This window comes from Panthera uncia (genome assembly GCF_023721935.1).
Source record: "Panthera uncia isolate 11264 chromosome A3 unlocalized genomic scaffold, Puncia_PCG_1.0 HiC_scaffold_11, whole genome shotgun sequence".
In the NCBI taxonomy this organism is placed as follows: Eukaryota; Metazoa; Chordata; class Mammalia; order Carnivora; family Felidae; genus Panthera; species Panthera uncia.
The window spans coordinates 30,410,991-30,481,560 of record NW_026057578.1 but is presented as its reverse complement, the minus strand read 5'-3'; the positions used below and the strand labels follow the sequence as shown (position 1 = coordinate 30,481,560).

General features: G+C 48.8%; 1 protein-coding gene across 8 annotated transcripts; it reads left to right on the top strand.

The window, feature by feature from the left end:
* The first annotated feature begins 16,983 nt into the window (after nt 1-16,983).
* RASSF2 (Ras association domain family member 2) lies at nt 16,984-59,255 on the top strand. 8 transcript variants are annotated; one of them, XM_049651085.1, is made up of 12 exons: nt 17,284-26,477; nt 27,527-27,674; nt 40,673-40,763; nt 43,145-43,220; nt 45,529-45,680; nt 47,929-48,017; nt 49,482-49,642; nt 50,462-50,563; nt 51,897-51,948; nt 52,410-52,531; nt 53,747-53,844; nt 55,317-59,255. In XM_049651085.1, exons 3-12 carry the CDS (start codon nt 40,705-40,707, stop codon nt 55,384-55,386), a joined length of 981 nt encoding a protein of 326 aa, XP_049507042.1. In that variant the 5' UTR covers nt 17,284-26,477; nt 27,527-27,674; nt 40,673-40,704; the 3' UTR covers nt 55,387-59,255. The 8 variants fall into 8 exon arrangements, with proteins under 8 accessions (XP_049507047.1, XP_049507044.1, XP_049507042.1 ...); XM_049651086.1 differs by lacking the exon at nt 17,284-26,477 and adding an exon at nt 27,053-27,239; XM_049651090.1 differs by lacking the exons at nt 17,284-26,477; nt 27,527-27,674 and adding an exon at nt 16,984-17,051.
* Nucleotides 59,256-70,570: the final 11,315 nt, after the last annotated feature.

Sequence of the window (70,570 nt, the reverse complement as noted above, 5' to 3'; positions counted from 1 at the left end):
GGGCCTGGAACCTGCTTTGGATTCTGTGTCTTCCTCTCTCTCTGCCCCTCCCCTGCTCTCTCTCTCTCTCTCTCTCTCTCTCTCTCAAAAATAAACATTAAAAACAATTTTTATGTGTATTTGTTTTGAGAGAGAATGTGCATACTTGCATGAGCTGGGGAGGGGGGAGGAGCAGAAAGAGAGGAAGAGAGAGAGAATCTCAAGCAGGCTCCAAGTTGTTAGCACAGAGCCCCATGCAGGGCTTGAGCCCACAAACCTGAGATCAGGACTGGGGTGAAATCAGGAGGCAGATGTTTAACCAACTGAACCAGTCAGGTGCTTTTTTTTTTTTTTTAAGTTTATTTACTTTGAGAGAGAGTAGGGGAGGGGCAGAGAGAGAGAGAGAGTAGGGGAGGGGCAGAAAGAGAGGGGGAGAATTCCAAGCAGCCTCCACATTGTCAGTGCAGAGCCTGATGTAGAGCTCAAACCCACAAACCACGAGATCATGACCTGAGCCGAAATCAAGAGTCAGATGCCTAACCAACTGAGCCCCCCAGGTGCCCCCATAACTTATTTCTGGAAGACACACATTGTAACTGCCACTGCATTGTATTCATAACTTATTTCTAATGAGTAGAATGCATAGCAATGACAATGTGTGTCTTCAAGTCTCGGTCGTACAAGACATGATGACTTCTCCTTTGTTCTCTTGGATCATTTGCTCTTGGGGAAGTCAATCACCGTGTTGTGAGGACACTTGAGCAGCCCTATTGAGATGTCCATGTTGTGGAGCAGAACTGAGGCCTCCTGTGTGCATGACCCTCCTTTTAGGTGGATTGTCCAGCCCCAGTCAAGCCTTCAGATGACTGCAGCCCCTGTGAGAGATTCTGAGGCAGAACCACTTAGCTAAGCCACTTCCAAATCCCCGATTGATAGTAAGTGTATGAAATAACCAGCATTTATTATTGTTTTAAGCTCACCTTTGTGCTAATTTATTACCTAGAAATAGTTAATTAATATACAGATTCTACTTTGGGGTAAAGCCAAACTAAGACATGGGAGGCTTCGGGACCTAATCCTATAGGCATAGGAAGTTGCAAAAGGAGTTTAAGGGAGAAGCTCCCACCTCTAACTAGCAGATTCCCACCTTGCGTCTTTTCTCTCCTCAGGATGCCTACTCCCACCCGTGGTCTTGGCCTGCGTTATCATCCAAGGTGGCACACACAAATTGGATATATGCAAAAATGAAACCTTTTGTTGATGAGTGACTGTTTTCTTGACCCTTGAGACCCGTTAACAGTTTTCTGTTGGTCCTCTCTGGCACAGGTAGTCCAGTAGGTGCCTTTTTATTCGTACCCAGGACCTGTTCAGCACAGCTCCTCTGCCCCAGGCTGCCACCCAGCCTCCTCCCCCTCACTCCAGGTTGCTCGCCAGCTCCATAGTGCAGGGCCACGTGTCCCTGTCTGACCGTGTTCCCAGACCCCTGGCTGCTCTTGCTTCTCAGCTGCTGATGCCCAGGTGCCCTTTTTTCTGCACATCAGAGCCTCTGAAACTCCCTCTCTCATATGAGACGTCTGAAGACTCTGCCTCCTTGAGTAAGGTGCTTGCCCCAGAACTGAAGCCACATTGGACACCCCCCACCCCCTTCCATTCTACGTGAACTGTGACACAAGTCCCTGAAATGGTCTCCCGAGGCGGCCACATTCACCTTGCTCTCTCCCATGTGGCATCCATGGCTCCCAGAAACCCTGGAAGTGGTCTATCCCTCCTACTGACACCTGTAGACATGTCACAGACAGGGAGACGGCCTTTCTGTGCACTCCATATGACGGACAGGATGACAGCCTTCCCTGGGGAGTTACTGTCACTGCCCACTCCAGTTCTCTAGGCACTTGGCACTCACTCGACTACTGCTGGTCTCTGGGAACGTTTCAGGCAAACAGGAAGTGCCAGGGGGATAACACGCAGGAGAAGCTCTCAGCCAGTGGTTGAAGGGCATCAGTAGCCAGCTCCCTCATCCCCTGGGTGGGCAGCTGAGGTGGGTTCTACACTTTCTCCCAGAATCCCCAGCAGGACTGAGCCCCGTCGCCCACAGTGGTGATGTGCACCACATGCCCCGTGTTGGTGTTCTTCACCTCCCCTCTTCCCCTCCCCACCTAAGCGACTTGCACTTGCATCTGCGTCTTGGGGTCTACATTTGAGGGCACCCGAATTCTGACACACTCACCCGCGGTTATCACTGAACTTCACAGGTGCCTCATCCTGGAAGTGGGGAAATGTGTGTGTGGGGGGGGTTGTATAGTACTCCAAAACTTCTTAATGTTCTCAAAATAAACAAACTAGAACAAAAATCCTCTTTCCAGCCCAATGCAGAGTCTTTTCAGCTTCTCTGAACCTGACAGAGAGTTGTCCTCTTGGGTGGCAGCATGGTGCCCCTGGAACTTAGTCACATGGGGTCTGATGTCTTCGGAGGTCTGTGTCAGGGTGTGGGATTGGGGAAAGGAGGACACATCTCCCATGGCATCACAGAGTACGGCCACAAGGGGCGCCTAGGTGGCTAAGTCGGCTGAGCCACCAACTTTGGCTCAGGTCATGATCTCACGGTTTGTGGGTTTGAGCCCCACGTTGGGCTCTGTGCTGACAGCTCAGAGCCTGGAACCTGCTTCGGATTCTGTGTCTCCCCCTCTCTCTACCCCTCCCCCACTCATGCTTTGTCTCTCTCTGTCTCAGAAATAAATAAAATATAAAAATAAATTTAAAAAATCATACCTCAGAGTACGGCCACGAGCAAATACTTCACCCCTCTGGTAGGCTTTGGTAAGCTGATGACTGGCCATTCTAAACCTTTACCCAGACCTTGTCTCCAACTTCCTGACTGGAGAGCTGACTGCTTATGTGGCATAACCACAGGCTGCATCTCAATCCGGAGGCAGCACCTTCCCTCTCCGCCAAATATACTTCTCTTCCAGCTTCATTGCACTCGCTCACGAGTCCTCTCCTCTTTCGTCTCCTGGGCCCAGTCTATCACCAAACCCTGTGGGTCCCACCTTGCAACCATCTCCTGAATCTGTCCTCTACTCTGCACACTCACTGTTACCTCTGTCACACTGATTAGCGTTTGGTGGTGTTACGACTGGTAACACTGAAAAGTGATTGTATCTGAGTCTGCCCAGAGTCCACATCCTCTGTCATATGACTGTAGTTCCTCTCAACCAGAGGCGGAGTGTTCTTCCCAAGCCTTAACTTTGGGCTTGGCCATGTGACTTACTTTGGCCAATGAGATGTTTTAAAGACTTGAAGTGTCCTTGTGGGGTGAGATGTGTTCTCTTGTGTCCCAGCCATCGTGATGAGGAGAACAGGCCCCTGGCTAGCCCACGGGTCTCTGGAAGAGCAGAGACCGTAGAGCAGAGCTTGAGGCCTACAGCATGAAGCAGAGCTGTCCCAATGGGCCCCTGCAAAGGATGAGTGTTCTCAGCCCTGAGTTTTTTAGGGATGTTTGTTACACAGCAGTATTGTGGCAATAGGTGACTGACACACCTCTGTAGTTTAAGTGATCACAATTTTGTTCTTTAACTTCAGTGGTGACCTTTTGACCAGTTTCCATGTTCTAATCTTTCCCCCTTGCTAATCCATCTTTAAACAGTAGCCTGAATACAGAGGTGGCAGCCTTTTGTGGATTTCTTCATCATTTTCCCCATTTGGTGGTTTTGCCTCGTGATATTTTCTGATCTCTCCACGACCTTCTTCCAGATGTCACCTCACTAACTTCTCCCACAAGGGAGGTGAGGCCCAATGGTTACATGAAGTCCATGGTTTAGGGTTCTCACTGCAGTATGGATGAAACCCAAGTCCTTCACTGGCCTGCGGCACGAGGCGTGACCTGGCCTCTGCCACCTTCTCTGTGCCCATCTCCCCGAGCCCTCCCCCTGCTCATCTGCACATGACTTTCACCATTGCCTCCCAACAAGAGCCAACTGGTGGGATGCTGGAAGTTACATTCTCTGTCTAGTCACTCAGCCGCTTCAAGGCACAACTCACCATCCCTTCCCTGTGGCCTGGGTCTGGGGAGGAAGAGGTTAAGGTTGTTGGAAGGCCTGGACAGCCCAGGCCTGTTCTCAATCAGGGCACAGCAGGAAGGCGTGGGGCTGCTTGCTGGGTCAGGGAAGTCTCCATAGCAGAGTGATTCGCTGGAGTGTGGGAGAACCCACTGAATGTTCTGAATATTCGTCTCTGTGCACAGCAGAGGGTGGGGTGAGCCAGGGCCAGGAATGAGGGGCGGTCAAGGCCTCAAAGTGGTAAAAGCCCTGAGAGTTGGCTTTGTGACTGCAGAGATTTGGCTGGCCCTGGGTGGAGGGTCAGCATCTCACACGGGGGCTGGGAGAGGCTGATGAACTGGTCCCACTGGCTGAGCCGTCCTGCCCTCGCCTCCTTGGCTCCTTCCGGAGGTTTCTTGGCCCAGGAAGTGTGTTTGTCCTCCAAGAAACTTCCCCCAGCTGGCTCCCCTCAGCCGGCCTGCATCTCCATGAGAGAGGTGGTTTTGGCTCCCAGTCTGGCCCTGCAGTTTGAACAATGTTCAAGCCTAGGGGCAGGGGAGCTGTGTTCCTGAAACACCGCAGGAGCCAGGGACCTCGACTCGTCTTGCACTTTGTGTCTTGGCTGCATAAGTGGAACAGAAAACACATCTCACCTCCCACCTTCTGCTCCAGCCACGCCGGACCACACACTGCTGTCTGAGGGGGTCAGGCTTTTCATTGCTTTGAACCTGCCGCAGCTCTGCCCGAATGCCCTTCACCTGAGGAACTCCTGATCACCCTTGAAGACTCAACCCAGAGGTTCCTCCTTCCTGAGGTCCCCCTCATATACCTAGTCCTGTCTTTCTAGGCGCTTCCAAGTAGTACCCGAAACTATCAAAGCAGGGGCCTCTACTGTTCGCATCCACCCAAAGCACCTGGCCGCCTCATTGAAACTGAACATGGCCTGAGGCCTGGCCCTGTGTTCATAGTCAACTGCTAGGTGAGGTCGGTGCCGTTTGGTCCCTGGACCACACTCTGAGAAGCAAAGATTTAAAGCATTGATGTTGTTCTCTCACTTGAATTTTTGGGCCAAGTGCTCTGACGTGCTACACGTGAAACTTTTTTAAAAATACAACTTAACCTCTACTTTGAACTCCCATTCAGCTAGTAGCAGAAAACATGCTGGTTAATTTCTGGTAAACTTGGGTCATTCCAGGTAAAATATTCCTTTCTGCCTGCCCCACCCCCACATTCTCTATAGGATCTTATCTCAGTTTTGCTGCTGCTGCTAACTGCTGGTGGTGGGCTTATGGAACATCTTGGCAGTTGGGGGCGGGGGTTGCGTGGGAGGAAGCATCTGACCACGGGTGGATGTCATGTTGGTTGTGGGTACAGAATTCCTTCCACCGGCTCCCCCAAGATGTCTGAGTTCCCATGTGGTCCCTGGCATGGCCCAGACCGCTGCCTTTTTGTGGGTCCCCTTGTCCCAACTGTGAGATACCCTCAGGTCCCTCCGCTTTCTCCCATCTGGCTTCCATGCCCTTCTCTGGGGTCTGGGGAATGTAAGCTGCCTCCCACATACCCTGTGGCCCCCAGAAGCTCTTTCTGGATCTGTCTAGGTCCCTCCCCTCCTGAAGATGCCCTAGGCAGTCCCCATGCCATGGCCACCAGCTTACTCCAGGTGCCTGGTGGGAAGTTGTACAGTTCCTCCCCACTCGCAGGTCCCAAACTGATCTGAAATCTGAGGGTCTCCTTGTCCATTCTCCCATCCTTCTGGATGTAACCCTAGAGAGGAGGCAGCTTGTGGACACCCCAGAAATCCCCACCAGCACGTAACTGACTTCCTTCACTGCCAGCTCACTCTCCCTGCCCCCTCCCTGCATCCCATAGGGCTATGTTTACTTTTTACTTTTTTTTTTGACTAGTTAACATATGTATATTGAACAAGTAATTCACATAATACAAAAGAGCACTCACACTTATTACACAATTAATCTCCTCATCTAAGACAATATCCTTTGAATCTCCACCACAGCGATGACAAAATCCACGTGCATCCAGTCGGTCCTGCCCCTTCTCTCTCTTCTCTTCGCCCCTCATTTCCGGTTGGTTGTTACCACTGGCTGGAGTGCTTTATTTCTCCGTGGGGATGAATTAATGTGTTTCCATGAGACACCTCTTCTTTGTGCAAGGCAGTCGAGCAGTCTGCAGTTTGCTCATAAGCTTTGATCCCATCACACTGAATGGCATGTGTGCTGCTCAATTCCAGGACGACCAAAGATGCAGACATGGCCCCTGGCTGGAAACCTCTACCTGATGGATGCTTGTACACCTTGATCTGTATCTCTGTTCTCTGGGCTACCTACTCGCAACCTAGCTTTTCGGTCCCTTGGCCATTAAAAAAGGAAGAAATCAGGATACTTAGCAAACGTCTACTTCCATTGGTTTTACAGTTTCTATCTCATAATGGTGTTATATGTTACGTTTTGTAATATGTCATGTTTTGTAACCAGAATTCCAAGAGCTGTTTTAACTTTAATCCCAAACATCCACATATCCAGTGTCCCCTTGGTGTTTTTGCTTCTGTTTCTCTATCCATTTGCTCACCAGAGTTAGTCTTTTATGGTATTTTCTTCAAGATGGCTGAAGTTTTGTAGTTTTGAAATATTTGCATGTTTTATGTTTGGACTACAGTTTGGGCGATACAAAGTTCCTGGGCCATGTTTTCTTTCTCTGCGGACACCGTGGTGTTCTATGAGGTACACGATTGGTCCATGGTTTTCTAGCTTCAAATGTCACCATGCTACAGTTTGTAGCTGGTCTGATCTTTGTGGTTTTGTTTTTCTTCAAATGGGTGATTTGACCTTTCTGCTGGGTAACTAAAGGAACCTTTATCTTCGAAGTACGGTAACATTAATAGGGTATGTCAGTGTTAGTTAGTCTATTCCCTTAGGAGTTCATTCAGTCAATGTTTATTGGGGGTTCTTAGGTGCCAGGAATGATTTTGAACACTGGGGATACAACAGTGAACAAAAAGGACGAGAAAAATCCCTGTCCCTACACTTCATGGAACTTACATTTTGACAAAAATTTAGGAAAGAAAACTATGTCCGTTTCTCAAAACATAGTAGGCCCTTTAAATCTATAAATTTAAGGTTTTTGTTTAGGCAAGTTTTCTGATGCGGGGCTCCAACCACGGACCAGGAGATTGTGACCTGAGCCGAAGTCAGACACTCAATTGATGGAGCCACCCAGGCACCCCTATTCTCTTCCTTTTAAAATTTATTGTGGGGACACCTGGGTGGCTCCATGAGACAAGTGTCCGACTCTTGATCTCAACTCAGGTCTTGAACTCAACGTTGTGAGCTCAAGCCTGGCGTTGGGCCCCACATTGGGCTTGAAGTCTACTTAAAATAAACAAACAAACAAACAAATAAAATTCATTGTTATTCTCCATGTTACGGTGTTCATTTTTCTGGAATTTATTTTTGATGTTCCAAGCTAAATGTTTCTATTGTTTTCCTGCTTCATTGGATCCTTCATTTCTGTGATGATTTTCTTTTTCTCTTTCACTTCTTTCCTGGCTCCTAGCAACTTAGATTTCTCCTCTTTCCTTTGTCTTTTTTTTTTTTTTCTTGTGTGCCTGTAACTTTTCTTTGAGTCATTGTTTCTAGGTGACTTTTTCCATTCAGTGATTGAATTTATGAGAAAATTGTCATCACAATCTTTGTCTCCAAGACAAATTCTTTCCCAAGGGGTAGCAAGAAGTCTCTCTGGCCCATTGGAAAGCTCTGAACAACACAGGGGTGTGTGTGTGTGTGTGTGTGTGTGTGTGTGTAATATATATATTATTATATATTATATTATATTATATTATATTATACATATTAATAGTAATATATATTTACAGTAGTATTAACAGTAATGTATATTTACTTCTTTCATTATACTACAGTAACTTGACAAGGCTTTGTCTCCTGAGTGCCAAGAACATTTCTGGCATTGTTCATATTGACTGAATGTTTGTTGAATGAATCAGTGACCAACAGAGCCTTCTGTATCATAATGGAAGAGAACATGGGGGTGTAGGGGTAGGAAGGGAAGACAGGGGAGTGAGGGCAGGGCACAAGGCCAACTTCTGCTGACTCCACAATTTTCCAAAGACTGGATGGGCATTGTGTTCCCACCCCAGGAATTCTAAGGTGATGCTACTGCTGCTTCCAATGCCTAGCCATTAGAGATTGCAAAGAAGCAATAATCTGACTTTCTCTACTCTCACCCCAGGACATATAGCAACCTTGTTTCTCCATTTGGCTACAGGTTTTAATTGAGGCTAGCAGGGTGAGGATCAGCAAGAATCATTCTCTACCTAGACTGGGCTGCTAGGAGGAGGCAGAAAGCACAGAGGCCGAGAGACCCTTCTGATAGACCGCCTCACCAAGTTCCCTCACCACCCCACAGCTCAGCTTCCTTTTCTGTGAAAATGAAGATAATAATAATACCACCTCCCAGGGGCCTATGAGGATTAAATGAGCTAAAGCTTGTGGCAAGTAATGTGGGAAATTATGGGACAGGATTCATTTTTTCATTTCCTTCACTGGTCAGGTATGTGTTGAGTACTCACAGTAAGGCAGACGGAGAACGAGATGAACTGACAAATAAGACGCCATCTTGGCCATTGGGCTGGTTGACCTGAGGAAGAGCTCACTGGCGATGCATTTTGAAACGTTGCTGTAAGAGCACTGAAGAAGTGATGGGGTGGGTGGGGAGAGAAGTGGCACTTGAGCCACGTTTCAGAGAATGAGCAGTTCCAGCATATGGGAAGGGATTTAGGCAACGTTCCAGTTGGACTGTGGAACTTAGGGGACTCACCAGAGGCTAAGATTGAACTGACCTTTTACTTAGTTTGCATGTTTAAGTTGGGAGGATGAAAGGTAGAGGGCACTGATGGAGGTTACATCAAGGGTATTGGGAGGGGCACCCGGGTGGCCCAGTCTGTTAAGTGTCTGACTTTGGCTCAGGTCGTGATCCTACGGTCCATGGGTTCAAGCCCCGCATCAGGCTCTGTGCTGACAGCTCAGAACCTGGAGCCTGCTTTGGATTCTTTGTCTCCCTCTTGCTCTGCTCTCCCCCATGTCTTTCTCTGTCTCTCTCTCAATTTTTTTTTTAAAGGGTAATGGGAGAAATAGTCCAGCAGAGAGGGGAGGTAAGGGCCTCCAGGAGAAGGGGAATGCTCGGGCCAATACATAGTGGTGTGAGAAGGCATGGCACATTCAAGGAACCTACCACCCAGGATCTCTCAAGAATGCCCAGAGGTCAGAATCCCATGGGCAGGGGCTATCTCGTCTGGCCACGGACCTGGGCTGTCAGAGATGAAAAGGCCAACAGCAGGGAGATGAACAGACGATGTGACCACTCAGAGACTCCAAGCATTTTCCCTTTCCACCCTCTGCCCACCCCTTCCCTTTCTGAGGTCACAGATCCATCTTACCTGCCCACCCGACCCTGCTGCCGGCCACAGCTGATGACACCCAGAGACTGCGTGACTTGATGGTGGGCACAGGATCTCTAAGTGCACATAGACTTTGGAATCAAGACTGCCATCTGGGCAGACTGAAGCAGATATGAAGAGAGAAGGCAATACAAAAAGCAGGCAGGAAGTGGGGTGCCTGGGTGGCTCAGTTGGTGAAGCATCTGACTTCGGCTCAGGTCATGATCTCACAGTTCATGAGTTCAAGCCCTGTATCAGGCTCTGCACTGACAGCTCAGAATCTGGGGACTGCTTTGGATTCTGTGTCTCCCTCTCTCTCTAACCCTCCCCTGCTTGTGCTCTGTCCGTCTCTCTCTCTCTCTCTCTCTCTCTAAAAAATAAATAAAAACATTTTTTAAAAAAGCAGGCAGGAAGAGAGGGAGGGAGAGAGGGAGACAGACAGGTGGGGAGCAAGAATGAGAGAAGACTGTAGGTCATATTCTAGCCCCACTTGGTGCTGGCTCACTTCCTTCCCATGAGTTCTGCAAGAAACTTTAGTTCTTTAAAATCGGTCTCTCTTTACTTGGTTAGGCTGGCTCAAATGGCTTCTGTTTCTTGCAACCAAAGGGTGTGGTGAGTTGATTTCTCTAAGTCTCGATTTCTGAGTCCACCAGATGTGTTGTTGGACTAGATATTGCTTGATGGTATTTTTGGCTCCATGATTCTTATATATTTTTTTATTTCGCCATGCCTAATGTGGCAACTTGCATACCATAGATGCCTAGCAAATATCTATCAACACAATTTGGAATGTGTATTCAATTTGTATTATGACAAGATAACATTTTATACCAAATAATTAGTATTTCAATACATCCAAAATTGGAAGGGGAGCTTTGGTGGAATGCAACCTTGGGGTTAAGGAAACTTGAATAGATTCCTAGAACAATTATATGAAATCTCCCATCTAATCCGAAACACAGTTCAGTTACCAAATTCTGTTTATAAGAACTTCGTTTAGAGGGATAGCTGCCCAGAGAATTTCACCTACGGCTCTCCACCAAATACTGGGGAAAAAAGCATATTTGCAAGAAATGAACCGAGTCTGAGTTATATACTCTGCTTTCCTATTTTCCGCTCACGGGTCCCTGTCTGCACTTTAAGTGGAAAAGGGAAAAATCTAGTAAGATCGGTCACCTGTGTGGGGCCTGAGACTCGCGCACCTGAGCCTACTTAGATGCCAATTGTGAGAGAGCTTTAATCCACTCTCCCCTCTCCAAGGATGAATCCAGACACTGTCCGGTATAAATATTTAAGGTGCTATGGAAATTTCTTGGCGGTGGATAAAGTGGACTCTTTTAATTAAGATAGCCCTTCTCCGTGAAAGATAAACCTGTGGGGTTCAGTGACAAAGTCTTTGTTACTCAAATGTCCAGGTCGCTCCCCTTGATGGGAACAAATGGTCACGTTAGCAGCTGTAAATAGAACTTTCACCAGCTCCCTGAGACTTCAGCCATCCGGACGTCCATACTGCTTTTGGAAGTGGTGTGTCTGTGGGGGAAGAACTCCCAGGGGCATCTCTCACAAGCTCATAAACAAATCCAGGAGGCTCCAGATTCACGTCCACCAATATCTTGGTCATGTCAGCCATGGCCACTTTATCCTATTATGTTCTTTTTTTCTTCCTTTGGATTAAAGGCTTTTTTTTTTTTTTTTTTTTTTTTTTTTTTTTTGTATTTCCCCCTCCGGCTTTATTGAGATATAACTGACGTATCACATTACGTGAGTTCAAGGTGTACAACGTGACACTTTGATATATGTACATATTGCAAAAAATTACTCCAATAAAGTTAGTGAACACATCCATCACCTCCCACAGTTACCTTTTTTTTTTTTTTTTTCCTTTATCCTCCTAAGTTCTTTAACAGTTAGCTGCTGTTGTATAACAAACAACTGGGACTTTAGTGGCTTAAGATGACAACAAACTGTTTAGCTCGTGCTTTTATGGGTTGGCTATTTGGGCTAGACTCAGCTGGGCTCCTTCCTGCATCAGCAGTCGGCTGTGGATGGGGTAGAGGGCTTTACTGATTTTGGTTGGGCCTCTCACACATCTAGGGCCTTGGCTGGGACAGCTGGGTTGCCCTGGCTCTGGATCATGAGATCTCTCACCCTCCAGCAGGCTAGCTCAGGCTTACTCACGTGGCAGAGTAATGTTCCAGTGAAGAGAGTAGAAGGATGTAAGGCTTCTCGAGGCCAGGCTCTGAGAAGGTACAATATAACATCTGCCACATTCTCTTGGCCAAAGCAACTCATGGTGTCAGCCCAGATTCAAGATGGGAAGGTAGGCCCCCCCTCTTTGTGGGAGGAAGTGCAAAGCATTTGCAGGAGGGGGGAAATTGTGACCATTTTTAAAATGTTTATCTCTTTGTTTTGAAAGAGAGAGGGGAGTAGGGGCAGAGAGAGAAGGAGAGAGAGAATCCAAGCAGGCTCTATGCTGTCGGCACAGAGCCTGACGTGAGGCCTGATCTCACAAACAGTGAGATCATGACCTGAGCCGAAATCAACAGTCGGATGCTTAACCGACTGAGCCGCCCAGGTGCCCCATAACTGTGACCATTTTGGCAATCCATCTACTCCTTTCTCAGTAATGTCACCATACCAAGCCCTTGAAATAGAGAAGCTGAGTGTTGGAGTGTATGTCCCTGAATTGTTACTTAGCAGGAGGGTCCCCAAAGCATAGCTGCTTGGGCCCCAGAGTCTTCCTGTGTCCTATGAAACAGTCCTTTGAGTTGTAACATCTAGAAGCTTCTTCTATCTTCCTAGGATCCCACATGTCCAAAGGGCCAAGTTGGGGGCAGAGTTGAGTGACAATTTCATCTCCCTTCCGTCAACTAAAACTTTGTCACTGGACCAAACCAAACTTGGTTTCTTCTTTCCTTAGAATAAAAATTATTTTCCAGGAGTTCTTTTTACACCTCTCAAGCAAATAGATATCCAGTCAGCCCACCATGCTTGTGTGCCAGACATGTCCAGATATATTCAAGTCCCAGTGGCAGGTCTCACTTAGTCTTCTTTATTTCTCTATAACTCATTAGGTATTCTTTTGTAGGGTGTCATCTCCTGGATAGCAGAGGGGAAAAAAATGGAGTCTGAGGCAATAATTCAGTCTCTCTGGTTTCCTCAGACTCTCCAAGTTCTTCCTGTGGTGGCATGTGAGGTGATGCCTCTGGGTCTCGAGGGCCTGCTGCAGATCATCCCTTAAAAGCAGAATGCTGAGGGGTGATGGCCCCATTCCTGAGTGTTTGCATGTCTGTGGCTTGTGTACCTCATGGTCTGGGTGCTTCACGCTCATTCAGAGCTCTGCGGTGCTCCCCAACCTCCCCAACGACGTTAACTCAGGCCTCACCAATGTTTCCTCTGAGTGCCCATCATGCCCTCCCGCCAGCTCCGGGGTCAAGTCTCCCCTCTCCATGCTGGGTCTTAGAACAGATGATTTGTGTATTCTGTGTTACATCCCTCAGCCCACCTCTCACCCCAGCATAGCAGAGGTGGATGGCTTCAGGCACAATGACTCATCGCACCTCAAGGCAGTGGCTCCTGCTTTTCTGCCTCAGATGTTTCCTTGAGGCCAAAGGCGTCCACACAACCAGGAAGTAAGAAGTAAGCTTTCCTGGGAGTAATCCTCAACTGGTGGGAGATGAGATAAATGCCCCAGACCCCTGACCTTCAGAGAGGACAGTTCTGAGGCACATTCTACACAGCTCCTCAGAGGATCCCCAGAGGAATGGAGCCCCAGCTGTACACCCTTTATGAGCTTTTCCTCCCTTCCTGTCTCGTTTTCCTGCTTTCTGGGATCAACTCCAAGCAAGTGACCTGCACCCAAGTCCTGATCTCAGGTTGTGTTTTTGAGAGAACTCAAACTAAGACGTCCCTATGGGAAGCTTGTGTCGCACAAGTTAGTCTCCTTCGGAGGCCCCTGGTGCTGGAGAGTAGGTGGGAATTTCTGCATCATGTGGGTGCCACAAAGGAATGTGGGGGGGGGGGTGACTCCAGGAAGCTAAACCCAGGCCCTATCTCTGTGTAACCATGGTGATCCACTAAGTTGACTTTAATGAGGCAGCCCCCTCTCTTAGGTCAGTGCCTGAGAACAGGGGAGAAGGAGGTGGGCAGCCCATGGTGCCAACCCCTCTATTCAATCCCGGAACTTCCCTTAACCCAGGGACATACCTCCTCACTCTGGTCAAAGGTCACATTCAGGGAAGATGTAACCTTTCCTTCCAGCTGTCTGTCCTATTTCTTTCTCTCTTCTCCTAGAATCCACTGGGAACACAAGAGTGGGCCTTGGGACTTCTTTTCTTCTCTGCATAACTTCCTTCTCCCCAGGCATTTGGTAGACCTCTCATCTAGCGGCAAAGCCTGCCTCTTGAGATATTCAACGGGGACATAAGGAATTTGGAAAATTATTTTCTCTCTGGCCATGCTTGACATTCCTGCCACTGGTTTGCTAAAGAGAAGAGGGAAGTCACCTTTGAGACTATGACTTCATCAGTGGCTTCCTTGCTCTCTAAACTTGCACTGTGCCTATATGGTAGCCACAAGCTACATGTGGCCATTGAGCACTTGAAACATATCTAGTGCCCCTGAAGAGCTAACTTTTAAGTTCATTTAATCTTCATTAATGAAAATTAAAATTGAAAAACTGATACTACTCGGGGCGCCTGGGTGGCCCGGTCAGTTGAGCATCTGACTTCAGCTCAGGTCATGATCTCACAATTTGTGGGTTCGAGCCCCATGTTGGGCTCTGTGCTGACGGCTCAGAGCCTGGAGCCTGCTTTGGATTCTGTTTCTTACTGTCTCTCTGCCCCTTCCCTGCTCATGCTCTGCCTCTCTCTGTCTCAAAAATAAATATAAACATTAAAAAAAAAATTTAAAACTGATACTACTAAATTCAGTGATTGGGTAACTTTATTTATTTAAACACTTTTTTTTAAGAGAGAGAGAGAGAAAGAGAGAGAGAGAGAGAAGGCATGCACACAGTAGGGGCAGAGGGAGAGAGAGAGAATCTTAAGCAGGCTCTGTGCCTGGAGCGGGGCTCCTTCCCACCACCCTGGGATTGTGACCTGAGCCTAAATCAAGAGTCTGACACTCAACTGACTGAGCCACCCAAGCACCCCCATTACTGGGTAACTTTAAAGTATCTTTGGAACAACCTGGGTATGTGACTCTACTTTTTCAGATAGAAATTTTATAAAACCTAAATACAGATCAAGTATTTTTGATAAAAATGTAACATCTGAACTGAGATGTGCTGAAGTGTAAATACACACCTGATTTCAGTCTTTGTACAGCAATAGAATGTAACATACCTCATGAATAATGTCTTTAGATTGTTTACATGTTGAAATTATATTTTGAATACATTGGGTTAAATGAGATATATTAAAAATTAATTTCACTGTTTTTTTTTTTTGTTTTTTTTTTTTACTATTTTTAATACAGTTAGAAAGTTTTCATTGCACCTGTCGCTTACACTGTACTTCTAATGGAGAATGGGTTCTAGACAAGCTTATCTGCTGGTTCCCTGGGGCCACGGGCCTCTTACGGGCCTCTTGGTCCAGTCCCCAGAGGTGGACGGTGGCAAGAAAACATGTGTCAGTTGAATATCTGCAAAGTATTAAGCCTGTTACAGCGGTATTGTCCCTACACCACCTGGAAGGATGAGAACATATTCCTTTCTCTTCTGTGGCTTCTGTGTGGGAAACTGATGGGGGAAAAAAAAAAAAAAGTTTTCTGGTATCTTGAACTACTGAATCAATTTATTCACCAAGGTGAAAATATAAGTAGATGGGAATGGATTGTGTTTTAATTTTTTTTTTAATGTTTATTTTTCAGAGAGAGAGAGAGCGAGCCAGGGAAGGGCAGAGAGAGAAGGAGACACAGAATTGGAAGCCGGCTCCAGGCTCCAAGCCGTCAGCAGAGCCCAACGCTGGGCTGGAACGCACCAACCCCGGGCCAGAAGCTTAACCCACTGAGCCACCCAAGCGCCCCTGGATTGTGTTGTAAACAGAGCCTTGGGGCGGGGAACATGGCAGTCCAATTTGTGCACTAGGAGTCCCGCACCCCAGTTGATTGGTCATAGAGTGGTCACCTGACCCAAGCTGGGCCAATGAACTGCTCTCTTGGGAGACTGGAGTCGAAGAGACTACCGGTCTGTAGCTTCACCGGGCTGCCGTCTTCCATAGGGGAGCTCCAGTCCCTCCTGCTGGAAATGGGGGCACCCTTAGTCATGTGCCTGGGGTGCAGGGAAGGCCAGTCTATGATGGAAGGGAAGAGCTGGCCCCTTAGAGAAGACTTTTGGGTTCCTGGGAGCCCTCCAGGCTCTGGATTTGCCTCTAACAGAGCTCTTCCCTGCAGTTCTGACCTCGAGGTCATAGAGCGAGCGCCATGTCCTCAATACATTCCCCCTCATGGTGTTCATGTTAACCTGCAAACCAAGAAGCTTGCCAGTACAGAGTTCCCGCTGAGGGGTAGGGGAGGATATTAATGGGAGAGCTTTGTGTTTATAGGTCAAGGGGATAGTACAAGTAGATAATTTTTTTTTTTTTTCCCCTCCAGAAAACGCTGATCAGTGGCCTCCTTGTTCCAGGGTAGCTGACACAGTTTTGAGCACCACCCTACAGCTGCATTTTGGGTTCAAAGGCTTTTGTGGCTGGGCTGGGAAGCACATCACCATTTATAACATTGTTTCTAAGGGAGACACATTCCAAGATCCAAACAATGAATTTAGTGAAGAATGCTTGGCTTCCAGGAGGGCAGAGCCGGCTGTACCCTGGGGTTGGCTCCCCATTAACCATCAGGCCCCCTTTTTTGGCACGGAGACTCACCCTGCAGGGGTGGGGTTTGTATGTGGGGGGAGAATTATGATAAGAGGAAGGGAACAGAAAAGGGGCCCCGCAGCTGGGGTGCTGAGAGCCCCAGGAAGTCCAGGGATGGATGAGAGAGGGAGGTGAGAGGTGGACAAAGAAACTTGGCCTCCTTCACCGTCACGTCTGCCCACCCGTCAGTCGAAGGGGCCTTGCTTAGCCCCTGCTCAGCTCAAACCCTTTTTGGAATAAGGGGGTGGGAGGGTTAGGAAATGAATCCCACATCCTCTGGGGAATCCGGGGCGCTCGAGGTGGGCTCTGAGGGGCAGCGTGACTGTTCCCTGGGAGTGGCTGTCACAAGCGCGGGGCGAGCCAAGGGGCTCGGGCCGAGATTCCATCCGGCTTGAAGAGGGCGGCGGCCGAACGGGGTGAGGGAAGCCAGCCCATCCTCCCCACCCCTGCACTCCTACCCCCTCCCTGTCGCCCCCACCCCCAGCCCGGAAGAGACGCCGGCAGCCGGAGCCCCGACTCTCAAGCTGGGAAGGAGGGGACGCGCAGCTCCAGCATTGTCTGGGAGGGAGGGGAGAAGCTCCGCCCCCCAGGGGGAGGGGAGGAGGGAGGAGGGAGGGACGGCGGGAGAGGAGGGGAGGAAGAAAGGCGAGGGAAGAGGGGCGGGGGAGAGATGGAGAGCTAGAGAAAGGCGGGGAGAGAGGCCGATCCGACGCGGTAGGGACGGATAAAGGCAGGGGGGCGGGAGGGGCGGAGGGGAGGCGAGGAGGGCGGGGCGCTCGACCCCCAATCGCGCGGCCGCCGCCTGCGCTGCCCGACTGGATTTGAGCCGGGCCCGCGGATCGCTGACCCAGGCGCGCGCTGGAGCAACGCCCCCGCCCCCGCCGAGGCACCCCCACTTTTCAACTCCGCGGGCGATGCAGCCGGCTGGGGACGCAGGCAAGGCTCGGGGCGCGGGGCAGCGGGCGCGGGATGCGGGGCGCAAGGTGCCGGGCGCGGGCCGGTCCTCTCTCCCCCGCCTCCCTCCAGCCTCGCCGAAAGTTTTCCCGCGGTGTTCCCAGCCGGGTCCAGGTCAGCGCCTCAGTCCTCGGCTGCCCTGGTCTCCTCCCTCCTCCCCCGACCGCCGGGGTTCCTGGGCGTGCGGACTCCCCGGGGGGCGCGTGGGCGCCAACCCCTGCACGCCCACCTTCTGGTCGGAGAAAGTTGTGGTCCCAAGCTCGTCTTTCCCCGAGACCCCTGGGGGTCCTTCCTTCTCTCCGCGCCAGGGGCGGCGACAGGAAGGCGCCCCCACCCCTTCTTCGGGGCCCCGGGACTCCGTGGTGAGCTGGGGCCGGGCAGCAGGTGCAAGGCTGGCAGGCCCGGACAGCGCTGGGAGTGCCCGACCCCAGCCCGGTCCCCATCTTCCCTGCCCAACGGACGGTTCCCCAGAGGCGGTTCCAGCACCCAGCGCGGGCGGGCGGCGCGCCCGAGGCTCCTCCCGGAGGGCGCAGGGGCCCGGGGCCCTCGGTCCTCGTGGCACTTCCCCTTTGCGGTCTCCCCGCCCGCCTACGGAGCTAGTGCTGAGGTCGTGGGGGACCGCGGCTTCGCGTTCTCTCTCGCCCGAGAGAGGCAGGTGCCTTGGGCGACCCGGGTACTTCTGCATTTCGGGCGCCTGCTTTGCATTCAGCTCTTAAGCTGGGAAAGCCCTGGGGACAGCACAGAGAGGCGAGGTGGCCGGGCGGGGAGACAGAGGGCTCCATCTTACTCTGGGGCTCTCTGTGGGTGCTGGGTTGTTCACAGCACCTCTGCGCCTCAGTGACAGCAGGAGCTGAGCGCTAGGCTTCCCAGGTGTCCGGAATCCGGGTTCTCCCAGAGGAGAGAGGCTGTGACTAGTGTTGGCCAGGTTTATAGTAAGTACCTTAATGTGATGAATGAAAGTTTGAACCAGTGAGCTGACAAATAACAATTCATCCTGGAGTGAGACTCTGTTCCTGCCACAGTTGATCTTGGTACAATGGGAGGAAAGAATTAGAAACAATGATTCTTTTAAACAGCTGTGATTCAGAGCCAGGGGCCTTCTTGCCAGAGCATCTGGAGGAGGAATCTGGGGTTGGATTTATTTTACTTATCAATCCACATTTATTTCCTGGGAACTTTTTCTGCAGGTGGTCTGAGGAATTAAAGAAAGTTCTCACTGCTAAGAGATATGGGTTATTTTGAGGGTTATTTTTGTTTTTGTTTTGTTTTGTTTTTAGCTTGTGTCCAAATGCAGTGTCCCAGGGACTAAATGTGGAGTCAGCCTGGGAGGTGCCCACTTGGGAGCAGCGACCCTGGAGTGGCAAAGTGAGGGTGGGCACCAGCTTTCTGCTCTGGATCAGGCAGCCTGACGCCTGGGAACTGCTGCAGCCTGCTGGGCCGCGGGAGGCTACAAGAAGGTCTCAGTTGGTGGCTGAGCTGGGAGAGGTGGGGTAGGTTGGGAAAGCCGGCAGATAGTTCTTGCCCTGGAAGAAGGAGAGGAAGCCGTAGATACAGCCTGCCTGGGCACCTGGGAGGGTGGGCTGGGACAGTTGGGGATTCTCTGTGCTGGGGACGCTGAGCGGGGAGTCTTGCCCCTCCTTCAGAAGACAGGAGAGCAGGGGTGCCGTACTGAGAGGCAGGATCATCTAGCGGTGGGGGCGGGGGGCGGGTAGCCCAGATATATCCCATGTTCCTCGCCCTTATTTTTGTGCTGGTGAAATCGGTTAAAATGAGGGGTATCTTCGGGGAGCCGGGCTGAAAGGGGGCCGGGGGACCTGGAGCCCCCAGGCCTGCCCCCCTCCAGGGGAAGGTGGGGTGTGTGCCCTCTGCACCTGACTGCGTGGGCCAGGGCATGTGCACCTGTGCCTGTGTTCCTCCCCTGGCAGCATCCCCACCTTCCTGAGGGGGTCTCATTCTGCCACGGGGGCTCCAGAGCCCGCCTGCCTCTCTGCATGTCTGCACTGCTTCTGTTTGGGGCTCCAGGACCTCTCTCCGGTTTGTGTTGTCTTGGAAGTTAGTTAGGAGTGGTGTACGACCTTCTTCTCAGTCCCTCAACCCCCCCTGTTCTCAGATGCGCTATCCTACCTGGGGCCTGTCAGTCACCCACTGGTTTTGCTTTGATTTCTTCGTCTGTTTTCCGGGGCCCCAGAGCCAGGCTTCGTGTCTGCCTTCTGTGCGTGAGCTGCTTAGGAATGGCCGAGAGAGTTGGCTGGAGCCGGGCCCAGGACCGCACATCCTGGCACCTCCGCTGGAGTGCCAAAGGCTGTCCCAAAGCACAAAAGAACGTTGGCCTGATTCTTGCCTTCGGTCCTCCCCGGGTACTCGGGCAGGAAGTGTCCTCACCGGGAGGGGATGTGGAGGCAGGACGAGATTGCCAGCGAATTCTGCTGAGAGGCTAGGAAATGGACTGGGATTTGCCTTGTGTCTCCTTCTCTCCCCCAGGGTGAGAAGCTGGACAGGTCTCCGCGGTGTGCTCGGAACAGAAGACGCCCAGTCTCTCTGTCTTCAAGACAGTTGCTGAGAGCTGCGACCACGCGATTTACAGAACTGGGGCGGCGGTCCCTTTCTGCCACCTCCCTGCTTCTGCCACCACTCTTTACAGTAGGGTCCAGTGATTTACCCTAATGACCCACTGCCCTATTTAGGCACCTCCCCGCATCTCCAGAAGAATTTTAAATAAGTCCTTAAGGTGGGGTAAGCTCCCACAGGCCTGTGATTGCTGGTTTCATTTCTTTGGCCTGCCTCCGGGCTCCCCTGGAGGAGATGTCTGTGTGAGAATGGAGGGAAGCGGGCGCAGTAAACAGGGACGTCCTCCAGACTCGGCCAGCGGGGCGTCCAGTGGGTCATTTTTGATCAGCCCTGGGATGGCAGGCAGACTCTGGAGCCTGTAATCACAGGTTGGCGCGGCTGCTTGGGACGACAGCTTGAGGATGCAGAACTCCTGCCCAAGTCAGCTGCGGCTGAATCAGGGAAGGAAACCTTTCCCAGAAGTAGGGGGGTGGGGAGGGGCTCTTGGCTAATTCCCGTGGGATGAGCAAAGTGACTTAGAAGGACTTTGCCTATTCATTCCATTGATAAAACTTGACAAGAAGCTACCTTGTGCTGTCCTTGGGCATCTCAACCCCAAGTGATTTGGCAAGATAGGTTTAGTTGACCAGCACGGTGCTTTACCCATACTGGGCACTCAGTTAGATTTGTGAGATTTTGTTTTTTGTTAGATTGTGAGATTTTGTGTTTGTTAGATTAAGTGCTCATTTTTATTTTTTTTATTGTTTATTTTAGAGAGAGAGGGAGGGGAGGGGCAGAGAGAGAGGGAGACACAGAATCCGAAGCAGGCTCCAGGCTCTGAGCTGTCAGCACAGAGCCAGACGTGGGGCTCGATCTCAGGAACCATGAGATCATGGCCTGAGCCGAAGTCGGATGCTTAACCGACTGAGCCACCCAGGCGCCCCTAACTGCTCATTTCTAAAAGAGTAATGCAGAATATTGGATTTGGAGTTTGAATGTGGTTTTAACATTTTCGGCTGCATGATACCGGGCAATGTAATAGATGCTGTCAGCATCCTTCCCATGTTCCGTTGGCCTCAACCAGTGACTGATGAGAGAAGGTGATAAATACCCCAGTTCCCTCACATCTCTGCTGGGGTGACTTAGGGGCACGTGCTGTGCCATCAGAGTTGCCTAGTAACTGGCTCCCTTCACTGGCTGCTGTCCCTTCCCTGTCTCACTTTCCCAGCCCTCTTCCACTTGCACTCAGATTCTTATTTGAGGGTCAACTTCCAGGGGAAACCAACCCAGGATAGGATTTAGTTCACAGTCATTTACCGGTAAATGTAAACAGTAATTTAAAGTCTCTGAGCCTCAGTTTCCCTAACTGTAAGATGGAAACTGTAACTGTCTCACCGTGATATTGTGATGTGCATTCAGACAGGAGCCTGGCACAGGGCAGGCACTCAGGCAGACATTTGCTGCTCATTGATTAATATGGAAGCGGCCATGGTGGATTTGGGAGCGGGTATTATGATGGCCCATGAATGGCCAATGCTTTGGAAATAAGCTATCCTTAGGCGAGGAGAGGAAACTGAGCTCATCTGCTCATGGCTTTCATACCTAAGCTGTGACCAGTGATACATTTTGAACAACTGACTCTCTAGAGGTTGGGGGGAAGCCCTGCTTTGTAGTATTTGTTGATTTCTATAGTGTAAGTATTCCCACCGCGGCTGATTTCAAGTTACCAACATGGCGCCGTGAACACTAAGTCGGGAAGAGATGTACATAGTCAGCCCTTGAGAGCCAGTAGGAGCAGCTCCAGTTCGTAGCTGACCATGACCGAGCTGGGATGTGGCCTCAGTGATCTTAATTTTCAATTTTGTATACCAAGTAAGGAGGTTAAGAATTGTATGAGGCGTCCACAATTCGGGGTATGTTCAAGCTCTGCCCTTGAACAGCCAGCTGAATCACTCTGTGTGAGATGCTTCTGGGGTTTACTCAAAGACTATTGAAATGTTTATGCTGTTGTCTTTCAGGGCCTCAGTTTCCCCATCTCCGGGGTAAAGAATTAGACGCTTCCACTAGATCCTTCTGCCCCTGGGTCTCTTTAGGAAGAGTCCACTGCATTCTTCTTGTGTCCACTCAAAAACAAAACCTTTCACAAAGGAGAATCTTTCATGTGACCATACTTCTATTGTGCACCACAGGGCACTCAGCACTGGGCCCCGTTAGAGCCTTTTGCTGTGGTCTTCCCTGCTGGCAAAAGGGAATTCAGTAGAGATTAGCCCAGCCACGTTCCGCCTTCCTTGTGTACCGGTTTCTCTTCATGACACAGGCATGGCATGTCCCCTGAGGAGGCCTGGGTGGTGGGGAGAGAGGAGCTGGTGTCTTTTGGAAGACTGTCCCCGCTTTCCTGAACCACAGTGCAATGTCACAGACCTCCAAGTGAAAGCCAAGAGAAGTCCACATGGAGAAGGAGACTTTCGTATGACAGAATCCAGCATCCCTGGTGCGGTTTTACTCCTAAGTCTCGGTTGACAGTCCTCTTAAGGGAGTCCCTGACTCAGCAATGCCACTGGTAGGAAGTCTTACCCTAAGGGTATAATTGGACAGGTGCAGGAAAATACGTGCACAGGGATGTCCCTTGCACCATTATTTGTAATAATAACAACCACCAAAATGGAGACTAAATCCCAACAAAAGGAAGCTTGTTCTTATGGTACAGGTATCCCTCGCTTTTTGAAAGTTCTTTGCCCTTATGCTGCTTGGCTTTTATGAAAGATCTACCTTTGTACCTGTTTTTTTCTAACAGAAAGAAATCTGAAGGGGATTTTCACTTTTATGAAAATTGGCGAAAAGCAAAAAATAGCATTCAGTGTTTGTTTTGCAGCAAACTAATGTAGAGGCTACGTACAACCTGAGCCCTGAGAGTGGTCCCGCCAGGCTCCTTCCCTGGGCCCAACACTCAGCATGTCGGCATCGAGCCTCAGAGCTTTGAACTGGGTTTGTGAGCACCTGTGCTTGTTTCAATTTATTTTGTGTATCCGTTAGCAAGATGTGGCCTGAGGTGTCGGAAAAGCCTAAGAGAGGTTCTTTTGGGGTCTAGGAGTGCTAAAAATTTTTTCCACACAAATTCATGGGAATTGCTTCTTTGCTTTATACGACTTCGGCTCACAAAAGTTTCACAGGAACGCTCGACTTCTGGATGGAAGGGAAGACCCGCATATCTATATGCTGGAATACTGTGTGGCCGCAGAAAATACAGGGTACAGATGTGCATCTATTCCTGTGGAAAAATATATTTCTAAAAAGCAGGTTACTGAACTGCGCTATTTGTAAAATGTATCATACCCTCTATTTTATATTTGTCTCTGGAAGGATGTACGGCAAAATGTTCATAGTGATTGTTTCTGGTGAAATTTGGGGAGATACTGACCTTCGTCTTTTAAAAAAAATATTTATTTATTTTGAGAGCGAGGGAAAGCGTGAGTGCGGAAGGGGCAGAGAGAGAGGGAGAGAGACAGAATCCCAAGCATCGACGTGGGGCTCGATCTCATGACTGCGAGATCATGACCTGAGCCGATATCAAGAGTCAGACGCTTAACCGGCTGAGCCACCCACACGCCCCTGATCTTAGTCTTTTTTTAAGTTAAATATTTATATTTTTTATTTTTAATTATGGTAAAATATACATAATATAAAATCTATCCCTTTTATCCCTTTTAAGTGTACAGTTCAGGGGCTGTCTGGTCCGTTGGGTTCATTGTAACGTGATACCACCGACTGAGTGACTTAAAAACTACAGAAATGTGTTTCTCATGATTCTGGAGGCTGGAAGTCCAAGGTCAGGGTGTCAGCATGGGTGGGTGAGAGCCTTTTCCAGGTCTCTGACTTTGCATTATACCTTCACATGGCAGAAAGGATGGGGGGGCTCCATGAGATCTCTTTTATGGGGGTGCCAATCCCATTCATGAGGGTGGAGTCACCCCTATGAATCATACCCAAAGGCCCCATTTCCTCATCCCATCACGTGTTTTTTTTTTTAAGTTTTTTAAAAAATGTCTATTTATTTTTGAGAGAGACAGAGACAGAGCATGAGTGGGGGAGGGTCAGAGAGAGAGAGGGAGATACAGACTTTGAAGCGGGTTCCAGGCTTTGAGCTGTCAGCACAGAGTCCAACGCGGGGCTCAAACTCACGGGCCGGACGGTGCAATCATGACCTGAGCCGGAGTCGGACGTTTAACCGACTGAGCCACCCAGGCGCCCCATATACCATCACATTTTGGGTTAGGATTTCAACATATGCATGTGGAGGGACACAAACATTCAGACAACAGCAGTGACATTAAGTGCATTCCCATTGTTATCCAACCATCACCAGTATCCATTTCCAGGACTTTTCCATCATCCCGCACAAAGACTCTACCCATTGAACATTAGCTTCCCACTCCTTACCCTCAAGCCTCCCACAGCCCCTATTCCACTTACAGTCTTGGGGTTCACTGTGCCTTGAACGTAAGAGCTGTCCTGTAGTGAGTGAGGTCCAAACCAGGTAGAGGTGAGTTGTTGAGGCCATCTTCCTTGAAGATTGAGAATGAGATCCTCCCATTTCAGTTTCAAGCATCCTTTGTGTGTTCCGGGCTCTGAGGCTCAACTTGACCTGCTCAATGCCCACCATGGTGGCTGTGGTTATGGCTGCTGAATGTTCTGTCCATAGGCAGGGTGACCTGCCTGGCATGCAGGGAGGACTTTAGTTGGTGGGGGTCCATGAGGCCCCAAGTGCTCTGGAGACATGGGTGGTAGCCTTAGATAGTCGGTGCCCTCTTCCTAAAGCTCCATACGGGATCTTACAGCTGGTCATACAGACATTTGGGATAAGGATTACTTTCTTATGCCTGTGACAAGATAATCAGGCACAAGGTATAGTGGGGTGGGGAACAGGGGAGATGGTGTGTATGCTTCAGCTTCAGGTTGAGTCTGAGGTAAGAGGGGGTCGGGAAGCTTCAGGACCCAGAATTGGGAAACCAGGTCACGTGTTCAGGCGTCACGGGAGTGGATCACGTGGCTTTTCTCTGGAACACCTTGTTCTGTGGGAAAAGCTTGAACTTTCTTGGTAAGTGAGCTCCCGGAAGGGCCTGTCAGGCTCTCCAGGGGGTCAGCCATAGGATGTAGGTCTGGGAAGGACAGACTTGCCCACTGGACTCTGGAAGTTTCTTTACCTGGCCCTGTCTGTTTCCTCTCTGCCCCGTGGGAGGCTGCTCTTTTAATCCTAGACAGTCGGGGAAGTGTAAAGATTTTACAGAGATGGCCTTTGAAGCCCATGTTGAGGAGAAGTCCTGTTTTTCACGCTGTTGATTTTTCTTTAGGGTCATTTGGCTGGCTGTAGGGCAGGCAGAAGAGGGTGTGAATGTGGTTTTGTGGAAAACTTCCCCTCAGCCTCCTGGAAATGTTCTGGAAACCCCCAGATGAGCCATCTCTCCTGGTAGTAGGACGGGTCTGAGATCTGCTGCGTGAGAGTGAATTTTTCCACACGCACAGGGGGTTAAGGGGGTTAAAGGAAGGTGGATGTAAGATGCCCCACCATGGCTGCCCCCAGGGAGGGCCCAGCACACATTGGATTCTTCCTTTGCTTTCCGTTCCTTACTGCTTCTGAAGTGCAAGGAACCTACCCAACTTGGGGGGTGGGTGGGGTGAAGGAGGCCCACCCTCCTGGCTCTTGGGTTTCCAGTCCTGGCCCCGGGTAGCCAGGAGCAGAAACCCCAAGATCTCTGCACACAAAACTCAGAATCTTAGCCTAGAGCACCAAAAAAGGAAAAACTGCTGGGGTTCCCTGAGGAAGGGGAAGTGAGGTCAGAGATGGGTCTCAGAGAAATCACTCAGTAAACAGGAAGAGTGGCCAGAAAGAAACCTGTGCTTGTCAGAAACAGGGAACTGAAGGCAGCCCCTCCTCACCTGCCCAGATCGGTCAGCACGTCCCCACAGAGCCGAGATGCTAACCACAGATAGCGAGTGGGGGCCCCAAGGGCAAGGACTCATCCAGACCTTGGGCCCTCACCGTGGGTCGGGGCTCCACCTAAACCCCATCATTACTGGGCTGGAGGAAAGCCTAATTCACCCTTCCCGAGGTACAACATTAAGCTACCCTATAAAATAGCTCTTGGTTCTGAGAGATGCAGGTCAAGAAATGCTGTCTTATTTGCCTGGTTAGGGCCAGTGTTTCCTCCACCAACTTCCCGTTCTTTTCCTCAGGCCAAGTCAGCCATAGAGAGTTTCCCAAGTTGGTGGAGTTTAGCCCCTGCAGGGGGTAATCTTGGTGAGGCCCTTCTGGTTAAAGATGACGAAGGTGCTGCTTTAGGGAGGTGGATGTAACCAGGCCCTTCCTCGGCAGGTCTGTCAGATTGGAGGGTTAGATTTCTAAGTCTTTAGTTTCTCTGAGCCAGAGTCTAAATTCTACACACACGCATGCGTGCGTTTTTTTACTTCCTTAATGCCTTTTTTTTCCGTCCTGCTCCAACACCCTGGTTCTCTGATGGGAGCCTAAGGGCCTTTGGATTTCCTCCTAAACATCCATCCAGAAGGTCAAAAGCTCGTGGACGCCGGTGGGACTTTCCTATAAACAAGTAGTTGCTCATCCGGGCCTGCGAGGTGATTGTTTGGGTGAGTACCCGTGGTGACTTTCCAGGTCACTCACCTGGCCACCCGCCCGCTGGTGTGGAGTGGGAGGCAGGCCCTTCTGGCAGGAGTCCCAGGACCATTTCCTCATATCTGCCCCGACCACAGTGGGGACTCAGATCAGTGCACGAAAGGCCTGAGCAGAACAGGCCGGGGTCCCTGTCGGCCGACCGTGGAAAGAGCAGGGGCTTTGCACACCAAGCTGCCTGAGGGGGGAACCCAGCATGGCTTGAGTCTCAGCTGCTCATCTGGCGGTGGGACAGGCAGGGGCTGCCTCCTGGGATGGGAACCAAGTTTCCCGTCAGCAAAGGCCTCGTATCTGTCATCAGTCAGGCCCCCAGGCTTTTTCCGGGCTGGGGGAGCAGGTGGTCTGTGGGACCCATGACTGTGAAGCTAGCTCATTCTTTAGACAGAGGGTAGATGTGACTTAGGGTCTGTGGTTCTGTGATGCTGCAGGTGCCCAGGTCCCTGGACAAGGTCTCCATCCCTGGCTCCCGCAGGGTCTGCTTTACCTACGGCTTGCCTGTCCAGCCATTCACTCACTTACCTCCCCTCCCCAGGACTCCTGGACCCACCGTGGCTGGCCGCTAAAGCCAGCCTATCCCTGCCTGTCCTGCTCAGCCCGTTCCCCCATGTCTGGCGTTTCGCCAGGGTACCACAGAAGGAGCCCCGGGCTTCTTGTCAGCTCTGTGACCTGGGACAAGTTGCCTGACCTCTGGGACCTTCTGTTTCCTCATCTGTAAAACGGTGAAAATAAAGCCTTCCCCATGGGTTCTTTCTTGTAAGGAATAAGATAAAGCTTCTAGAGCCTTGTTACCGGCAGTGGCAGCATCACTTGGGAGCCCGCGAGGAATGCACATTCTCCCATCCAGAAGTTCTGAATCGGAAACTGGGGGGGAGGGGGAAAGGAGTCTGTATGTGATGAGCCCTCCAGGGGATTTGGGTACACCCTCCAGTGTGAGAACCACCCCTCTGGACATGGCTGGGTCAGCCGATTTGTCGCTGAAAACTCTTTTCTCCCCCTTCCCCTCAAGAGAGCTTTCTCGGCAAGAACTCGAGGGCTTCAGCTTCTCCGCCACACAGTCCGACGTTTGACCCCAGCTCCGTCTCTTCCTGGCTGTGTGTTTTGGGACAAGCTACTTCGCGTCTTTGTGCCTCCTTGGTTTCATCTGCAAAATGGGGGTATTAGGGTTTCTTTCTTCACGGGGTTGTTGTGGAGATTCGATGGGTCCAAGCAGATACTAGGTGGCCCATAGTAAGCTCTCATTTAGGGTAGCTATTATTCGCATTTGGTATTTTATTATTAGCACGGTGATAATATTGTGATTGTTCTTTTCCTGATTTGTGGGGGAAACAGGTGTCAAGGTCCCTCCTGAGACGAGTGTTCTGCTAGTTCTCTTGCACTAAGCCCCTTTCCACCTGCCAGCCTCTTCCCAAATACCTTCTGCTCCCCCTTTCTTGATGCTTAGCGGGCTTTTGAGGTGGCGATTGGCAAAGCCTTTCATTCACGGTCAAATGTAAAGCTGAGAAAGTGCAGTACATACACTTGGGACACTTGACCTTAACCCTACGTCCTTTGGCAGTGTTTGGTGCCAGACTCTTTCTCGAGCAGAGTGATTGGGAGAGCTGTGTGGGTGGGTCACTGGAGGCCTAAATGCCTGGAAAAGGGGACAGAGGAAGTGCATTCAGAGAGGGGAAGATCAGTGGGGTGAACAGGTCCCGGAGAGGTCACGGCCCTGGCCAGTAAGTGGGCCTTTCATTGAATAAAGCAGGCAGGTGGAAGGCAAAATGTGCCCTATTTCCTTCCCAAGCAGCCTGAATTTTGCCCGTGTCTGGGACAGGATCAAGTTCAGGTTCAGGAACCAGGAGGTGGAATCGCTTGCAATCTCTAGAACTTGGCAGGGTCCCAGGCCACAACTCTTGTGTCCTTCCTCGTGTGGCGCAATAGGGTTGGGGTTTCCTGTTTGCCATCGACACTTCTTCCTGCCCCTATACCAAGGAGCTGAAATGCAGGGGGACTATCTCCTCTGCCACTGCTTGGTGACAAAACGGAGTCTCTCAGGAGACCTGATGAGAAAGTCTTTAACACTATAGTATGAAGCGCTGTGTCAGATAACTTTCTGCTCCAACCCAGGGGCTCCCGATTGTCCCCGGGAGGCAGGGCAGCACTCAGAGAAGAGGTGGGGACAGGCCCCAAAAGGGGAAGCTGTGGGCCTCCAGCGAGCATTTCCTTTGTATCTGGAGCCTGGGGCTGGCTTCCTGGCTTCTGCGGTGCGGTGCCCTGCATGACGGAGCCCTTTTGCATCAGCTAGCTGTGGCCCTGCACACACTGATCCTTTGCGATGCTCTACACCGTCCCCTCGCCCCTTTGAAAGATTAGTAACGGGGAGGGGGTGCTAAAGATCCAACTTAGTTTGCTTTGAGAAGATCCCATTCCTTCCATTCTTGAAAGGCTGCTTTGGGGTACATTTCGTGGTGTCCTCAGTCTACACAGCTGTATCCCTATCGGACTTTAGGATCGTTCTCAGCCCTGGTTGTACATTGGCACCACCTGTGAAAGCTTTAAAACTGCTCATGCGGGGCACCTGGGGGGCTCAGTCGGTTAAGCTAAGCGTCCAACTCTTGATCTCCGCTCAGGTCATGATCTCGAGGTTCGTGGGATTGGGCCCCGCGTCCGACTTTGCGCTGACAGCACGGAGCCCGCTTGGGATTCTCTGTCTCCCTCTCTCTCTGCTCATGCTGTGTCTTAGTCAAAATAAGTAAACTTTGAAAAAAGCGGTCATGCCTGGGGCCCTTTCAGGGGGTCTGCTGTCATCAGTATGAGTTGCAGCCTGGATATCAGGAATTTAAAATCAGCTCCTCTTGCCACCCACCCCCCACCCCCACCCCGAGCCCCATCCTCAGGGAGAGTTTAATGAGTGCTAGAATGAGAACCTCTGAGGTGTCCTGTGTCTCAAGGCAGCTGCTTCTCCTTCCTACCCTGGTTTCGGCCGAGGCCTAGCAGACTGCACATCCCTCTCGTTGGTCAGAGGGCGGCTCTGTGGGGTTTGCCCCCCTGGGAACTCTCTGCGGCAGGCCCTCCCCTCCCCTGTCTCGTTCTCCTAGCTGTACTTTCTTAGATACTGGGACTGCCTGGGTGCTGGAAACCGGCTGTTGCCCCCGGCCCCCATCCTACCCTGGTTGCTGAGCTCAAGCCTGGCTCCTGCCGTGCCACCAGGAAGAGAGTTTGGGAAACAGAGTGGGGTTCTTTATCTCATTCTCGACTTTCCTGCCAGGGGTTGCCAGCCTTTCTGTTCTGCATTTGCCCTTCTCCCTCTGGGGGCTTTTCAGTTCCTTTGTGTCTAGGCCAGAACAGAAACGGTAGGGATTAGCCAGCGTCCCGGGGATGCTCTGAGACCAGAATTAACTACGGTGTGTTCTCCAGGCCCCCTGACAGGAAGGGAGTGAGGGCACCGGAGTCTGGAGCAACCAAGAGCTGAGAACACAGGAGACCTTGCTCTCTTCGAAGAGAGCTTTGGATGCCTTTTCCCACCTCCTTGAGCTTCTTGAGTGCTTAATGTTTGCCTTCCTCACAGGAAGCTGAGCCGGTGACTTTCAAGGGCTTGCACGGCCCCTCATTTATTCTTGGGGAGGCTGGAGACACCTGTGAGTGGGGGAGTCCGTGAAAAGGAAGAGGGAGGGATCTTTTGTGCAACAGCTGCAGGGGTTTGACTGGTCCGGAGCTGGGGCAAGTCTGCCCCCATTCCTGCAACTTAGCCTCCAGCCAGCGGCACCTGGCTGGCTCCTGCCCCCAGCTGCTTCCTCCCAGCCTGAGGGTGGTGGGAGAAAGTGGATTGCTCATGAGTCTGAGCTGCTTCCCGGTCCTGGGAACTGTTCCCAGTCCTGGGACCCTCCTCCCAGAGGGGCTCTCAGCTGATGGCTGACTGGCGCAGGGGAGCAAAGCCTGGCCTGCCTGTCTGAAGCAGGGACAACTCTGTGGAGTTATTCACACGCCGGAGTTCCCATGGGATCAGGCTATGGCTGGGGTCCAGCTGACCCCGGTGACCCAGTTCCTTCCCCGGCCCGGCCCTGCTTCCCTCACTTGCGTACAGGTTTCTCTCAAAAACACTTCCTTAGTAACTCATGTGCCCCCAAATCCTTGTTTGGGGCTCTGCTTCTAGGAATCCTCTTACCTAAGACAGCAGGAACCCGCTCCCTCCCTGGAAGAAATAATGATAATGGAAACACCAGATGGATGGTTTCTGTGTGGTGGTTAAGTGCTGGGGTGGAGGGCAGGTTGAGGTGTGAGCGCCTGCCCCCGACACTGCCCAGGGGCAGCGGGGACACTTTGAAGGAGGAGCTAAGTTTTGGATCAGGGTCTGGGGAGCATGTGAGTTTGCTTGGGTCTGTAGAGGAGCATGGACACAGAGCGTGAAAAGCAGACCCAGAAAGTTCTCTGTGGCTGGGGTGTCACCCTCCAGTTGTGTAGGAACCTCTCCTCTGTCAAAACGTTCTCTTGGATCTTAAGGAGGGTTGTGTCCCCAGGTTGTCTTTGGTGCAAGCAGGAAGTAATGGATGGGTAGTCACGTGAAACATACAAACTAGGTTGCACCAGCAAGGTACATGGTATTGCCCAGGCATTTGAGGGAGCCGAGGAGCACCTAGAACATTCTGCCAAGGCATGATGTCAGTGCCAGTAGGAAGGACTGACTCATTGGTGGCCCCAGTGGGTCTTCAGTGTGACTAAACCCCGGGAGGCTCGTGTCCCGATGTGGCAAGCCCGATATTTCGCACATCTCCAGACCTTTTAGCAGATGTGGTTCAAAATACACTCCACCTCTTAAAGTCTTTCTACAGGGAAGTCGTGCTGATTTAGAATGCTTGAGGACGGGTGCCTGGGTGGCTCAGTCTGTTGAATGTCTGGCTTCGGCTCAGGTCATGATCTCACACTCCGTGAGTTCGAGCCCCGCATCCGGCTCTGTGCTGACAGCTCGGAGCCCGGAGCCTCCTTCCGATTCTGTGTCTCCCTCCCTCTCTGCTCCTCCCCTGCTCATGCTCTGTCTCTCTCTGTCTCAAAAATAAATAAAAACATTAAAAAAAAATTTTTAGAATACTTGAGGAGTGAAAGACTCTGTTCACAGAGGAAGTTCAGTAGGTATAAATAGGATTTAGACTCCCAAAGAGCAGTGCCACATTACAAAATATTTTTGATAAATAGCTTTTTATGAAGTTCTTTTCCTATAAAGTTTATGTGTTGTGTCAGAGTTGTCCTTCATCCGTGTCCCCTTTCTCTCCCCTTCTTTTTCTGTGTGGGAAGCTATGAACCGTGAGCCGTTTCAGTTCTGTGTCTGAGATGCTGGCCGATGTGGGAAGCCCGGCCTTCCTCCCCATCTAGTTGGCTCTTCCTCAGAGAGATGGTGGCTTGCCACCTGTGCATCCTCAAGGCATCGTGGAAGCATTGCTTGTAAGTGATCCTTACAAGGCATTTTGGAGTCCCAGAGTGCTCCGCAAATTCTTGATAATAAGAGACAAGGCAGAAGAGTTGCAACAGCCACCGAACAAATCCCTCTCTCCGAGGCTGCAGACATTGGCAGGCGCCTTGGAGGAAGTGTCCAATTGAATCCACATTCCAGCCCCATCGACCATCTTCCTCCGACCCCTCCTTGTGCGAGGAACAATACTCTGTTTAAGGAATATCAGACTGAACTCTAAATTTCCGGCCCTTTGTTAGCTTTGCTGCTGTGTTTGCCTTAAAGTGAATGTTAATTTAGCTGACACTCCCCCCACCACACACACACTCCCGTCTCCCCCAGCCCTCTCCACCCCTGTCCCCTTCCCTCCTCCAAAACCCCCAACTGGTTGGAGGCAGCCAGTGATTTGTGGTGATAGTTGCAAAGCTTGTGAAGGGAGATGCAGGTGTTGGTCTCAAGACAGACAAAGAAAGGATTGGGTCCTAGAATCAGTTACTTATTTTATTTTATTTTATTTTATTTTATTTTGTGTTTCTTTTTTTTTTTTTAATTTTTTTTAACATTTATTTAATTTTGAGAGACAGAGCACAAGTGGGGAGGGGCAGAGAGAGAGAAGGAGACAGAATCCGAAGCAGACTCCAGGCTCCGAGCTGTCAGCACAGAGCCCGATGTGGGGCACGAACCCACAAACCGTGAGATCATGACCTGAGCCGAAGTCGGAAGCTCAACCAACTGAACCACCCAGGCGCCCCTGTGTTTATTTCTTTATTTTGAGAGAGAGAGTGCAAGTGGGGGAGGATCAGAGAGAGAAGGAGAAAGAGAATCCCAAGCAGGCTCCATGCTGTCAGTGCAGAGCCACATGAACCTCGAGACCGTGACCTGAACTGAAATCAAGAGTTGGACGCTCAACTGACTGAGCCACCCAGGGGCCCCAGTTACCTGTAGTTTTAATTCAACCGTGTGGTAGGCTATTATTTTCCTAACACCCCTCACCCAAGACTTGTAAAAGTAAGAAAAAAGGTGGGGAGAAGTTCAGGTTGGAAACAAAGATGGAGGCAACACGAGCCAGTAGGTCTGATGCATAGCGATGGTCTTGCTAAGATCACCCAACACAGGTAGGGCGATGGGACCCCGGAGAATCCCCACATTTGGGCCATGAGACTACTTGCTTTTTATCAATCTGGCAAATACAAAAATAGTGGTTAGGGAGGTTGAACATCTTTTTGTAAATTTGCTAACTATTTTAATTTATTTTTCTGTAAATTCTGTGAAAGTATTCATGTTCTTTGCCCGATTTTCTGTTGGGTGTAGAATCTTCTTCTTATGGATTTATTAATTTTGCATATTAATGACATCAGCTAATTTTATATATTAATGGCATTAGCTAATTTTACGTATTAATGACATTAGCCCTTTGTCACATGTATTGTAAATGCTTTCCCCCAAGTTGTCTTTGACTTTTGACTTTGGACAGGGTAAAAAATTTTTTTCTAAACAGAAGTTGAAAATCTTTACAGATTGGTTCCATTTTGGTTTTTTTTCAATTATGCCTTCTGGATTTTGAGTCTTTCATAGGAAAGTTTTTCCCACTTCAAGTTTATATATATCCTATGTTTCCTTCCAGCATTTTATGTTTTAATGTTGAAATTTTTTATACAGATATCATTTCTTTTGGTGGAAGGAGTAAAGTAGGGGGTTAGCTTTCCCCTCCTCCCCTTTCCAAAGGCTAATCAATTCTCTAGCAACATTTTTAAAATTTATCTTTCCCCTGCTATTTAGATGTAGCCCACTTCTATGTTCCCAAATATATTTGGGTCTGTTTCTATATGCTGTATTGTTTTATTGATCTGCCTATTTTTTTCTCCAAGTACAAAATTGTTTTAATAACTATAGAGAAGACTTAAATTCTCTAATTGGAGGGGCGCCTGGGTGGCTCAGTCGGTTAAGCGCCCAACTTTGGCTCAGGTCATGATCTCACGGTTCATGAGTTTGGGCCCCATGTTGGGCTCTACGCTGGCAGCAAGGAGCCTGCTTGGAATTTTCTCTCTCTCCCTCTCTTTCTGCCCTTCCTCTGCTCATGCTCTCTCTCTCTCAAAATAAATCAACTTAAAAAAAATTCACTAATTGGTATGTTCAGTGGATTTAAGAGGGCATGCTATCAAAGGGACTTGTCTTAAAACAGGACAGACTGGGGCGCCTGGGTGGCGCAGTCGGTTAAGCGTCCGACTTCAGCCAGGTCACGATCTCACGGTCCGTGAGTTCGAGCCCCGAGTCAGGCTCTGGGCTGATGGCTCAGAGCCTGGAGCCTGTTTCCGATTCTGTGTCTCCCTCTCTCTCTGTCCCTCCCCCGTTCATGCTCTGTCTCTCTCTGTCCCAAAAATAAATAAACGTTGAAAAAAAAAAAAAAAAACAGGACAGACTGCTTTCAGATGCAAAACAAAATTACCAAATTATAGCTTATGATGGAGGCAGTGAACAAAAGAGTCCTGCAGAAAACCCAATCTGTGAGTTAGATTAACTACAGAATTCTTTTTTTTTTTTTTTAAGTTTATTTGTTTTCTGAGGGAGGGAGGGAGAGAGAAAACACACACATCAACAGGGAAGGGGCAGTGAGAGAGAGGGAGAGAGAGAGAGAGAGAGAGAGAGAATCCCAAGCAGGTTTTCCACCAGCATTTTGGAGCCCGATTTAGGGCTCAAACCCATGAACTGTGAGATCATGACCTGAGGCCGAAATCAAGAGTTGGACACTTAACCGACTGAGCCACCCAGGCGCCCCAGGTTAGCTGCAGAATTCTAGGAAAAGAAGGAGATGGAGGTTTGAGTAAAAATGATACAAGACTCGAGGGATCGGGGCAGGGACAGATGGATGGATGGATGGACAGACAGTGCTAGAGAAAGAGGATTGGAGACATTGCCGAAGAAGAACCAAGAATGGAAGGAAGAGAAGAGTATCGAAGAAAGAATAGAATAACATTTCCCTGGTTGAGGAAAGACTTGAATGTTCACGGTGACGTCTGTCCACAGCCACTAACCTGGTGTCTGCTCCAGCCAGTCTGTGGGGTTGGCTCTGGCTGAGGTTCCCCCATGACGGCTCTGGGTTTTCTTCCTTGGGCTCCTACCACCAGCTCCCGGCTCTGCCGACCAGCCTCCCTTTCAAGGCACCTTTTCCTCTTGGCCTCCAGGGTACCGTGTCTCCCTGCTCCCCTTCCAGGGGGTCCTTTTCCTCTGCCCATCGCTGACCTATGGAGTGCATTGGAGCCCAGCCCCCTCAGCCTTCTACGCTTTCCCGACCTCCTTCCCTGGGAGTTGCGTGCTGTCACCTAACTGGGCCACAGACCGGGCTGTGCCTGCCAGCCGCGGCCTGTGTGTGTGCATCATCCTGGACTCTGCCTTTAAGCCCACGGCCATCGCTTCTCGGCCTTTTGGCTAAGATCAAGTGTAACCCCACAGCAAATCTGGCAGCGTGCCCCTTTCCAAACCTTTTTATTGATGCGTCAACGACTTTTCCATCTACCTCTCTAAACCCTTTAGACATTGTGACTCCACCCTCATTGTCCCCTTCCCTGGGTCAGGACCCTCCAGGGGTCCCCTTGCCACCGTTCCCTTCCATAATCCTTTCTCAAAGCAGGTGGGGTGGGGCAATGGTTCTGAAGTTCAAGTCAGATCACACCCTCTCCTTGTGTTCCTCTTGCCACTGTAAAAATGACCCCAGATGCGGTGGTTTACTCTCTTACGTTCTGGAGGCCAGAAGTCTGAAAACGGTTTCACCGGGCCCAAACCATGGTGCCAGGAGGGCTCTGGGGGGAAACCATTTGCTTGCCTTTTCTGACTTGGAAAATTGTGTTCCTTAGCCCATGGCCCCTTTCTCCACCCTCAGCCAGTGTAGCACCTTCAAATTTCTCTTTCTGCTGGGCTTGTCTGTGGCAGATCCTCCCTCTGCCTCTCTTTGAAAGACACTTGTAACTACATTTAGGGCCCTCCCAGGTAACCTAGGATGGTCTCCCCATTTCAAGAACCTTAATTTAATCACACCTGGGGACTCATAAGGTAACATTCACAGGCTCCCGGGATTAGGACCTGGGGACCTTTGGGACCATTATTCAGCCTACCACACCTCCCGTGGAACCCCAACTCCTTGGCATGGTCAAGGTCCCCCATGGGCGCTACCCCATCTTCCACAGCTCCGGGGTGCATGCTGCTTCTGTCTGGACCACTCTGCCCTTCACCTTTACCTTTGTCAGCTGTACCTCATCATTGAGGTCTCAGCTGAGAGGTCACTTCCTCCAGAAAGCTCCCGGGAACACCCCAAGTCCAGATTAAGCACCCTTCTGTGTGCTGCCATATACCTGCCTTCCTTGCTAGAACAGTCTCCTCCTGTCCATCTCCTGCTAGACCTTGAGGGCAGGACTGTGCCTGTTCACTTTGCTGTTGAATCACCATCAGGAAGCGCAACATGTGGCACAACGCTAGGCATACAATACATTTTTGTGAAATGTGTAAATTAAAATATGCATAGAAAGGGTACTTTAAAAACTACTCACTAGTTATGGGTAATTGTCTTTTTAAAAAAATAACTTTTTCACCGGTCTGATTCTCTTTTTTCCTTCTTCTTTTTTTTTTTTTTTTTTTCCTTTCTTTCTAAATTATTTCTTTTTTTTTTTTTTTTTTTCCCTTTAGGAAAAATAGAGAAATTAACATTTATAATTTAGAGAGAACAGTTGTGTTCTTAGGATACTACTTTTGGGTACTCAGGTGGGGATTGAATTTTCTGAATGGAACTCAGCCCTTCAGCTCCCCTCCCCCACACTGATTGCCCCTCCTTTCGGGGGGCCTTTCGTGTTTGTTTCTTGTGGCTGCTTGAACACGTCACCGAAATGTAGCCCCTTAAAACGACACAACTTTATTACCTCGGGGTCTCACTGGGCTCAAATCAAGGTGTCAGCTGGGGCTGTGTTCTTTTCTAGAGGACCCAGGGGAAAAATTCACTTGCTCGTCCTTTTCAGCTTTTCACATTCCTTGGCTGGTGCCTGTCTTCCTCCAGCTTCGAAGCCAGCAACAGCAGATTGTGTCCTTCCTGCCTCCCTCTTCCATTTTGTAAAAAATCTTGGCGAAATACCCATAAAATGTATCAGCTTCGTCATTTTTTTTAAAAAAAATTTTAGTATTTATTTATTTTTGGGAGACAGAGAGACAGAGTGCCAGCAGGGGAGGGGCAGAGAGAGGGAGACGCATGATCTGAAGCAGGTTCTAGGCTCTGAGATCCGAGCTGTCAGCACAGGACCTGACGCAGGGCTCGAACCCGCAAAGCATGGGATCATGACCTGGGCTGAAGTTGGACGCTTAACCGACTGAGCCACCCAGGGGCCCCAGCAACCAACTTTCTACCTTATGGTTCTATGACACTGGCTACTTTGGAGACTTCATATTGGTGGCATCAGCCAGTGTTTGTCCTTTTGTGGCTGGCTTATTTCAATTAGCAGAATGTCCTCGAGGGTCATCCATATTGTAGCACGTGTCAGAATTTCCTTCTTCTTCTTCTTTTTTTTTTTTAAATGTTTATCTATTTATTTATTGACACACAGAGAGAGAGAGAGAGAGAGAGAGAGAACAAGAGACCTAGGGAGGGGCAGAGGGAGAGGGAGAGAGAAATCCCAAGAAGGCTCTGTGCTGTCAGCAGAGAACCCGACGTGGGGCTTCAACTCATGAACTGTGAGACCATGACCTGAGCTGAAACCAAGAGTTGGCTGCTTAACCAACTAAGCTACCCAGACACCCCAGAATTCCCTTCTTTTTTTAAGGCTGCATAATATTTCATGGTATACCATACACCGTTAATGCATTCATCTGTTGATGGACATTTGAGTGGCTTCCAACTTTTGGCTGTTGTGATCGGTGCTGCTACGGACATGAGTATATACATATCTCTTCAAGATCCTGCTTTCTATCCTTTTGGATATATACTCAGAAGCGGAATTGCTGGATCATAGGGTAATTCTATTTTTAACTTTTTGAGGAACTGCCACATGGACCACATGTCCTCAGTGGCAGCACCATTTTACATTCCCCACCAACAGTGTCCAAGGGTTCCCATCTTTCCACAGCTTCATCAACATTGTTATCTCATGTCTTTTTTTTTTTTAATGTTTATTTTTGAGAGAGAGAGAGAGAGAGACAAAGTGTGAGCAGGGGAAGGGGCAGAGAGAGAGGGAGACACAGAATCCAAAGCAGGCTCCAGGCTCTGAGCTGTTGGCACAGAGCCCGACACGGGGCTCGAACTCATGAACTGCGAAATCATGACCTGGGCTGAAGTTGGACGCTCAACCGACTGAGCCACCCAGGCGCCCCTGTTGTATCTTTTTGATACTAGTCATTCCGACAGGTGTGAGATAGAGGTCTAATGTCATTCTTTTGCATGTGAGTTTTCAATTTTTCCAACATTTATGAAGAGACTCTTCTCCCCCTCTTGAATATTCTTGGCTCCCTGGTCAAATATTAATTGTATTAATTGTATTAATATTAATTAATTAATAAATATTAATTAATTTCTGGTCCCTAAATTCTGTTCCAGTGGTCTATGTGCCAGGATCATACTGTTTTGGTTGCTATAACTTTGTAGTAAGATTTGAAATCAGGAAATGTGATGCCTCCAGCTTTGTTCTTTCTCAGGATTGCTTTGTCTATTTGAGTTCTTTTATGGTTCCATACACATTTCAGGATTATATTTTCTGTTTCTGTGAAAAATGCCATTGGAATCTTGATAGGGATTGTGTTGTTCTAGAGATGGCCTTAAGTACTATGGACATTTTAGCAATATTCTTCTGATCCATGAACATGGGACATTTTTCCATTTGTTTTTGTATTTGTTTTCAATTTCTTTCATCAATGTCATTTAACTTTCAGTGTGCAAATCTCTCACATCCTTGCCTAAATTTGTTCCTAAGTATTTTATTATTTTTGATGCTATTGTAAATGGGATTGTTTTCTTTATCTCTTCTTCAGATAGTTTGCTGTTAGTGGATAGAAACACAACCAATTTTTGCATGCTGATTTTGTATGCTGTACCTTCACTGAATTCATTGATTAAGTCTAACAGTTTTTTGGTAGAGTCCTTAGGATTTTCTATATATAAGATACTATCATCTGCAAACAAAGACAATTTTATGTCTTCTTTTTTGATTTGGATGCCTTGTATGCGTTTGTACTGCTTGATTGTTCTGGCTAGGATTTTCAGGACTGTGTTGAATAGGAGGGGAGAGAGTGGGCACCCTTGTCTTGCTCCTGATCTCAGAAGGAAAAGCTTTCAGGGTTTCACCATTGAGTGTGATGTTTGCTGTGGGCTTGTCATATCTGGCTTCTTTTATGTTGAAGTATGTTCCTTCTATACCCAATTGGTTGGAGTTTTTGTCCTGAAAGGATGTTGAATTTTGTCAGATGCATTTTCTGCGTCTGTTGAGATGATCATATGATTTTTATCTTTTGTTCCGTTGATGCGATATATCACATTTACTGATTTATGTGTGTGGAGCTATCCTTGCATCCCAGGGATAAATCCCACTTAATCATGTTCTGTGATCTTTTTATTTAAAGTTTATTTATTTACTTATTTTAAGAGAGAGAGAGAGAGAGCACCTGTGAACAAGGGAGGGACGAAGAGAGAGAGGGAGAGAGAGAGAATCACAAGCAGACTCCATGCTGTCAGCACAGAGCCTGACGTGGGGCTCGATCTCACAGACCGTGAGATCGTGACCTGAGCTGAAATCAAGGGTCAGATGCTTAACTAGCTGAGCCACCCAGGTGCCCTTCACGTTGTATGATCTCTTTAATGCACTGTTGAATTTGGTTTGCTAATATTTTGTTGTGAATTTTTAAATTTGCACTCATCAGGTATATTGACCTGTAGCTTCTTTTCTGGTAGGAGGCTCACCTGGCTACCAGGGTATCAAGGTAACACTGGCCTCATGAAACGAGTTTGGGAGTGTTCTCTCCTCTTCAAACTCTTTTGGAAGAATCTGAGAGGAATTGATATTGATTCTTCTTCTTTTTTTTTTTTTTTAACATTTGTTTATTTTTGAGACAGAGAGAGACAGAGCATGAACGAGGGAGGGTCAGAGAGAGGGAGACACAGAATCTGAGACAGGCTCCAGGCGCTGAGCTGTCAGCACAGAGCCCCATGTGGGGCTCGAACTCACAGACAGCGAGATCACGACCTGAGCCGAAGTCGGCCGCTTAATCGACTGAGCCACCTGGGCGCCCCGATATTGATTTTTCTTTAAATGTTTGGTAGAATTCACCAGGAAACCATCTGGCCCTGGGCTTTTCAAAACCTGGGAAGTTTATGATTACTAATTCGATCTTACTTGTTATTGATCTGTTCGGATTTTCTTTTTCTTCACGATTCTGTGTTTGTAGATTGTACGTTTCTAGGAATTTGTCCATTTCTTCTAGGATATCCAATTTGTTGGCATATAATTGTTCACAGCATTCTCTGTGCCTGGAACGTTTGTTCTGGGGCTTTCCAAGGGCTGTGGTCTTGGGGTGGTTTTTCCCCAGCAGTTGTGGCCAGCGGAGGCAGCAGCCCACAGTGTCACCAGCCCTGGGTCAGCATTGGGTTGTCCCAGCTGTGGATCGGGGGTGGGAACAGGGAGCCCTGTTCTCCCTCCCCTGGTCCAGGTTCTGCTGAGTTCCTGAGGACACAACTTGACTTTAACCTGTGTCTTTTCTCAAATATAGGTCTCCCCTTCTGATGACAAGGGAAAGGAAGAATGGATTACAGTCACGAAACCTCCCTAGTCCCGTGTGGACAAGATAAATACATCTCCAAGTAAGGTTTTTTGCTGTAGTGTTGTGTCCCCAGGGGCCAGTCCCACATGGTTGGAAACCCCTGGCACAGGAGTCTCTTCTGTACGTGGGCGAGCAGGGGCTCCTGTCGGGGGGAAGAAGCGAAGCTCCCAATTGTGAACTAGTGACAGCACAGCAAGTTTGGTGCTTTAGATAAAAACATGCCCCCAGAGCCTGGCCATAGACCGTGAAGTAAAGACCTTCAAGACACGGCACCCTTGGGTGCTCAAAAGAGATGGTGCCCTGGAGGGCTCCCAGGAGGAGGAGTTAATGGGGGTGGCTCGCTGTGCTACCTATGGTGTCCCTTTGGGGGGGGGGTCCCAGCTGGGCTGGGTCCCTGTGCTGCCGGCGTTCTGACTAAACGTTCAGGCGCCCCCTGAACAGAAGGAGACAGTTTCATTGCTCTCTATGTACAAAAATCTCTCGAGCTCAGATTTTTGGCTAATGTGAGCCAAAGTGGACTCTTCCAGATTATCTGTTTGAGGATGTATTTTTATATCCGGCACCAGGATTTGTTCACGCTGGGTGCTCTGTATCTGAGCTAAATGTTTAGCTTATCTGCCACCAAATTGTTTTAATTCCTTTACACATATTTAGCCATATACAGACACGCAGTTGTGTGAGATATGGATCGCTCTTATCTCCTCATTGACGGATTTCCCCGGGGACTTCTGCTGACCAGTAATTTGAGATCTGTGTGTTCAAAAGGGCCAAACGGCTCTTGCGTTAGGTTATTTGGAGTCGCATTTTTCACTAATTCACTTAGGCTTCCATAGAATTACTCCGATTTTTCTAGGTTTAGCTTGGCAGGAGATTCTTGGAATTTCAAGCCAGCTTTGACCTCTGGTGTGGCCCCGCATCGCTGTGTTGAAATGGCTGGAGTCAGAGAGACCGAACTTCATAACCTCTTGCCTGAGATGAGGCAAAAGCACACGGCAGCCTCCTCAAGCCTCTCTCTTCCCAGCCCCCAGGCACTAGCATGCACTTTCCCATAGACTGTTCTCAGGTTCGACGTGGGCTCACCCTGATCACAAAGGCGGGAAGTCCTTGCTCTTTCTTGTTTAGGAGAGCTGTGTTTCCAGAGGACCACCTGGAAACCAGGATCTAACAGCTAGGGAGGCCTGATACGAGGCTTCGGAGGGAGATTGGCAAGTTAAAAAACATTTTTTTTTTTTGTTTATTTATTTACTTAAGCAGTCTCCACACCTAACATGGGGCTTGAACTCATGACCCTGACATCAGGAGTCCCATGCTCCTCCACTCAGCCAGCCAAGAAACCCCAAATTTTTTAAAAAATAAACTGAAAGGAGCCACCTGGGTGACTCAGTCAGTTAAGCGTCCGACTTCGGCTCAAGTCATGATCTCACAGTTGGTGAGTTCGAGCCCCATGTTGGGCTCTCTGCTGTCAGCACTGAGCCTGCTTCAGACCCTCTGTTCCCCCTCTCTCTGCCCCTTCCCCACTTGTTCTCTCTCTCTCAAAAAGAAATAAACATTTAAAAGAATAAATAAACAAAAAATAAAATAAACCAAAAGCATCTAGAATACAATAAAAAGATTCTAGGGCCCAGAGCCCAGAACCCCCTTCTGCCCCCTTGTGGTCACTGCTCCCCAAGGTGAACCACTATCCTGAATTCTAGCACCCATTTTAAACATTACATACCTCGAACCATACGATACGTGGTCTTTTGTGTGAGGCTTCTTTTGCTCAACATAACGTCTGTGAGATTCATCGTGTTGTGCGTAGCTCGTCCATATTCTTGCGGCTACGTGATATTCCACTATGTGACTCAGCTCCCTTTATTCATCCACTCCACTGTTGATGGGAGTTTGTAGGTTTTTAAACACGCCCTAAAGTCATGTCTATGAAGCTTAAGTCAGTGGGGTCCAGACCTTTTAACTTTCTGAAAAGCCCAGAAGTTTCTGAGTCTCACGGAGGCCTACAGGGATCGTCCTGTCCTAACTCATAGCATATGTGAGGGAGGACAGACAGCGGAGATGCCAGAGAAACCATGTCTGTGGACTTTGTAGTGCGTTGGCCTCTGAGTCTGTGCCTCGTGGGGGACGGCGTATTTAGCTTGGGTTTAGGGAGCGTGGTCAGAACTGCCAGGCTTCGTCAGCAGGCGTGGCCTGCCTTGGTTTTCTGGAGTTGTTCCTCACGCTTGGTGTCTACTCTTGACCTGGACCTTGGGAGAACATGAAGGTGGGGTGGTGGCTGTGTGTGTGTGTGTATGTGTGTACATGCATGTGGACAGACACCCAGTCTGGGGTGGCTGAAGGCCAGGTTAGAGGTGAGAAAAGAGGGAATGACGGCATTCAGCGGCTTCAGCTAAGAGTGTTACACCTTTTGTATTTTTTTCCCCTAAGGAACGAACTTCTCCTGCATCTGAAGACCTACAATTTGTACTATGAAGGCCAGAATTTGCAGCTGCGGCACCGTGAGGTAAGGAGTCCCCGGGGAAGGCCTGTGGGCCGGCCAGACTTTGCCTCCGTGTCTCCAGGGTCCAAGGGTCCCTGCCTCTCCTGCCCCTGGGAGACGCCTCTCATTTAGGATGTCAGTGGTGTCCCTGGAGTTCTTTGGAAGGAGACCCCCGGGCTCATTTTGTTCTAAAGAGGATGAGCTTTTCTGTTCCAAGGACATTTCTGGGGATGTGAGGCTGAGCGGGGGGGGGGGGGGGTCCTCCAAAGGGGGACTTTCATGAAATCGGCAAATCATGTGAGGTCTGCGAGGAAATGCTCTGCCCTTCCCCACAGCTGTAGCGGTCTTCCTAGGGTGTCTTCCCAGGATGCTCTTTGCTATCCGTCCGTCTTTTCCCAGCCCCCATCCTGAATTTAAGCTTACTCATCCTGTATCCATTTCTGTAAAGGCTGTTATCAGGTAGATGATGAGCTATATAGGAGCCTGGTAGAGTAATTTATACTCAAGTGTTCTAGACTGATAAGAAGATATGTGTAATACCATGCTAAACACATTTTCAGGTTATCTAGCCATGGCGATTTAATCCATAGAAACAGATATCAGTCAGATGGTAGAATTTCAACTACTAAGGCAGGCTGGTTGGGGATAGTATGTGAGATGCAGTGACTTTTTCTGTGGCCCTTAAACCAGGCAAAGTCCTACTTTGCCTAAATCATGTGATGTAAGAGTAGTGATGCCAGCCTCGACCAGCTAGAAGGCATACATATAACCTGTTCTTTTTTAATAAAGTTTTTTAATGTTTATTTTTGAGAGAGAGAGAGAGAGACAGAGTGGGAGCAGGGGAGGAGCAGAGAGAGGAGGGAGACACAGACTCCGGAGTAGGCTCCAGGCTCTGAGCTGTCAGTACAGAGCCTGATGTGGTATTTGAACTCACGAACCGTGAGATCATGACCTGAGCTGAAGTCAGATGCTTAACTGCCTGAGCCACCCAGGTGCCCCATATGGCCTGTTCTTAAATAAAGCTTTCCCCCCAAGCTTCCCCCCACACATGAAAGTTGTTTCACTTATCTCCTGCTTTCTTTTATTCTTCCCCCACCTCTCTGAGGGTGATCCTGGGATCCAGGTCAGTGGTTCATTGGACAGGTGTCATCTTTATCCATACAGCATAAAGACGTGGCTGTGGCCCAGGTCTGACATCTGTGGGTTTTTCTGAGACTTGGGAAAGAAGGTCTGACCCTTTTATGCATTGTCCTGAAAACTTCTCCTAATTCGTGGCTGGGCCATTTGCAAGATTTAGGTCCTTGAACAACGTTTCTGGACTACGTCTTATAGAATAAATTCTCAGAATGTTCTATGATGAAAGGGTTTCATGGTCATCAATGAGACTAATTTCTTTGGGATAAAACATGCAGATGCCCTTAAAAGGGTTTCACATTTAATTTCTTACCAGTCAACAACCCTTGAGTATAAATTGGGAATCCTTACAGGACCTGTTCACCTCGTGGAGAGCCGTCAGGTAGCACATTAGCTAATTAAAGGCTCTGGGAAGTTCTGCTGGCAAGAAATCTGATTAACACATCATCTCCCAACTCATGTCACTTGACACCCTTTTTTAAGGTAACAGGTGACCTGTTAGAGGAGCTAGTATTCTGTAGAATCAACTTGGGGAAACGTTACTTTGAATCTCCTTCAACTGGCAGGTCAGATTGCTAAACACATGTTACGGCTAAACACATATCACTTTCCCTGGTAGGGGAGGGGAAGTAGCTAATACAAGAATTTAGCTCTTGCTTTGTTAGCAAGGTTAGTCTCACTTTAAAAGATGTATTCTTTTTTCTGCAAAGTATTAAAAAAACACCCCATTTTTTTAAAGTTTCTTTATTTGAGAGAGAGAGAGAGAGAGCGCGAGAGAGAGCGTGAGCACGAGCAGGAGAGGGGCAGAGAGAGAGGGAGAGAGAGAGAGAGAGCATCCCCAGCAGGCTCCGCACTGTCAGCGCAGAGCCCGATGTGGGACTTGAGCTCACGAACTGTGAGATCATGACCTGAGCTGAAATCAAAAGTCAGATGCTTAACTGACTGAACCACCCAGGCGCCTGAAAAAATACCCCATTTTTTATAATTTACGCACATGTACTTGAATTTCAGGGCAACTTTTGTGTTGACCCGTGAGGTCATCGGGGTAGTTTGCAGCGGGGCGCGTCCTGGAGCTGGGGTGTGAGTATAACTGGGCGTGCCCAGCAAGGACACATCAAGGGTGCCGTCAGCTGCCCTCCAGCGTGACGCTGGTGGGGTTTTCTGGGCTGGCTGACTGTGTCAGTTGCTCCGTGGGCAGGAGGAAGATGAGTTCATCGTGGAGGGGCTGCTGAACATCTCCTGGGGGCTGCGCCGGCCCATCCGCCTGCAGATGCAAGATGACAATGAACGCATCCGCCCCCCGCCATCCTCTTCCTCCTGGCACTCTGGCTGTAACTTGGGGGCTCAGGGGTGAGTGGGGAGAGATGGGACCGGGGGGGGGGGACCTGGCGTGTCTGGGGGTTCCGTTCTTGAATGTTCTTGAGTTGGTAAATGCCACCTTCTTCCAGCGAGCCTTGACCCCAGCGCCCCACTCTCCCACTTGTGCTGCGGGTGCACCTGTTCTGGGCTTAGGAGGAGGAGGAAGGAGCAGATGTTCGTGTGATCTGGCCACCGTGCCTGTCACCACAATCACTGGATGAGAGTGAGAGGGGAGGTGCACCAGCCAGCGCCTGGCTGAGCAGTGAGTCCTCCGTCATGGAGAATTCCGGAGCCTCTGAGGGGAACCGCCAGCGGCCAGCCAGGCCTAGCCTACAGATTTCCGAGGGGACACCTGGTGTCCCAGCACCTCTCCACGGGGACCCCTCCTCATAGAATGACCCTGCTCCGGAGACACTTAGGGTTCCAACATGGAACCTCTGCATGTCTGGGAGGCCCCCTCTCCCGGGTCCCCGCTGGGAGTCTGGGAAGGTCTGCTCCTTCCCTCCCTCCGCTGCCAGATGGTGGCCGAGCACCTGTAGTGAGGCCCGCCCTCTTTACCGGGCCTTCTTTCTGGGACTTTAGTTCTTGGTATCAAGTGACTAGCTGCGTTCCATCCAGACACTTGTCATTGGTCCCTGCTGCCCTGGGGCCGGAGTGTTGGGGGGGGGGTGGTGCCGACCTCGCAGCCAAAACCGCAGCGATGTGTTTTCTGTTTTAACCCAGAACCAAGCCCTGTCTGTTGGACACGCTGAATGTTCTGTTAAACTCCACAGCCAAATCAATCTGTCTCTAAAGTGGAGAGAAAGCTACACTGTGGCCAAACCCTGGAGCTGATCTGCTTTCTTTCCAAGGGAATTTTAGGAGGGAAGTTGTTGCCCATCCCATCAGGCGCTGCGATGTCTAGTCAAGGTTCTCTGGCTTCATCTGCCTTTGATGGTTTCTCACTCCACTCTGATTTCAGCATTTCTACCATATTTGATTTCCTGTGGGTCAAGCCCTTTCCACAGCCCCATCCCAGTGCCCGGACTATGCTGCATTCTGTCCCCTAAGTGAGAGGATTGTTAAAATGCCGTTTGACTGCGTGATTTTCGGCTGAGCCTGCTAAGGGGTCCTTCACTCTGCACACTTGTTTCTTCCCCCATCCCTGCAACATCAAGCAGTCTTGGTTGGTTCTTGAAACCTACTAGTACTTTGAGAGAGTTTCAGAACCGTAAGAATGTTAGCTCTGATGCCTGCTCTAATAACGTGACTGCCTGGACCACTGTGTCCAGAAGGATGCGGAGGCCAGTTTCTGCCTCGATGCGGGAACGGGCGGTGGCCCCTGTGAGCGTCCAGTGTTCATCATTCCTGAGAGGCTCTGACCAGCTCCATTCTAGGGTCAGAAGTCCAGAGTTCTACTACAACAGGAAGTTCTTTCAGATTTTCAGTTTTTATTGTCTTTTAAAACTATCATCCCTGGACCATAAGTCCCATCTCTGCTGGGTGCCAGGGAGCCCACACTCTTCTCATTGTGGGATGGTCCTCATTGGTTAAGTTTGATTCTCCTTTAGAGCCAAATCCTCTGTTGATTTTGGGTGTGCTTCTCTGAGCTGCTGTCATTATCCCTTTTGGCTTCGGGGAGTCATTTGCCAATTACCATGGCAACACCAGGACTCTGCTCAGACTGCCTGCTTGTGATCCTTTCTCCAGCTCGGCTGAGCATTCCGTCCGGCAACCCCAAGAACGCGATCATCAGTGGCCCTTCCGATGAGGCCCTGACCCTCGCGGCAACCAACCTGTTACTTTCCATTCCTTTTAGATACTTTCCATTCCTTTTAGATGCCATTCCTTTTAGATTCCTTTAGAGTCACTCCTACAACAGAAAAGGATCCGAACTGGAATCTTGTCCGGAGATTATTAGGGTTTCCCAAAGAAGCTATAGAACCCGTATGTGCTTAGAAACTGCATGCACATAGCACATGGATTTTGTTCTTCGGTGTTCTCCATCCTGGCCTTGGTGAATTGGGTGCTTAGGTTGCTGCAGATGCTGGGAATGAGCATATTCTCCTCCGACATATCCCCTCCCTACCCAGTGCTCAGCCCTGGAGCCGGGCCAGCCTCATGGGACACTTAGCACGGGCCGTCCATGAGGGTGTGGCTGGTCCCCTGCCTGGCACAGGTGAAGTGTTCCCCTTGCAGGAGAGGGAGTATCTCTCCACAGGGGCTGAGCCAGGCTTCTTTTTGTTTTCTGCCTCCCCAGCACCATCCTGAAGCCCCTCACCGTGCCCAACATTCAGATCTCAGAAGTGGATGCCCCACCCGAGAGTGAACAGACATCGAGTCCCACAGGTACATGCGTGGAGGGCAGGGCTCTTCCTTTGGGCCCACTTATGTGAAGACCGATGCGGTTATAGATGTTGTAAATTAAATAAATGAAATTCACATGGTTCAGGATTCAAAGAGGATTCAAAGGAAACAGGTGAAAATTCCCCATTTTGTCTACTCACCTTAGAGGTTCTCTCCCTAGAAAAAACCTGAAGGCATGGTGAGAATATCTTGCCGAGATATTCTATATGAATACAAGCAAATACACAGCAACATACCTTTATCGTCGGACATCATTTCTTTTCTTCCCCCATTTACACAAGGGGTAGCATTTTGCACATCCCTGTTTCTTTTCCTTTTTTTAAAGTTTTTTTTTTTTTTTTAATATTTATTTATTATTGAGAGACAGAGAGAGACAGAACATGAGCATGGGAGGGGCAGAGAGAGGAGAAGACACAGAATCTGAAGGTGACTCCAGGCTCTGAGCTGTCAGCACAGAGCCCGATGCGGGGCTTGAACTCACAAACCGAGCAAGATCATGACCTGAGCCGAAGTCAGACGCTTAACCGACTGAGCCACCCAGGCGCCCCTGCACATCCCTGTTTCTATTAGTTTGTTTTGAGGACTGTTCTGTACAAATCCATGAAGAACTTCTGTGTTCTTTCCATTGTGTGAAGAAATGTGGATCACTCCCTACTGATAGACATTGAAGTCATTCCAGTCTTTTGTTTTGAGAGAGAGAGAGAACACGTGAGCGGGGGAGGGACAGAGAGAGGGAGAGAGAGAATCCCAAGCAGGCTCCATGCCGTCAACTCGGAGCCCCACGTGGGGTTTGATCCTACAGAACCATGAGATCGTGAGCTGAGCCGAAATCAAGAGTCTGACACTTAACCAACTGAGCCACCCAGGCGCCCCAAGTCATTCCAGTCTTTCGCTGTGACAAACAAGGTTGCAATTAGTGGCCTTGTACACGTGTCATTTCGCACATTCATCAGTGTCTGTAGGATTCTTCCAAGTGGAATTTCTGGGTCTGAGGCTATGCGCATGTATAATCTTGAAGATATTGTCAGCTTGCTATATCTTGCACGTCCTTATGTCGTGCTTATCCTGTGCCAAGCGCTATTCTAAATGCTTTGTGTGAATTAATTCACTAAACTCTCACAACAGTTCCGTGATGCCCATTTTATAGGTGAGGGAACTGAGGCATAGAGGGGTTCATGACACATGGCAATGGTGGAGCTGGGGCTTGACCCTGGGAATCTGGCTCTGAAGTCTGTGCTCTGAACCTTGTCACTGGATTGCTTCTCAGTGCATCATACCATATGTTTCCACCCCCACCCCCCCCAGCGGGAAACACTGTTTTTATGAAACACATTTTGGGGGAGGCGGCCGTGGGTACCGTAGCGTTGGCCACAAAAAGGGTACTGTGTGCGAACCGCCACGTCCCGGGTCCAGGCAGACAGAGCTCGTTTCTCCCTTCCCTCTTAGACTCCAGGGGCCTGAAGACCCTGCAGGAAGACACCCCACAGCTGATGCGCACGCGCAGTGACGTTGGGGTGCGTCGCCGTGGCAATGTGAGGACACCCAGTGACCAGAGGCGAATCAGACGCCACCGATTCTCCATCAATGGCCATTTCTACAACCACAAGGTAGAGAGGATGGGGGGGTCGGGGCCCTGGGGAGCCTCAAGGGAATAAGGTCTCTCCCCGGGCAGCCGCCCCCTCGAGGCTGCAGACGTGTGGGAAGCCAAGTGTTTGCTGTTCCGTCTTTGGGTGGTGGGTGGGCTTCAGGCTCTTCCGGCCCTGTGAGGGGTGAGGGACCCCAGATCAGGAGTACCCTCAGGGTGGTGGGTGAGATGACCCCACAAACATCAGAGCCATTCCCCACTCCCCGGAAAATCCACACGTTACCCACTTCCTACACCGCATGCCTCTTAGCTGCTGTGGGGTCTCCCGTTTCTGTGAGCTAAGTGCTGCCCCTGCTGCAGGACTCAAGGCAGGGGCGTCCCTGCACCGCCTGCCTCTCCCAAAGCTAGCTGACCCTCTTTCCTCCTGCTGCCTGGTCCGAACCCAGCCCCGGAAGCAAGTGCATCATGGGAGAGCGGTCAGAGACCTTGTGTGGAAGTCACAGTGGAGGGGGCCTCGTGCGTGTTTTATCTGGAGAGGAGGTCTTCCTTATCTGGGTCTATTCCCCCTACCCCGCCCTGCCACGTGCCAAGCTCAGAACCCCCAGCCTCCCTCGGGGGTGGCGGGTGGGCGATGAGCTCCTGAGTTAGGCAAAGCCCAGGGCGGCCTTATTGACATCAAGGCCCACTGCTTGCCAGGCCATCAGGGGTCTCTCAGGGTGTACAGGTTAAGTGCCATTGTCACTGTGCCCTCTACCCCAGGTTGCGGGGCCTGGACACCCAAGTTTTAGTGCTCCGGTCCTTGTCCCCCCTGCCAGCCTGAACCAGACCTCTCTATTGACAGACGTCAGTGTTCACGCCGGCCTATGGTTCTGTCACCAACGTCCGCATCAACAGCACCATGACCACCCCACAGGTCCTGAAGTTGCTGCTTAACAAATTTAAGGCAAGTTCCTTCTGCTGGCTGGCCTGGGATGGCTGGTGTGTGTGCCCGGGGCGGAAAGGGGGGCCGTGGAGAGTGTGTGGTAAGGGGGCACCGGGCAGACAGTTTGGTTCTTCAGACCCTGCGGCATCAGCATCACGTGGGAGCTTGTCAGCAAAGCAGAGCTTCTCAGGCCCCAGCCCTGAATTAGACCCGCTGAGTCCAAAGCCCGGAGGTGAGGCCGGGAGCCTGTTGGGCAACTTGAGGGGGATTCTGAGACCCCAGGCCTGATGCCTGGTTTGGGGCTCTGTGTACAGACTGACTTCTGAAACACATTTGGGGAACCGACTCTGAAAAAGGAACTTCAGGGGGCGCCTGGGCGGCTCGGTCAGTTGAACATCTGACTTGAGCTCAGATCACGGTCTCACAGTTTGTGAGTTCGAGCCCCACATCAGGCTGTCTGCTGTCAACACAGAGCCCCCTTTAGATCCTCTGTCCCCTCTCTCTGCCCCTCCCCCTCTCATGCTCACTCTCTCTCTCAAAAATAAACATTAAAAAAATTATTTTATTTTATTTTTTTAACGTTTTTATTTATTTTTGAGACAGAGAGAGACAGAGCATGAGCAGGGGAGGGGCAGAGAGAGAGGGAGACACAGAATCCAAAACAGGCTCCAGGCTCTGGCTGTCAGCATAGAGCCTGACATGGGGCTCGAACTCACGGACCGTGAGATCATGACCTGAGCCGAAGTCGGACGCTCAACCAACCAAGCCACCCAGGCGCCCCCCAAAATTTTTTTTAAAAAGGAACTTCAGTAGATGTGTAAATTATAGTGCATGAGTTTTTTTAAAGTCCTGTTACTCTGTTTTCCACAATCCCTTTATAGGAATCATCCCCTTATCTTTTGGAGTCAGAGATTCTTATTTTTATTGAGGCCAGTGTTGCCCAGTGGCCTAAGGGCACAGGCTCTGGGTTCGAATTCCCAGCCATCACCTGCTGCATGGATGAGCTGAGCAACTTACTAAAGCTCCCTGTGCTTCTGCTCCCTTGTCTGTAAAATGAGGGTTAACGGGACCCCATTGAGGGGTTGTTGGGAGCCTTAGATGAGTGAACGCATGCAAAGTGGGGAACGCTGTGCTTGGCAGCATGCAGGAAGCATCAGCCCTGATTATCTGCTGTGACTGGTGAAGTTCCCGGCCTGCCCCCTCTCCTCATCCCCTCTGAGAGCTGTAGATAAATAGCTCCCCCCTCAAAAGTTGCCTAAAATTGATTGAGCTTTGTGGCATTCAAGAAGGAATGGCTCGGGCTTGGGATGTGTGAATATGTGCTTCCTCCAAGTATCTTTTGTTTCTGGTTCAGATCGAGAATTCCGCAGAAGAGTTTGCTTTGTATGTGGTCCATACCAGCGGTGGTAAGTCTGAAAAATACCGTGTACTTGAACATTTTTACTTCACTCAAAACAGGAAAAAAAAAAAAAATCAAACCTCTGCCTCATTTGCTTGTTGTTTGGCTTTTGGAAACCTCCAAATGTTGTTTGCTTCCAAGGCCAGTGGGCTCACTGGCTGAGTCCACTGGGGAATGCCGTATGTGGTCAGGAAACAAACACTAAAACGTAACTGCTTATTTAAAGAGACCAATTCCTCCAGTAGAGTATCTTCCAAAGGATTTGAGCATGGTAGTTTTGTTAGGGAGAGGGGGGAGGGAATGGTTGCTTTGAGCAAGAATTGTTCATTCACTATTCAGTCTCCTGACTTACGTGACCGCATCTCCTAAGGTGCCTGTGCCATTTAGGCCCCTGAGTTGGCCACTACTTATGGTGAGAAAGGCCTCGGGCCGAACTCAGGGCTGCTCCTGGCTGTGTGTGTGTTACAGAGAAACAGAAGCTCAAGAACACCGATTACCCGCTGGTAGCTCGAATCCTCCAGGGCCCGTGTGAGCAGGTCTCCAAAGTGTTTCTTATGGAGAAGGACCAGGTGGAGGAAGTCACCTATGATGTGAGTCCCCTTGTGGTTGGCTGGTCTGCCCTCAGGTGGGTGGGGATTTGGTTGGGTTACCTGCAACTGGGGTATAGCTTGACTTTTTTGGCCAAGGGCCATGCCCCATTTTGCTGCCATTCCTCAATACCGGGTTTCCTTGAAGCCATTAGCGGGGAGAATGAACGCAGAGGCTAGACTGAGGGTGTGCCCTGGGATTTGTTGGAGGTAGGCTCAGGCACCAAGTGGTTTCCATGGAAGGAGTAAATGTCTTCAGCCTTTCTGGGGTACTGTAAGAGGCCCGAGAAGTTTCTGCAAACCTCTCTTAGCGGCTTCAAGAAGTTAGCATGATTTTACCTTATCTTATGCGTCAGTCAGCTTTTGCTGTGGTAACAAACATCCCCAAATCTTAACTGCTTACAACAGCAGACATTTACCTTTTTCTCAGGAGGCCGCAGGCAAATAGCAGCAGCTCTGCTGGGGGCTGTGGGTTGAGTTCAGGTGTGCACTTCATGTCTCATTCAGAGACCCAGGCCTAAGGGGTAGTGCCTCCCTGAGGTACACTTCTCATGGCAGGTGCCTGTAGTGCAAGTAACCAGGCAAAACCACGTAAGCTCCTTTGAAGCCTCCACTCAGTTGTGTCTTACATCACGTCCACACACATTCCATTGACCAAAACAAGTCATGTAGCCATGAATAGGGTGGAGAAATACACTTTTCCCATGGAGAAGAGTTGATAAAGTAGGGTGGGGATTCTTGTGGGGGATGACAGATGGCTCACCCGGGAACCACCCTCACCCCCACAGCCTCTCCAGAGTAAGCTCCCATTTGGACGCCTGCTTGAGACTCGAGATGCAAACCATCGTCCTGAGCCACGGTTCCAAAAATCCTCTTAGGGGCGAACAGGGAGTTTTATTGAATACCATGGGTCAGGTTTTCCTCTGCATTGCTGCATCAGGAGAAAGTGCTTTTCCATGTTTGATTTCACCTTGTCGTGGACTGGATACATGGGGACGAGAAATGAGAAGTTAGGAGATCTGTATCATGTATAGGGAGCCATCTCGATGCCAGCCTTGAGAAGAACGAGGCTTGGCTACTGCCTTTAAGGAAATCTTGGATCCGTGTAGAAATAGGTGCCCGCGGCTTTGGGCCTTACGTAAGAGAGACACCAAAAGGAATTGGAATAGGTTTGGGAGGGGGCGTGTGTGCGCCCCAGACTTACTTCTTCCTCCCCAGGTGGCCCAGTACATAAAGTTCGAGATGCCTGTCCTTAAAAGCTTCATTCAGAAGCTCCAAGAGGAAGAAGACCGGGAAGTCAAGAAGCTGATACGCAAGTACGCATGGCCCCAGGGCGGCTGGTTGGGCTTCTCCCAGGACCGCGGGGAGCCCAGGTGTTCAGGTGCCTTGCAGGGACTGTGCTGAGTGGCTGTGTGGGCCTGGGTCCCATGGACCTTCTTCCAGGGGCTTCCCGTGACAAATGTGGATCTCAGATGGGGACACAAAACATAAGTGTGTTGGTCTCTTTGCTTCTTAGGCCAGCTTCTCATTTTGATGTGGGACATAAAAGCGTGCCAGAGAAAGCCATCTTAGCAGTGGAAAGTAATCTGAACAGCCCTACCTCTGAAATCCTTTCCTCCTACCCTTCTCCCTTCTCAACATTTCTCTTCTGGAAATTGCATTTGGGTTGAAAAGCCCAGTAAAGCTTCTCTCTGGGGAGGATTTAAAAAAAAAATCCTGGTTGAAGTATAGTTGACATACAATGTTATATTTGTTTCAGGCGTATGGCGTAGCGATTCAGCAATTCTATGCATTATTCAGTGCTCACCGTGCGCGACAAGTGTGGTCACCATCTGTCACCATATATTATTACAGTATTATTGACTGTATTCCCTATGCTTTTCATCCTTGTGACTTTTTATTTCATAACCGGAAGTTTGTACCTCTTAATCCCCATCACCTGTTTCACCCTATTTCTCGGGGGTGGGTTTTTTTTTTTATTGCGACTTTGATGTTTTTGGTTATGTTTTATGATATTTTTTGCCATGTTTAGCCATAAATCGGGCTGCTTTTCATGGATACAGCAGGACAGTTGATTGACTTCTGCCACTGGCGAATAGCACCGATAATATTTGCTGTATCAATGATAATAACTAGTATGATAGCAGTTAATATTTATTGAACACTTACTATGTGCCAAACTTTTAAGATGGCTTTTGCTGTGCGGTGCCAAGCCCTGGACTTAAGGAATGTTCCTGTTAGTCCTACAGCTGTATACACTTCAGCGTCCGCGTTGCCTTATTAGTTCAGGGAGGGGGTGGAGACAAGTCATGGACACCCATGTTTGGTAGTTGTTATAGCCTGTTCCGCAAAATGCGGGTACTGATATTAGGTTGAACCATACGAAGTTGCCGCTGCCGTTGTAGCCCCCCCGCCCAAGTAGTCAAATAATGGCAATTGCATATGGTCCAGCCCAGGTGAGGATCCCGTGCTCCTGTGTCGTGGAGCCTTGGGCCTAGTCAGCACTCGGTTAGCGGAACCCTTACTGTTGGTGTTTCCGTTTCGCCTTCCCATCCTTCTTTTTGCCAGAGTGTCTAACTATAGTCAAGTTGTCCACTTTGGATTTGGTCTGTTCAGTTCCTCTCCTCTGGGTGTGGAAATGAACACAAGCTACAAAGTGGCGGATGGCTGGTCCCGTGATAGAAGCAGAAGGAGCGACAAGTGGCCCCTGTGGCCCGGGTGGTGGGGAAAGATCAAGAGGGGGTATGTGTTGCCTTCCGCTGTCCACCGCAGCTGTTCCTGTCCCCAGGTACACCGTGCTCCGGCTAATGATCCGGCAGAGGCTGGAAGAGATGGCTGAGACCCCAGCAACAATCTGAGCCACAAGAGGGAGGGGATCCAGATGCCACAGGGGCCGCCGCTGACATGAGAAGATGCACAGGAAGCTGGGTACCTTCCTTCTGTGGAAACCTTTAGATGCAGACCTCTCCAGCTCCCACCAAGCCACCATTTGCTGCCCGGAGCAGGATGGAGAAGCCAGCAGACAACTCCCCATCCCTGGAACCCTGTGCTCCGCTCCTTTCTTTCACTCACAAGGACTTTTGATTTTGTTATAAGGACCCAAAATGTGTGCGTGGGCGTGTGTCCGCACATGAGCGCGTGCGTGCACTGTAAGTGCGTGTGCACACACAGTACATAATCCACGTGCCTACCTGACATTCACATGCCATTGAATTCCAAACAACCCGCACAAGTGCCATGGGGCTTGCAGGTAGGCTGGCCGAGACGGGGAAAATCAGACGAGTCACCAATCCGAGGGGTTTAAGTCGGAGGGAAGATTTCTCTCCTCCAGTGCCAGGGAGCAAGCCACACATGTTTAGAAGGGAGGGGACTCAGCCAGCGCACCATTTGGGATATTTATATGTTAGTAGAGATTCTCCCTGTACACGTAACAGGATTGGGGATTGGAACTTAACAAAATAACAGCCCCACGCCCCTGGGGGAGGTGCGATGGAAAGAGAAAGATAAACCGTCCTTGGGGTAGCTGCAGTAGGCCCACATGTTTTTACACTGGAAACTTGGATTGTTTTAAATAACAAAGACATATGTGATGATCTGCGCAGATTCTGCCTCTGTCCTCGCCTCCACGGCCACGTCTAAGAGACAGGAGAGGAGCCTGATGTGCTAAGCATGCCAGGCTGCCGGCCCCAACTCTTTGGTGCCTCCGTGAGTTGAAGGAAGGGTCTCACCGGTTTGTACGTGGCAGGCTGGCTAGTGTGGCCGGGGCCTGGCCTCGTTCTGGGGTGGCGGCCAGAGAGTTTCCCTCTTTAGGGAAGTGTAGAGGCTCCTTGCAGAAATGACAGGCCTGTGAGCCCGGCCCGTTTCATACCACCAGGGGAGATTCCTGCACTTGATACTGAAGCCATGTGTTTGAAGTCAAGGCTTCAGTCTTTCCAACCACTGGATTCTTGCAAGTGGCCCTCACCTCGTGTGTGGACATGGTCTTCCCAAGAGTGAGGAGGCTGCTATTGACCGAGGTGGGGCCCAGGTCGGGCTGCACAGGGAGGGTGGAGCTTCTCTTTCGGGCTCTCTGAGCAGCCACCTGGGTGATCTTTAGAGCAGACCCCAGTGCAGGGAAAGGGCAGGACAGTCTGTCCCCGTGGGGTCCCCATCAGGAAGACTTCCGGGCAGCTGAGCAACAGTATGGCTGACACAGTTTGAAGAGGGACAGATAGATGCATGGGGGCAGGGTGCCTGGCTGGGAGATCAACCAAGCAAGGCCAGGAGCTTCTGACATCAGGGGTCTCAGCTTTGGTGGTGGAGAGACTCCCCATCTCTTCACCTCCCCTCCAAGGAAGGTTTGGGGAGCTGGGCGGTTGGGGGAAGGAGTGCCAGTGGTCAGCACCTGCAAGGAAGGTGGAGGTTTGCAGCAGAGCGGTTCCTGCCCCCTGCTGTCCCCTGTGGCCTCCGTGGCCTCTGTAGGTGGCTCACAGCTGTGGTCTCGTTGATTTTCAAAAAGATGGCACGCTGCCACCTGGCGTGTTGCCGGGGGTCTCTTAGCAAGGCGACCTCCTCCTCGGGGACAGCGCCACCAGCCCTGTGGGGCGTGGACTGGAAATCCGGCAACCTTAGCCTCAATCAGACATCTCCGTGGGCCTCTGCTAAATGCACAGAAAACCCCGGGGGCGGGAGAGGCTTCCTTTGTTACATACAGATGGGCGAGAGCGGGTTTGTGAATGCAAACACACTTCCTGAGTCCTGCCTTTGAGAAAATGACTTAAACTTCTCTTCCAGTTCTTTTTATTTTGAATGTTCACAGCCTTTGTCGGCCCCAGTAATTCTCCTTGGTGCGCGAGGCAGAAAAACCCCCACAAAGCAAACTACTAACCACTAACTTTTGTTGAACAGCTATTTCTGGTCCATAAGAGTTCTCTTTGATTTGTACTAGCACTACGATAGTTTAAATATGGCCATGTTGCAAAACGTCAGGTTTGCCGGATCCCTTGGCGAGAAAGTGATGCTAAGGTAGACCTGGCTTTTTAAAGATGGGGGGCGGGAGGGATTCAGGGTGGAAGTCAGGGGAAATCGCATCTTACAGGATACATTCCACGTAATGTGCGCCGTACCTTGTGGCATTTTGGCCCACCCTGTTTGGAGATCATTTCTTACTTCCTAACAACCCGATCGGGAATTTTGGAAAGGGCCTTTGAAATAACAGCGGCTGAAACAGAGACACTTCACCACAGTGTGGAGCCGGATTTTCTCACTGGTATCACATGGCCTGGCGGCTTTGAATTCCTGTACCGATTTGTAGGGGGTTATGTAATTGTGTGCAATGAACCTGAAATCGTGTGAGGAACAAAAGGCCAATTTATAGGTTTTTCCCCCTAACTTGTGAAAAGCAGTAGAGCCACATCTGGCGTTCTTTTTCTAGGGGTTTATGTTACAAGGTGATCAAATGAAGGAAAAGCCTGAGTCCATCTGGCTGGGGAGGGGGTCCGCTCCCCTAGGTGATGGTGAGATTAAGCACAAGGTCACGTTCTCGGTGATCACATGAGTGGACAGGTGATGAGTTACATGGGGGTGGGGGGATACCTTGGGGAGAGACTGAGAAGCACAGATAGCAGGCTTGGCTTGCCTGTATGTGCTGGTGAGGAGTGTGCACCAGGCTGTTGGACTTGGATTCTAAGCGAGGTTGAGGAGGGAGGAGCTCAGATTAGCCACCCACCTTCGAGAAAAATGCGGGGACTGGGGTTTTGGTCTGAGACTTCAAGGAGAAATATTTGCACCCTTCCCTCCTCCCTACGGAAAGAAAACAATAATCCTCTCTCCTGGAGATCCCCAGATGAAGACATTTTATCATCACTGTAGCTTAGACTTTGAAATACAATGACACACACAGATCTGTTCTCAGATGCAAAACTTCTTGGCACGAATTCTTTTCTGCAGAGTTGGGTGGTTATTTCAGAATGTCAGAAGGAAGAGGAGCAACGGATCCCAGAAGCGCAAGAAACTCTTCAGAGAGGCTCTGTTAAAAAAAAATAAAAAATGCAAAGCTCCTTATTAACATGGAGAAATATGGTGCCCTGGATACATCGCCAAGAGGGAAATTTCTGTACGAACAAGGGAATTTCAGGGCCTCGTGGCCAAACCGTGATGTGGGGGCCAAGACAGCAAGCAGAGCAAGTCTCCCGCGTCCCCCATGCCGCAACCCACGTTTTTGAGTTGCTGCTTAAGTTGTACACAAATTCCTGCCTGAGTCAGGAGATGAGCAGTGGTCTCCGAGAGGGGGAGAGAGAAAAATGAATGTAGCAACCCGCCTTTCAGACGGGACTGAAAGCGGTGACCCCATCGCGGGAGGTTACAGTGCCCCCTGCATTTTACCCAAGCACAAAATGTGGACAAGCGGTGAGGGGAGAGCCTCCGTTTACCCCTGGAGTCTTCCCAGCCGATCGCAGACCTGCTTCCCCGGCCGATGGTTTCTGGTGTGTTACTACTGTTAGCATCCTTGAGGGTTTCCCCACTTGTTTTAGCTTTGTGACGTATCCTTTTCTTAATCATAATTTGCCCTCTGCAATGGTACATGACCAGGTTCACTGTTGGGTTCTGAACTTACAAACGGATGCATCTAGGGATCATGTCGTAATTTGACAAGGCCTCAGTAGGGGCGACGCGTTTCTGTAACATTTTGATATGTTTCCATGCACCAACGTAGATCTTGTTGAAATAAAGCACTTTTCAAAGAGAAGTCCCTCTGTGGATGGCTCTGTGTGTGGCCGCGGGGCGTGGTGCTCTGCGGGGGGGGGGGGGGCAGGAGACTCGAAGGCACATCCAGGAAGTCAGTTGATTTTCTTCCCCCAGAGTTTCTGGTTTGAATGGGCTCAGGCGTGGCTATAATATTCCAAGTCAGAAGTGAAATGAGAATGTCCCCGGGTGAGCTCAGGCCCTGCTGGAGCCAACGATTGTGGTGGAAAGAGCTGGGAGCCACCCTCCCATGAGGCAAGATTTTGTCCTGACTCTACCCCCAGGCCTCTTAACGATCCTGGGACCAATTCGTGGAACCTTTTGCTAGGACTTGGTTTCCCCAGCCGTAAAATGGCCAAGCCACCCTGTGGGGGTGTGGGGACCTGGACTTGCCTCCGTCAGAGGCAGCTCCCCAGAGGTTGCCAAATGTAAGACCTCAGACGAGGGCCCAAGTTCCACCCCAAGGAGCAGGGCAAGTGTGACGGTTAATTCTAGGTGAACTCGGCTAAACCATGGTGCCCAGATATTTGGTCAAACACCAGTCTAGATGTTGCTGTGAAAGTGGTTTTTAGATGAGATTAACTTGTATATCAGTTGACTTTGAGTAAAGCAGATCACCTTCCATAATGTGGGTGGACCTCATCCAATAGGTTGAAAGCTTTAAAAGAAAGATCGTGCTTCCCCTGAGGGAGAGAGAATTCTGCCTCCAGACTGCCTTTGGACTTGAGCTGCAGCCCGAGCTCTTCCCCGGGTCTCCAGACTGCCGGCCCACCCTGCAGATTTTGGACTAGCCACCCCCACAACTGCATGAGCCAGTTCCTTAAAATAAATCCCTCTCTATGTACCCACATCCCGTGGGTCCTCTTTTTCTGGAGAACTAGAACACAGGAGGGTTATGTGATTGGTTCACAACAGTTGAATATGTGATCGACAGTTGTCTTCCCAGGAGGAATTTAGGGACCATCATAATTTGGCCTCTAAAAAAGGCTAACAACCAAGATAAGATTTTTAACAATGACTCCAAATGATACTTATAGGTTTATTTTTAAAAGAGAGAGAAAAATTTGGACGAATCAGTGTTCCCCTTAAGTGCTGTTTTGAGTTTTTATATTTAGAGTTATCACTCCAAGCAGTAGCTTTTTAGCTGCTGAATTAACTAAGCTGGGTGAAACAGATGAGCAGTTAACCCTTCCAAGGCAGTGAGGTTTTTTGTACTGTTCAGATTGTGCATGTAGGTGACAAAGACAAAAGATAATCTGGGGTCCCACCAACACCACAAATCAGGCAGGAAGCCTTACAAACGTTGGAGTACTGAAAACTACCCTGCAAATACTAATAACCTTCTCCCCCAAGGAGCCAGCGCTTTTTGGCTTTCTTTACAGAAACAGATTTTATGAAATAATTTGGTTTTGCCTATTTTAGGTAACGAAGCGAGTACTGAACAGAGTTGGAGCAGGAGAGTGAGCTGTGAAGTTTCGAATCCATTTGAATAGGTTTGGCTAAGATGCTTAGATGCAGGCAAATCTACAGAAAATTGAACTTGGGTAAAACCGACATTGCCTTTTTCCATTTTAAACCTACAGAAAATAAAAATGATTACTTATGAGTTAAACATGTAAGTCATAGAAGTATAGAAGTTAACTTCAGAAGCTTTAAAGCCAGGGGTGCATTGGTAGGGACTGTGTGTTCTGTTTTCCTTAGGATAGTTTCAGTTTCTGCCTGTTGGTCTGTTGTGATGATCAAAAGCAGCCCCTATTTCTCTAACATGTCTCAGTGTGGACGAGACTTAGGCTGACTCCACACATTGGCTAGAAAACAGCATACCATAATTTTCAGGTGCGAGGTCCTCAAGACGGAGCCATAAGTTGGAACTTGAGAGTTAAGTTTAAATTTTATGATAGAGGGGCACCTGGGTGGCTCACTTGGTTGAGCATCTGACTCTTGATTTCGGCTCAGGTCATGATCGCAGAGTCATGGGATTGAGCCCCACGCTGTTTAAGATTCTTTCTCTTTCTCTCTCTCTCTCTCTCTCTCTCTCCCTCTGCCCCTCCTCCCACCTAAAAAATTTATGATAGAACTGCAATCTAAACACAAATTTTGGTGAAAGGCAAAATATAATACGGATATTTTATATATCAATATTTTGATAACACTGATTTAAACGTTCTTGCATTACAGTGAGATCCATTTTTTTCCCAAGGACTTTTTATAGACACATTAGCGTTAACTAGTGCTTAATTTTTTGTTTCTTTTTTTTAACGTTTATTTTATTTTTGAGAGAGAGAAAGAGATACAGAGCGTGAGCGGGGAAGGGACAGAGAGAGATGGAGACACAGAATCTGAAGTAGTCTCCAGGCTCCGAGCTGTCAGCACAGAGCCCGATGCAGACTTGAACCCATGAACCCTGCATGAGATCATGACCTGAGCCAAAGTTGGACGCTTAGCTGACTGAGCCACCCAGGTGCCCCTTAACTCGTGCTTTGAGTGTCACTCTGTCCATGGCTGCAGAACCATCTAAGGGGTGGGCAACACTCAGATTTTGGGTCTCTTACGGTATCCTCCACTAAGAAATTTGGGCTCCCAGGAGGGTAGCTGGTGCCAGAGACCAGGGGAGAAGGCACAGGACAGCGTGGATATGTCTTGCTAATGGAAAGTAATTATGTCTCAGAGATGTCTGGGGTATAATTTCAAGAACAAACTGCTGACGAGAACTCCCACACATAGCAAATATTGAATGTCTGGGGCTATGGAAAACCTTGAACCCAAAATGATCCTAAGGGAAGATTCTAGAGGTAAGGCACATATTAAAGTATGGGAAGAGTCCAGATGTCCATTGACATATGAATGGATAAAGAAGATGTGGTATATATATACACAATGGAGTATTACTCTGCAATCAAAAAAGAATGAAATCGTGTCATTTGCAACAACGTAGATGGAACGAGATTGTATTATGCTAAGCAAAATGAGTCAGTCAGAGAAAGACAAATACCATATGACTTCACTCATATGTGCAATTTAAGGTACAAAACAGATGAACATAGGGAAGGGAAGCAAAAGTAATATAAAAACAGGGAAGGGGACAAAACACAAGGGACTCTTAAATACAGAGAACAAACAGGGTTGCTGGAGGGGTTGTGGGAGGGTGGATGGGCTAAGTGGTCAAAGGACATTAAGGAAGACACTTGTTGGGATGAGCACTGAGTGTTCTATGTAAGTTGAACCATTGGGTTCTACTCCTGAAATCATTATTGCACTGTATGCTAACTAACTTGGATGTAAATTAAAAATAAATAAAAATATTAAAAAATGAAAAATAAAAAATGAGAAATGAAGAAAAAAATAAAGGTAAGGCACGTATTTACAGAAATACAACTTATCGTTCAACTTAAATTGTTAAAATTCCTTAGCCAAATTTTGTCTTTAACACAAGTCACAAAAATACATTTGAGTAGTTTGCCCAAAAGCTCTTGAGTTAACTAAGCAAAAAGAAGAAATAGAAAGTTAAAATGTCCACGATCCAGTAAAAGAAACCAACAAGTGAAAGCTGAATTTAAATGGTCGTAATAATCTTAGGGGCACCTGGGTGGCTCAGTGGGTTAATCTTCTGACTCTTGATTTTGGCTCAGGTCATAATCTCAGCGTTCATGAGATTGAGCCCTACATCGAGCTTTCACTGACAGCTCAGAGCCTGCTTGGGATTCTCTCTCCCTCTCTTTCTGCCCCTGTGTTCTCTCTCTCTCTCTCAAAATAAATAAATAAACAAAGGCACTTTTTGGGATGAGCACTGGGTGTTATATGTAAGTGATAAATCACTAGATCCTACTCCTGACATCATTATTACACTATATGTTAACAAACTTGGATTTAAATAAAATTTAAACAGTAAAAAAAAAAAAAAAAAGAAAAAAAACTTTAAAAAATAACAAAGATATTAAACATTCTTCACAAGTCAGTTGAAATTCAAATCCACTAGAAAATAAATAAATAAACAAACAAAAATAAAAAAATAAAATAGTCATAATAATCTAGAAATTATTTAGAAATACTAAGTGAATTTTGCAATGTTGCTAAAATGATGTGAATACATACAAATTTATTGTGTTTCTGTGTATCAGCAATAAAATACGAAAAAATAAAGTTTAAAAATGGAAAGTTATCCCTCATTTTTGGATTGGAAAGATAGCAGCTCTCCCAAAATTGATTTAAATAATCCCATGGAAAAGCCAAGTAGGTATATTTCAATTAAAAAAAAAAAAAAAAGCAAAGTAGGACTATTTCTTTCTTCCTGCCTTCTGTGATAATGCTGCAGATAAAATCAAAACCATAAACATGAATATTATTCAGCCATTAAAGGTATAATTATGAAGTTTTTGTAGAAACATGGAATATGTTATTACATAAGGTGAGTAAAACAGCATGTTCAATATGATGGCAGGCCTATATATAAAAGCCTATGAGAAAAGTTACCTTGGAGCCACAGGATTATGCTTTCTTTACGTTTCTATTACACTGGCTTTTTGATTAAAATTTCCTGCTAGTATGCCAGAAACATGAAGGCTCCAAAAGCACATATGGGTACAAAAATCCCCCACAAAACCCACAGTAGAGAACATTAAAGCCCTCATCTCCCTGCTGGGGTCAGTTTTCTCCAAGTGCAAGACTTCAAAGCCTACCAGGAGGCAATTCAATTTCATGCCGTTGAAATGCAGTCCTTGTGTGCCCAAACTGTCTATGTGTGTGTGCATGTAAAATACAATTGCATGCGTGTACACTGACATAACAACATACGAACACACACAAACACACACGCCAGAATGGAAGGATCACATCCATAGTTCTAGGGACCTGGAGAAAACCCTTCTATGGTTGGTTTCCTGACGTCCTGAGTGTGTACGAGTCTGAACAATGCAGTCTCCATGTGCTGAGCTGGGGACTTCCTTGTGTTTAGGCTCAGTTACCCTGGACACCGAACCCACTTTCTGATTGTCCTCTCAATGCTTCTTTTAGGGATTAGAAAAGCAACAGCTTTCAAAAGGAGGAAAAAAAAAAAACCCCTATTACAAATTCTGGAAACCTGACATCACTCAGAATATGCTGTCAGACTGTTCCACTTTCAGTTTCTGACATTCTGAAGTTCTCTTTATTAAGGATTGGATACCTGATTGGCTGACCAAGGCCCATATCGTGGATTCTGGATAATGTGTGCTTCGCCCCACCCTGGCACACGGGATACATCCTATTCCTCTCTCTCACCTCATGCACCTGGAGGTCTGATCCAAGGAGCTCAGGAACTGATCTGACCTACATCCCCACAGATCAGAGGCTCACCTTCTCCAAGAGCTTTAGGAAAGAAGCTGTCCAGGGATGGTGGCAGGGAAGACTATTTCTGGACTCAGGTAGTCACCAAATAAACCTAATTGAAAAATAATTGCCTCAGGTGTCTACCAGCACCCTACAAAGATATGCCCACTAAGCCAACCAATAATAACCCCAAACGAACCCAGCTGACAGGAAGAGATCCTAAATGCCCTTAGAATCCCCCACCCTAGAAAACTTCAAGGATCCTGAAGATTCTTGTAAACCCTGAGCCAGTGGTTTTGAACTTTAGAATCAGAATCACCTGGGGAACGCGTTAAACCTGATTGCTGGGCTCCACCCCCAGAGTTCCCAATTCAGCAGATGATGGGGGGCCAAAAGTTTGCATCTCTGAAAAATCCTCCCATGGTTCTGAGGCTGCTGGTCCATTGTAAGTAGCTCTTTTCTAAACCAGTATAAAGCGATGGCTCTCACCTTGGCTGAAAGTTGCAATCACCTGGGGAGTTTTAAAAACACCGAGGCCTGCATTTCATGCCAAGGGATTCTGATTTAATTCTTCTAAAGTGTAGCTCTGGCAGCAGGACTTCTAACATTGTCCCTCCTCCTCCCCACCACCCCCTCCCATCCCTGCGTGCACTGAATTTGAGAACCACTTCCCACACAATCCTAAAAGATTCCAAACAAACCTAAACAATCCTAAGCAATTAAACATGACTCCATGTGAAATATTTAAATGTGACAAGCAATTAAAATTATTCTAAATAACTCTAAGATTCCTAAATGCTCTTAATTAACCCTAAGTGATCCAAATGAATTTCAAAAATTCTATACAACGAAGAAAGATCGTAAGTGACCATAAAAGTTCGTAAATGATCCTTAATGGCTCCTAAAGCCCCCAGAGGGCCCTAAACTTTGAAGGAACCAACTCTATACCTCAAGAACCCACATGATATTCAGCGACCCTAAATGACCTTTAAAAGAATGCCAAAATCTTATCTAGCTTACCTAGACCTAAATAGTCTCATCCCACCTAATCTTGGGATCCCCTGGTTTCCACCTTCTCCATAGTCAACGTGCTTCATGCTCTCTGGCCTTGCTGTCCTCAGACCTCTCTTGTTTCTGGGCTTTTGCCCTCACCACTCTTTTTCTGGAACATTCTTCTCCCAGCTCATCCCATGCTTGGCTTCTTTTTGAGTCAGGTCTGAACACAACACTTGCGTCCTAGGGAGGCTTTCCCTGAGTGCCCTACCTCCATTGGCCGCCCTCCTGCCAGTCCCCCTCTGCTTTTATTTTCCTGAAAGCACTTGTCACTGAATAGATTTGTTGATTTATTTATCTCTTCCGCTAGAACCCAAACTCTGTGAGGGTAACCCCAACACTTAGAGTCGTACCTGACCTTTGGCGGGCACCTTGATAATGTCTGTGGAAAGCAAGGGTGAATAACCAGATGTACCCTAAACAAAAAGACCTTAAAACAACAAGAATGCCAATGCTAATAACAACCTTAAGGTCTTGACCCAAGTATCTTAACAATCATAACCCCTGTATTCCCCGCTAAAATGACCTTAGACATCCCAAACTATAATGGGCCATAAATCACTCCAAATGTTCCCATGCCTTTTGGGAGCCTAAACTACCCGAAATGGCCTAAGACTTCAAACACTTAAAGATCCTGAAGAGGCATAAATTACTGAAAATTACTTTAGCCCTACATGATCTCCAATGACTTCAAATGATGCCAAATGATACACACCATCCTTAAAAAGCTCTAAGCAATCCAAGAAGAACCCAAATCTTAGCAGTCTCTAAGAGAGCTTCAATATTTTTGAACCCTAGATGATTCTAACTCTAAATGCATAAAATATCCTAAATGAAAAAAAAAAAATGACCCTAATTCTAAGGGCTCTTAAAAACCCAATCATTTCACGGGGTGCCTGGGTGGCTCAGTCGGTTGAGTGTCTGACTCTTGATTTCTGTTCAGGTCATGATCCCAGGTTGCGGGGATCAAGCCCTGAATCGGGCTGAGGGTGGAGCCTGCTTAAGATTCTCTCTCTCTCTCTCTCTCTCTCTCTCTCTCCCACCCCCTCCCCTCTCCCCTACTCACTCTCTAAAAAAATGATTATTTCAATGGCCCAATGGGTAAGGTGATCCCAACAAAAGATCCTCAACAAAATTCAATCCTGAGTCTCAAATAACCTTAACCATCCTAAAGTTTCTCAGCTGATGCTTAACCATAAGCCCCAAATTATCCACATGACCCTAAACTAACAACTCTGAATGACGCTAAGGATCACTCTAAAATGGATGAATAGACTCTTTTAGAGTCTAAATAGACTCTAAAAGATCTTAAATCCTGCCCCTCCCTAAATGCCTTTAAAATGCAAATTTACTTTAAATGATTCTAAACCCCAACAGTACAAAAGATCCTAAAAGGCCCAAGAGATCCTAAACACACCTAAAATCCCAGACTCGGTAAACAATTCTAACTGCCCCCAAGTTATCCTAAACCCAAACTGACCTTAAATAGTTTAAATGGAGATTAGATCTAACGAGCCTGACTTCCCCACTCTCAGTGACGTTAGTGCTAACAACTTCAGTGAACTTGACGAAACAACGTAAAACCCTAAGAGGCAATGGAGCAGACACCTTGTTGATGGCCTGTCCTGACCCTGATTACTCCACACTCCAATGACTCAACACCGATGCTCCAAAGAGCAGAACATATGCCTTGACTTTAACCCTGACCCAGGGAGACCATTCATGCTGAATTCCCTGAGTTGCAAATGACAATGGATTCATGTGTGGTTGACTCTGAATGCCCTGAGGGGCAACCCTAATGCCTGGTTACCATAAACTAATGACCCTGAAGTGTAAACTCTGGAAAGTAGACTGGAGCAGATCCACATATATCCTGACCACAACCCTAACCCTGTACCCTTCCCCTTAACGATGCTATGCCTTCACCCTAATAATCCAAATGCCAGGAGAACTGTGACAGAGATTACCCCGAGGCTTATCTGGACCTAAATGTGACTTTGCTTCTGATACCCAGAGCTCTAAACTCGAATAACCCTGACCATAAACCCTAAACACTGAGAAAAATGAGAAAGCAGCATTGATACCCAAGTGGGGTGCCAAACTCTGATTTTCCTGATATGGAACATCACAAACCCTCACAACACTCCTTACCCTGGGTTCCATGTGTGTGCCATCACCTAAGGATCTAGTTTAAAAATATGGTGAAGTAATTAATACTTTTTAGAAGTTCATCCCATTTCTGAGCTGGGGCCCCCCAATTCATCTAAGGGTCGTGCGCCATGTTTTTCTCAGTGTAATCATTGAAATGTACCCTGAATTAGGATAAAAATAATGCAGATTTTAGGCTTTATAAAACTAAATTTAAGCTACCCTTATAGTCATCAACTTGCTTTTCAGGCCAGTATGACATGTAACATGTTGAGGGGGGAAAACCAAAATCCCAGGGCCACCACGTCAAGGTAACCCTGCCACAAGAATCCAGACGGGATACTGGAACACGTTCTCCTGAGTGGTGGCGACTTCAACTGCCTTATCCCCCCAGAGGCAAATGCTCCAAAAATGCATCCTCTGAAAGATCAAGATCTTTAATACCATCTCTCTTGGGAGACAAATCGAAAGATAATAATGTGATTTCAGTGAGCTACGTGAAGGAGCTTAAAGTCCTGGCGATAAAGATTTGTTTCACAGCGTGTAATACTTCCCTTATCAAGAATTTGCAGAGAAAGTGTGTTGAAGCCTGGAGACGGGGTACAAAACCAATGTCACCAACTGGAAGTAGATGTGAAGACGGAATGTTGGTGAAAAGAGCTGGTTGGTAAGAGACATGGACAGGAGGGCACTACTTATATGTCACACGCACACACACCAATATTTCATGTATAAACATGTGTCAGTTAAGTTATAACTATGAGCAACTGGAGTTTCATCCCATCTGAGACCTCAGGAAGCCAGGGTACAGCATACCTCATTGTTCTCCCAGCGAGGGGTGAGGGAGCCGGGGTACTTACATATCAGCTTCCCTCAGGCATTGGTAGGGAGAGGACTGCTCTTGGGGGTTAATTCCCTGGCGTATCTGGCTTTCTGTGTATAGGGGCAGATCGGGCTCTCGGGGCCAAAGAAAATGCACAGGCCAAGAAACACAAGTGCTGGCCGTTAGAGGTCAGGTGTAGGTGCCCAGAGATGTCAAGTGGATAGGGACAATGTCTGCTACGTGAACTTGTTGTACCTGTATGTGTTAAGAGCAGCAGCTTTTGCAAATTTTTAAATTAGATGCAAATACTTAAACTATTCCACTCTTTTGTAAACTTGTTTCCACATTTCTTCAGCTTGCGATTTTCTGGATCCTCTAAAAAGAAAGGCTTCTCTGTTCCGCCCCAGGTGACACTCCAGAAATTTATTTATGGTCTACCTAAATAATCCACGATCATTGCCCTTTCTCCAGAGCCGTACCTTAATCACATTTGCAAAGAACACTTTTCTGTATACGGTAACATCCACAGGTTCCTGGTATCTTTGGGGGCCATTTTCCAGCCTATCTATACTATGGAAAACCTGAACTAGCTTGGGAAGCGTGAAGTTAGGCAAAAAGAAGTGCCTGCAGTCAGTTGGATGACCTGTGTAGGAGACAAGAAAATGCATGCCAGCGGAAGCCTGGAACATCGCCCGGTCATGAAAAACAAAAGAAGGCCAAGGCAGGTCTGACCCCAGGCCCCCAGCCCTCAGCCCCTAACACCTGCTTCTCTCGATCGTTCTCTCCTTCTAAGCCATCTCAAGGCTGCCACGTATTTATGGGTAATTCCCAAAGCACTTCTCAAAGTGAATTAGGGAAGCTTCGGTTCTTTCCCCGTGTCATTCCTTGAGCACTGGAAGCCACCGAGATCCCAGACACAGGGAGACCAGAAAGAGGACATTTCCATCTCTAAACAAACAGCCCGTCCCAGGGGAGGAGGCTGTTGGTGATTCAGAAGGCCAAGCCCTCCATTGCGTAAACCTCAGTGACATTCTCCATTCTTGGGTGATGGCAGACAGCCCCATCTCAGATATCCAGCTTGGCTTTTTCTCCCCTAAGGAGTCCAGGCCATTGGGTGTTCGGGGTGGGGGGAGGGCAGCTTTGAGCTGGTTGCCTTCATTCTCCTCAGAGGACACAGCTGGCAAGCCAAAGGTATCTACCAGACAGAAACAGTGAATGAGGGTCTTTTGGGGACATGCTGCTGAGTTTCCAGCCACCTGCTCACATCACAGAAATCCTTTGCCTTACAGACTCAGGGGTTAATTATGCACCATGCGGCCCAACCATTCACCTGTTCCCTGGAAACACCGGGCTTTCTTAGACTGTGACCACAATGACCTGTGCACTCATCTAAGCGGGTGTTTATGGAGCTCAGGTCAGTGGTTGGGGAGTGCCCCTCCTGCTGATAGCATTTGGCCTTGTCCCTTTTCTTCTGACTCACCTTTTGGCTGTGTTCCCGGGCCTCATTTTGGGAGCATACAGTGGCGCCCATTTGTTGATCACCCGAGACCTTGGGGCTCTCCAAGTGACCCTGGATCTTCCCGACTCTTCTAAGTCCTGCCCATTCCCTGCTATGTCTTCTACCTGTGGCCACCATGCCCTCCTTGGACAGCTTGAACCCCAGTTGCCCACCCGCTGCCCAGGTCATGTCTACCACCAATGCTCAGGTAGCTGCTCGAAACTTGGCTGCTTCCTCCTCCTCCTTCCTCACACTTTGCCTAGGGTCGATCAGACTGGGAAGCTCTATCTTTCTCCTGTTTGGTCCCCCTAGTGGTTTCCAACTATACTTGGAATGAACTCCTACACAATCTTCAAGGTCCCCATCACCAGCTCTCCTCAACCTCATCTCACATACCTGCCATTTTGCTCCCTTTGCTCACATCTGCCTCCCACACCTTCAACACGCTCTCTATGGGCCCTTTGAATGCACAGGTTCCTCTTCTGACAGCGTC

Bases quoted from the DNA above. Each gene is read 5' to 3' on its own strand.
- RASSF2 (XM_049651090.1), top strand. From the start codon at position 40,705: ATGGATTACAGTCACGAAACCTCCCTAGTCCCGTGTGGACAAGATAAA. The intron at 40,764-43,144 runs GTAAGGTTTTTT...TTTTCCCCTAAG, and splicing joins CAAGATAAATACATCTCCAA to GAACGAACTTCTCCTGCATC. The intron at 50,564-51,896 runs GCAAGTTCCTTC...TTTCTGGTTCAG, and splicing joins TGCTGCTTAACAAATTTAAG to ATCGAGAATTCCGCAGAAGA.